Source organism: Pinus tabuliformis, chromosome Q (assembly GCF_031772625.1).
Source record: "Pinus tabuliformis cultivar Carrire ecotype Pingquan chromosome Q, CPIR1, whole genome shotgun sequence".
NCBI classification, from domain to species: domain Eukaryota; kingdom Viridiplantae; phylum Streptophyta; class Pinopsida; order Pinales; family Pinaceae; genus Pinus; species Pinus tabuliformis.
Genome location: NC_142296.1, coordinates 791,958,941 through 792,031,029, shown reverse-complemented (window position 1 = coordinate 792,031,029; position 72,089 = coordinate 791,958,941).

Genomic DNA, 72,089 nt, shown 5'->3' with positions numbered 1-72,089 from the left:
CTTGCTTTGATTTTCCTTCTTGTCCTTCCTTTGCCTTCCTTACTCCAATGCTAGTGTAATCCAAGAATGATCTAATTATGTAAGAGTATCAAAGATAAAATAGAGAGAGTTCTCCAAGCTAAAACTGTGAAAAAGTTGTGAACTGAACCTCATAATATTTTTTTTCATTAAGGCCTCTATTTCTTAGTTTTCCTTCAATTTCCTCCTCACATGAAACCTTTGACCTTTCACCTCCCTTTTCTCATATTTTCCTTTATTTTCATAAATAAAATTCCAATTAATTCCTCTTTTCCTTTTCAAATCCTTTTCCAATTTCCCCTTGCTAATTTTTTTAAGGAAACATTGTTCTTTGCTATGATAGTTGCATTTCATAATTAATACAGTAAGTTCACCCCATTTCATCATTACATTATTCAGATCTATGCCATTATACAACAACATATGCAATTACATAGGAAGAAAAATCATCACCATCATCATCAATGTAGCAGAATATAAAAGGAAGAATAGAAGAAAGCATGCACACACATAGAGACACTAGGATTAGTCAGAGACCAGGGCAACACCCATTATGGGGAAACCCTTGGAAATATTCTTCTTCTTAGATCATCATGAAATGATGCATCAAAAGAGAGTACAATGATCCATCACTTTATCGATGCAGCAAAACAATAATGATATCTATGAGACAGATCTAATCATGATAGGAATCAGAACCCTCATACTGATGATTGTAATGTGTTGTCACAAACTGATGTCAACTGTTGTATACTATTGTCACTTTGTTGAACACTGATGAGTACTATTTTCATTGTGTTGAATATTGCTAAGTATTGTTGTCACTATGAATGGGCCCAATACACATGTTTGCAGTGGAAACTAGCAAATCAAATATACAGATCTACAGATATGTATGAAATAGAGAGAAACCTAGATCTACTTGATTATTGAAGTCAGTTGAATCCAAGATGTCAAACCCTAGATCTGAACTGGGTCACCCTCATTAACATTGTATGTGAGTGATTGAAACTTCTGGGTCGATCTCACAAATATAGTATGCGAGCGTCTGTGACTAAAGATTCGCTCCCATGAGGTCTCTATGAGTGTGATTCTAGCACTGAACTAAAAAGACCCAAATTTTCTCGCTAGACGAGTTGTGCAAGTGATCGACAAACCAAAGTAGCACCCTTTTTGAGTTGTACGAGCGATCGAGATGATAGGGTGACTCTCAGGGCTACCTGGTGTGAGCGACTGGGGACTGGAACCTTCTGATCTGCCTCTGAACCCATATTTGCTCCCATAAGCCTTTGTGCCAATGTCCAAGGGTACATAGTTGCTCTCATAGGCTTGTGTGCCAACGACCAGGGACTAGAATGCCCTATTCTATGCCAAGGAATGAGATACAGAAGACCCTAACCTAGAGCGAACCTTTCACCTATGATTTCATACCCTCGAGCAAACTTCTTCCGTCGAACCTGTGTGAACCAAGGAAAAAGAGAAGAGAAGATGTGTCCAAATGATCTTGAGGTCTCTTCTATTTATAGGATTTCCTGAGGGGTCACTTGGGGTTAACACTGACCCAAGTAGTTACTCATGTAATTAGGGTTGACCCATTCCATAACACGTGTGAATAAAATAATTCATAACTCAACTTTCGCTTAACCAAATTGGGTGATATTTAGGTCGATTTTGGTCATCTCAAAAAGAGGAATCTAATGCAATCATTATATTGGTCATTTGAGCTATCCAAGTTGCAATTTTACCACATTTACAAAAATTAACACTCCCTATCAACTAGGCATAATTCCTCCTGTCAATATCTGTCCATCGAAAATTATGCCATTCTGGAATCTTCGAGTGTCACCACGTATCATCACGGATCATCTTTGTCATGTAGTCATCATGCCATGCCCATCTAGAGTGTCTCATCATCACAAATCATCATTTTATATCTTGATCTATCTTTTGCCCATTCCTTCTTATCTCTTGATTGTTCCTGATTGTATGTTGAACATTCTTAGATCTAGAAGAAGAATTTATTACCAGAGGGGAGCTCAAGCTACCACCCTCTATCCATCAAGTTTCTATCTAGAATCTCAGCTCGTGGGCCGTTGCTTGGAATATCATCAACAATTGTCATCTAAGAGCATATCATCAAGGAGAATGTCTCAACATAGAACCACATCATGGAGTAATAGCTTCCATCCATACCGAGAAATAGGATAACTCATCGCACAGGGGAGTACACCATTGACCCTGGAATTACATCGAGGAGCTTACCCTCAACCCAGAATCATATCGGGTTATCTCAACCCATCCTATTTCCTATTGATATTCCCATAAATGACCCATAATAGTCATGTGGTAGAACACCTGCATCATAATCGACTTGGGTTGTACACTCTCAAATCGTTGGAAAAAAAGAGGAACGATATTCCCATCAAGCTTGCTTACTTGAGGGTATGATGCAAACTAGGGTATACTTTGTAAAGACCAAGAAGGGAGAAACATTCTCCGACCCTATAAAGATAGGGGAGCAACATTCTTCTACCCTGGGTAACAGATAGGGTAACACCCTATTGCCTAGAGTTCCCTCAACCCCAAGATCCCTTTATCTCAATTCCTCACCCTAAGAGCTCAAGTAGGGTAGGAAGAGTTTGCTCAGTGTCCTTGACCAGCTTGTATCAATAGCTGTTGTTTCCTATTAATACATAACATCAAATAAAATATCATGTCATATCATATATAATCATATGAGTCACAAAAGGATACCATAATCATCCTCCCTCTCACAGAGGTGCCAACCACAAGCCTGAGCTTGTTCTAAACAACTACATTGTCTAAATGTATGAGAGTATCTCAGTCCTAACTATAAATATGGGACATAATGCCAATCAAATCATTACAATGTATCCATGCGATATTCATATCATGATCAAACAAATATCTAAGGAGCTTCTATATGCTACCTCACAGCTAGCCAAGCTAGCAACATCATGATCAAACTTTGTCATGCTATGGACCTCTCATCCAAGATATCATTGCAGATCACATACTAAAACAACATACAAATGTTCTTATCAACAATAATTTCAAATATCAGAAATACATCTATGAAAATAGATATCATAGGAGAAATATTTCATTCTCAAAATAGAATACCTCATGCAGATATTTCAAAGCATGCTCAGTGGCAACCCTATGTGAGTGAAGCAACTCACTCATGAATTCATTAAGGTTATATGCACATCATACATATATAGATGAATGTTCAAAATAGAACATAAATGATTCAAAAATTAGATGCCAAGTCAAGTTCAACAACATCTTGAACTTCAAATCAGAGTATCCAAGGATTTGCAATTTTCATTATTCAAAAACATTTTTTGATATGTAATTTCTTTCCCAAATTCCAGAAATCAGTTCATCAAGCCATGATACATAATTTCAGGCTTTGTCTAATTTACATCATCAGAGTTTCATCACCTATCACAAGTAGATCATTAGGATAAAACCAAAACCGTAATCAATATCAAAGCCATACCTTAGAACTCATTATCCTGACTTCATCAGATAACTATCAAATCTAGACATATCTGGATTGCAATGCTCTAAGCATAATTCCTTGCTAAGCTAACATAATCATCCTTATAGAACTCAATGTTGTACCACCAACAACAAAGTCAACTCATCAGAGTTTAGAACCTAGATCACGACCATTATCAAAGTCGTCATTATCATAGTATTAATACTTTCAACCAGGATACAAGTGGAGCTCATATCAAATCATGAATTCATCATGCCAAAAAGTCACGCATTATCAATTCGAACTTCATTGTCATTCTCATAATCATAATACAAGTCATCCTATCACTAGGTGAAAATGAATACATCAAGGATGAGTCATGAAGGTTCCATTTTTCATGCCAAAACACAACTATCATTATTCAAACCATTTTGCTAAGAATAAGGAGGCCAATCTCCAAATACCCACATAATTCATCATGCTCTCATAGTATTGATATCAGGGCACATCAACAATTGTCAAATCAAATCACTAGACATTAGGTCAAGTCAAATTCTATCGTAGAGAGATTTATAGTCAAATAACATCTCAATCATCTATTCAAAGTTATTGTCAAGCATCATGACATTGTTCATCGATATCAATCAGCCAAATCATGCCAACCTCTTGTAGCACAAACATAGTGACATATATATATGTATGTCCCGGTCACCTGCAAACACAAGTTCATTTTGCATGTTCATGTTATGGTGAACATTCAACCTTTTTTAGGCTAGCAGATACATTTGTGGTACTGACATCTTCCACATGACCATATGATTTTATGCACAATACTTCATTATATGATCGACAATTTAACTCAACAACTTTAGAAATTAGTTAGCAGTGGTAGAATATGTTAGGGACATCATCATTCAGAGTTCATATAGCTTCAGAAAGGTTTAGATGATGGTCAACAATAGTCAAACCTCCGGTTCCTCCCTTCAAGTTAGCATGAGAGAAACTTTAGTTGCCTAGACATTGGCTAGGCCTTAGCATGCGAGCATCTAGGGATGAAATCTCCTAGATATGTGATTGCAACTAGAGGAGAAACCCTAATTTTTGTCTGGGTTTCAGATCTAAGACTTTGCTACAGATCAATACTGTCATATGCGCATAAATCATACTTCAACAACATAGAATACAAATAGTAATAAGGGTAAGAATCTTGAGAAGCGATTCTCCCTCTTATTGGGGATCTACAACATTCATGTTCATTCATGTAAGCAGTCTGTCTTGACTTGAGTCATGCAACAATAGACCTATTAGATCATAAACATATGTCTATCAACATCATGACATCAATATTTCATCAAAGGTTACACTCAAAGCAGAAGATAGATGTGGCATCATATCTCAAAGATTATGAACACAATAACATTTTCTTTCAAGTCACTCTATCAAATTACTACATCTAGTTTAACCATATGCCATCAAGACAAGACCACATGTAGTAAGAGATCTGGAATATCAATCTTACACTTATACCTCTCAAATCAAGGTTACCATGCACTTCATGATCAATTAAATCAGTTTAGGTCATTCAATAAAGCTTTATCAAAACAAAAGAGTGTCAATTTATCTTTCCATATGCTTTCATCATGCTTTTCAAAATCATTACAAGTAGATTCATGTATGGGAGTCAATGAACTATCCTTTTATATTAAATTTGTCATGACAAGTACGAAGAGTATAATTTTCTAGAGCCAAGGTGCTAGCCTTCTTTATAGGATCAAAATATCCAATAGATAGATCATAGACATCAGCCAAACATCAAGTGTATCAATGTATCAACATTAGATAGCCTCATAGAATTCAAGAAGGTCAAAATGTTCAAAACTAAGTGCATAATTTCATCATAGGAGACATATATCCAACTCACTTTCATATGCATGTATGAACCATTAAAGAAAGAAGCATTCTCATCATACCTTAGGGCTTACGGAGCCAATAAATGAAACACAACATACCATGCATATCTTGAGGTATTCAAATACCTGAGCAGCTGCTCATTAGACATAGGCCACTTGAAGCACTTTATCATCTTTTCATTAAGTACCTCTTTGTATCTTTCTAGATATGCATCTCAAAATGATCCTCGATAAGGATCTACACATCACATCTCATCAAGTAGGTTAGAAACATCCATATCCTCAAATACATACGTAGGAAGTACGAGCAATAAACTTAATCATCATATCCATAAGTATAACAAGTAAGAAGCATCATAAGTCAATAAATACTTATTTTCAATGAGAGGTGATCCTCTCCCTCTTGAAAGTCCATATAACAATGTTGCCTTCAAGTATCCAGCTAGATATGCTAAGGATTATCCCATTTAGGACTTCATCAAATCTCTTGTAAGTGATTGAGCATCTTCACATAGATCATGCTAGAGTTTCATACATCAAATCTCAAGACTTTTCCATAAACCAGGGTTTTCTCTCCAACCGTAACCTCATATAATCCATCAAAACCTAATCATCAAGATTCCTAGGGTTTTCTTTAAAGCCTATAATTCTTTTATGTCTCCACCATCGTCCTCTTACTTCCATCAATGGTCATCATCGGGGTGATCTCCATGGATTTTCTTCAACTTGGCTCTAATACCATGTTAATTTTCTTAAGGAAACATTGTTCTTTGCTATGATATTTGAATTTCATCAATAATACATTAAGTTCACCCCATATCGTCATTACATTAATCATATCTACGCCATTACACATCAAAATATGCAATTACATAGGAAGAAACAACATCACCATCATCATTAATGCAACACAATATAAAAGGGACAATAGAAGAAAGCATGCACACACATAGAAACACCAGGATCAGTCCAAGACCAGGGAAAAACCCACTATGGGGAAAACCTTTGCAAATCTTCTTCTTCTTAGATCATCATTAAATGATGTAGAAAAAGAGAATACAATGATCCATCACTTTATCTATGCAACAAAATAATAATGATATCTATGAAACAGATCTAATCATGCTAGGAATCAGAACCCTCATACTGATTATTGTAATGTGTTGTCAAAAAAAAATATCAACTTTTGTATATTTCTATCACTATGTTGAACACTACTGAGTACCGTTGTCATTATGTCGAATACTGTTGAGTATTGTTGTCACTGTCAATGAGCCCAATACATATGTTTGCAATGGAAACTAACAAATCCGATCTATAGATCTACAGATTTGTATAACAGTAGAGAGAAACCCATATCTACCTCATCACTGAAGTCAACTAAATCCAAGATGTCAAACCCTAGATTTAAACTGGGTCACGCTCATCAACACTATCTATGAGTGAATGAAACTTCTAGGTCACTCTCACGAATATAATATGCGAGCGACTGTGACTACAAAGTCACTCCTAGGATGTCTCTATGCATATGATTCTGGCACTGAACTCTAGAGACAAAAAGTCTCTCCCTCGTCAAGTTGTGTGGGTGACTAAAAAACAAAATTCACACCCTTCTTGAGTTGTGTGAGTGACCGCGATGACAGGGTTGCTCTCAGGGCTACTTGGTGTGAGCGACTGCGGACCAGAATGTTCTGATCTACCTCTGAACCTAGAGTCAGTCCAATAAGCCTTTGTGCCAGTGTCCAAGGGTCTATAGTCGCTCTCATAGGCTTGTGTGCCAATGACTAGGGACCAGAATGACCGAGATCTAGAAGACCCTAACCCAGAGCAAACCTTTCGCCTATGATTTCGGACCCTTGAGCGAACTCCTTCCATTGAACCTGTGTGAACCAAGAAAAAAGAGAAGAGAATATGTGTCCAAATGATATTGAGGTCTCTTCTATTTATAGGATTTCCTGAGGGGTCACTTGGGGTTAAGAGTAACCCAAGAAGTTATTCATGTGGTTAGGGCTGACACATTCCATAATACATGTGTGAATAAAATAATTCATAACTCAACTTCTTCTTAACCAAATTGGGTGATCTTTAGGTCAATTTTGGTCCTATCGAAAAGAGGAATATAATGAAATCATTATCTTGGTCATTTCAGATATCCAAGGTGGAAGTTTACCGCAGTTGCAAAAAATTAACAACCCTTAGCCATAATAAACCAAATGGACACCCACTAGGATTCTTTGCCCAATATTAAACTTGGAATATGTATCCCATGACCTTGGCCTTATTTTTCCTTTATTAACTTTATTACATGAAATTTTAACCCGATACTCTTACAAACCCCTCCCCCTTAGAGGAACATCGTCCTCGGTGTTCTATGCACCTACAACTAGCAAACCGATGTAAACCGAAACATGTTGTCTATGGAGCTTTATAAACCAGCTTGATGCAGTATTTACAATGAACAACCTGTTGAAAACATGACAATCACAACATTTACTAGAGATTTATAACACAATTCATTACAATATTTACGATAACAACCATACATAAATATGAACAAATAACAAAACTCCTATGCCTCAACCAAAAAATAATGAAGGATACATAGCCTGCATCAGCAACAAGGGAATCTAGAGACTCACACCTCCACCCTTAAAGTAATACCATGATTCACCTCCTTCATAGGAATTCCATAATCCACTCCCAAATTCAAAGTTTGCATCCAATATCCAGCGCTATAATCCTTGTGTTACTTGTTCCCTTAGTGAACAATTACCAACTCATTGTTCCAGGGCACACTCCCAATGTGCATCTAATTCCATCTGGAAATGTTAATGACCAAAACAAATCTATCACTCAACCTTCCCCTTCTCTACTACACAGTCCCTTAGGAAATTTGGTCACCCCCTTTCGTGAAGTCACTCACCTTCCAAGTTCCTCGACACCCCCTTCCCTAGGTGATCCATCTATTAGCAAGGTTTCCTCACATTAGAAGGTCCAAAAACAAGGCATATCCCCGACTCAAAACCATCATACTGGTGATAGCATGCTCATAGAAATCAATGGACACTATTGGGTACCAGTGTCCCAAAATGATCCTACTCTTGAATGCTTTACCAGCACACTATTCCCTGTTCCAATTCCTTTTTGTTGGTTCTACTAATTATCTAGCAGTCAATCCAACCACCCAACTCGAGCATTTATATGATTTCCTGTATGAAGCACATAATTGTCATTAAAGTCAAAATTAATTGAAATAAATTCAAATCATATCTCATTGGTAGCTTGTCAATAAGGTACATCTGATTTTTTTTACCTCCTTTCACAACAAGTCAAACTATCTCTTCGATAACATCATCATTTATAAACACATCACATCCAGTTAGCTCAAAACAAAACTATTATATATCAAAATCATAAATCACATGCAACCAACAAAAATCACAATCATAAATCACATGCATAATTAAAACTAAAATAAAGCGCTGATACTTATCTTTCAATTTGTTCTTTGTTTCTGCCTTTGTTATTTCCGTACACACAGTGGATCAGTTGCCACACTTGGCAAGCACCCAATGCCTTCGCTTCTTTAATCATGTACACATACAAATATTGTACACTACACACATACAAACACACACGACAAACAACACCCCACAATACATGTAACTAAACTTGACATACAACACATACACCTACACCTGGCGTACAACACAACACATACATCTAGACCTAGTGTAAATCACAACACAATACATACACCTACACCCGGTGTACAACACAATACATATACGTACACAGAGTACAACACAAAAAATACACATGTCACAATACCATGACTACACAATGCACATACACAATACCACATCTACACAACACAACATGTATGACATGCACACAATACCATAGGTACACAACATAGTGTGTATGAAATCCACACAATACCAAAGGTACAATAGTACCACATGTACAACATATACACAGTACCACCTGTACATAGCACCACCTGCACAATGTGTACACAACACCACATATTCAGGATACCACCTACACAACATGTACATAGTACCACCTGCACAATGTGTACACAACATTTACACAAAACCACATGTACAACATGTACATAGCACTACATGTACACAACACCGCATGTACAACATGCACACAACACCATATATACCCAACATTGTATGTACAATGTGTACACCACACCTCATGTACACATCACTGTGTAGACAACATGTGCACAACACTGCATATACAACATGTACACAACACCAAATATACAACATGCACATTGTACCACATGTATGCAACACCACATGTACAACATATACACAACTGTAATATTAATGCACATCCAGAGACCACACTATCTCTAGGAGGAAACCTTACGTCTAGTGTCTTTCTACTATCGATGCTTGTCCCAACATGTCACAAATTGCACTGCTTTCATTCTGCTGTTGTATCCCTCAACATTACCTGCCATAGCATAAACATAGGGATAGTATAAAAACATAATATTAATTCATATCCACATGATACTAACGTCGTAGATCTGTTAGGCTACTCTTATACTTGAATCCTCATAAGGCCGGGAACCTCTTCATGACATTCAACTGCATAACCAATCATTCTCCCACAAGAATAACCGCTGATGACCCTGTCAGACAATGACATACATACATATATATAAACATTAGCATAAAACCATCATGATCCTAGATGACCCTATGAGGCAACGATATATATATATATATATATATAAACACTAGCATAAAACAATCATGATCCCTAATGACCCTGTCAGATAACGGCATACATACATACATGTATACATATATAGACATCAATGTAATCTTTATCACAACTTAATTACTGGATATCATAAGGTCAAGATTAAGAGAACTCCCTTTATCCACGCACAACATGCACAACATTGAGAACAACGATTCCTAATTTAGCCAGGGCATCTATCACCTAAAATCTATTTAATTTACCTCTCATGTTGCCTTTCTCATGACTTCCCTACCACCATCCATTTACATCAATGGACCCAACCAATCCAACTGAATGTCATATTCTTACCTTCAGTTTCCCTTTACTCATGCACCAAGCTTCATCTGGGTCTTACATTACCTATTTTCATTTCATTCATCTCTCCCCAATATCCATTAGCTTCCTCTTTTCCAACAAATTCCCAAGACCCACAAAACATAAAATATAAGAACACAAAGGAAAACATGAAGAAAACCATGAAAACCAATAATAATACAACACCAAAAACAAAGTGGTATGGCCATGCACTAGACATAAACAAAAATCAAAATCTAGTGCAACATATCACAAAATACTAAAAGCACAAAACTAGCAACAAACACCATGACTCAATCCCCATGGATTCGCAATGCTTCCAAGGGAAAATTCAACATCCAATCCTTCTTCAGGATTTCATGGAAGTCTCTTTTGCCATATAACTCCCTTGCATTATAATTACAGAAATAAACGACTTTTAGTGCTTAAATAGATATACAATATACCAATTACCTTACCTTGTTGTGCCAAACATGTTGCCTTGTAACTGAACACATACATATATCATCTCTTAATGGACTCAAATTCCTTGATGAATCCAGCCATAACCGGAAACAATTTGTTATACCTATCAAATACATGTTCATGAATATAGTACATATCCACATAATGTTAGACAAAATAAAGGTTAAGAAGACTTCTTGTATTCATGCAAAGTAATCATTCATTTGGAGTTGTGGTTTCAAAACATATCCAAAGGAATTCTCACTCAATTCCTTTCTTTTACCTTTTTTTCCTTGTTGTAGCAATTGAGCCTTACTATATAATTCCAAATCACCCAACAATTAGTTATATAAATAAATCAACTGTTACCTTGTCATGCTAATACCAAGGATGTTGCCCTGCACTTGTTCACGCATGTTAGTCACACATTCAAAAGATCGAGACATCGTGTATATTAATCTGAAACCAACCTTTACCATGACTAACAACCATGTCATAATCAACTCACAATCACAAATCATAATACTACAACTAGCTCCCACTTACACTAAAGTACATATTAGCTCTCTCAGCACATATTGAGTTAGTGCAACCATCTTAAAGCAAGATCATGCCTTCATGCAATCTTATAGACACATGCTCATATCATGCACTTAATCAAAAAATCAAGCAACTTGTAAACATAGCAGGTTAGATAAACCAAATAAATGACATAATCAAACTCATACCTCCATGAATTTCAGGGGAGGCTACCACATCTGCACGAGTCCAAATTAGTTCGACACAATATCACAATATATCAACTCATACATGAATATCATAACCATCTCCATCTACACAGGCCAATCTAGATTAACACGATACATATAACATCAAGATATTAACTTCAATAACCATAATCATCAAGTGTACAACCACAATGCATATAACAACAAATAAACTACCATGCATGAGTAGCTGAGACATGTGAACATGACCACACTAATCAACTAGCATCCATCGTGCCTGTAACCAAAACAACAATAAAATGATAGGAATATACATATCCATAATGTATATAACAACCATTAACCAACATACCTCCATGACCAACATACAAACCTATATGATGATCTGCTCCTACCCCGAGGTCCAATGCTACAACCTTGCTCTGATGATCTGTATCTTCTGCTCTCTCTCAGCCAACACATTAGCATCATGATAACATAAAATGCAACAATGACTATCAAGATACATGCATAATAATCACATAGAACACTAACATGCATGCATAACAAGCACAATTCACCCATCCAGTCCAAGTGTTTGAACCATGCTCTGCTACCAATCTATTGGTATATCACCCAAAGAGAATGGAAACCCACCCTGATACCAATCTGTAACCACCCCTCCCATATGTACCCACTTTCACTGGCCGGTCAAGGTAAACATGAGTTGAGAGCTACTATGAAATGACTCAACCTCCTAAGTACATTTAAGGAAGTGGAATCGACAAACTTAAACTTTCTTGTACGAAGCACATAATTGTCATTAGACTTAAATGAATTGAAATAAATTCAAATCATATCCCATTGGTATCTCATTAATAAGGTACATCTGAAATTTTGTTTACTTCCTATCACAACAAGTCAAACAAGCTCTTCAATAAAATCATCATGTATAAACACAACACATCCAGTTAGCTCAGAATGCAACCATTATATATCAAAACCATAAATCACATGCAACCAACAAAAATCACAATCATAAATTTCATGCATAATTAAAATGAAATAAAGTGCTAATACTTATCCTTCAATTTGTTCTTTGCTTCTGCCTTTGTTCTTTTTGTACACATAGTGGATCAGTTGCCACACCCGACAAGCACCCAGTGCCTTCGCTTCTCTTCAATCACTGTTACCGGGAAAAGTGTCTATTTAGAATTGCTCTATCCCACTAAGGTGTGACAGCTGCCTTAGAAACAAACAGAGAAAACTAATTTTGTATTTCCTTTATGAACTATAGACAGAGAGGAATAGAAAGGACCGACCTGTGTCTTGTGCTAATCCTTTGATCCAATTCCTCTCTTCTTTGACAGCTTCCAGCTACCTGCTCCCTTACTTGCCCAGCTTCACCAAGTACCTGTAAGATCACAGAAGAAGAACACTATACAAAGACATGGATCTATATTCATAAATAACTTAGGATCAGATTTAAGTTAACCATACAAATGTAACAAGCATCAATGATACAAAAGCATGGAGGAAAAACTCAAATAGTTTTTATTGATAAACAAGAAGATCCAGGAGGAGTTACAACCGATGGTTCCTGACCCAACATCAACCTCCCAGTGAAGAAGCCCCTCTTCACCTCCAACAAAGCATAGATCACCCAATTCTCTAATGTTTGTCTCAAAACCAACAACAATTCCTTACAATGTGCAAAATTCCAGCATCCTGATCTCTGGGATGAGGGACCCATATATAGACGTATGCAAGGAGGATGAGTCAGCTTGTGATTTGATTAGTGTCTTCTCTCTGTCAGTTCTTACTTCCACTTGGAGACTGAAGGCCTCTTACTCATCCTTGGTCAAATTCAGTGACGCAAGTGTCATAGGAGAAGATTCTGGAAGCTTCCATTGTCTCTCCACCTCACAGAATGACACTGCCATTTGTCATTTCTCGCTCAACGCACCCTCATAGTGCATTTAGGTGCGTTGCAATGCACCTAGCCAGTGGATTTAGGTGCTATGCAACGCACTTACCTAGTGGAGTAGCTGAAATGATCCTGTTTTGACTTATTCTGAGCAGTTTCTGGTGGAGAACTTCTGGGAGAAGCTGTAATTTGTTGACCTTGTTCCTTTAGGGGTTAGAACAACACTTTTAGGGACTTAGAGGCCCTTGGTTTATGGACATTTCATGCTTGGAGCTGCAAGGCACAAAAATTTCTATAACAGTTGCCCCCTAAAGTAAGAGGCCGTTAATCGGGTGAAATGCTTTATTATGAGGATCCGAAGTTCTTTCAATGCTGGGAGGTGACCTGTAATAAGATACAATACAATACATTATCTTCATACTGTTTTCATGATCTAGCTGAGGCGGGCATTCCCATGCTCAACTTTATAAATTCATTTTCATGTACATAGGACAGACAATCGTCTGATGGTAGACTGATGATTCTGATAGAGCCATCATCCTTTTGGTAGGATGACTATCTGTGCTGCAATGATGTACATTTGAATGTCTTTATTTCCCTGAATATATATCGCAGCCCGGATGGATGAAACTAGATCCGGGGTCTTCAATCTCGTCCGATCTTCACTCGAAGTATAAGTCGATCCTTGTGAGAAATGTTTTGAAGTCGAACATGGAAAGACATCGCTTGATTACCAGTCAATGATGTAAACTGTTAACAAGCGCGAGAGGAATCACCGATAATGATAATGATCCTCAAGGTACTGCAATACAATTCACGTGGTGTGAATAAAGGACTTGGCCTCGAACACCACGCAAAATCTTTCGGTCGAAGGTCATTGATGTAAACCTGTCTCCGGAAGTGAGAAACTTGCCATTGAGGCATGCAAGCTTCAAAGTATTGAATGGGGTGTTCCTAGACCAACTTCTTGGATAATGAGCTGATGTCGACAAGAAGTGATCCGTCATAGGAGGGCCTTAATGAATCCCACATCAATGACACGGAACGGAGCAAATGATTTTGATGGATGTGAAAACGATATGATGATATTCGGTTCAGGGTGGCGGTCATGAAAGAATGGAGTATAATGTATGGTAGTGGGTGGGACACAGGTGGACTTTCTGGATGACTTCTCTTGAACATGTCGGCGACACTTGATGTGATGGATTGGTAGCATTAACCCTAAATGTGGATGGTATGGTGTGACCATGGCGATGTGATCGGTGAATGAAACAACCCAACCTGACTCGGGCACGGAGTGGAAGTGTCATGTTCAAGAGTGACTTGCTACCAATAAAGATTCTTTGAGTTTTCTTCCCAATTTTTCCCCAGTCATTGCTGACCAGTACCTCTTTATTTTTGTCAAGCTTGAGGAGGATAACATATGCTTGTTCTATAATTTTCCCTTCGGGCAAACGCATCGCTATGTTTTAACGAGCCTAGCGATAGTGAAACTCGTTCTCGTCTAAAGACAAGTTTGTCGCTAATAATCCTTTTAACGAGTTTAACGACAAAGATAACTTGGTACTTTTCATTTTTAGAGAGTCTGAAAAGGTACGTAAAGGTAACTCCAAAATTCCTTTTTCGTCATCTAATCCCTTAAGTCCGAAAAAGTATAAAACAATACAGAAGGGATGAATTTTCGATAGCTTTAACGAGCCGAACAAAACAAGCGCTCGATCTTTTTGTGCAATAATCCCTCAGGTCCAAAAAGATTAAAATCTAGATGAAGGATAGCACTTCCTATCCCTTTAACGAGCTGGAAGGCCAAGGACTCGATAATCTTTTCATATTTTATGAGTCAATTGAAAAGAGCTTAAAGAAGACTCGTCTTTTGAGGAACGAGTGATAAAATGGGTAGCAGCTGATTCCAGGTAAGGTTTGGAATTTTCCAATCACGGCAGTGTCACAAGGATGGCTAGTGAAATCACTCTTCGCAGCTGTTTCTCAAAATGAGTAAACAATCAAATGGAGGTGAATGATCGGCCAATGAAAAAGTGGAGGTGATAGTGCAAACACGACCAAGGATTTAATGGCTGAAGTACTACATTCATGGTGGTTATTTACCGGGGAATAGTTCATTTTTTAACGAGCTTAAACGCGGGTGGAAACATTTGCTCGGTGCGGGTTTATTTTTTAACGAGCTTGAACCTTGCGGTAACACTGCTCGATTAATCCAGTCATATGATAAGAATGTCTCATATAAAAACGGCAATTTTTAGAGTTTTGCCCCACATCCTTTCTTTATGCAAGTTAGGTAACGACTAATCTAAAAAACAGATAAATAATCGCTCTTTGCTTGCACTCCAAAAGGTTTGCATGCCCCCAGGTATAAAATAGAGTTTCAAGGTTACCTCTATTTCTATCCACCAAAACATTTGTTTTACCGAGAGAGGCCTACCTCTTACAGGTCATCCAAAGATTGTTCTATTCGCGGCGCAAGCAAAACACTTCTTTGGCAATGTCTACCGAAATAAAAAAAGGTGAGTGGCGGTGCTCGCCAACTCACATAACTTTGACAAGAGAATCTTATTCCAGAATAACCCCCTCTTCCAATCACGGACGGGGGTACAGACTAGTCATATTCTCCCGCGGAAACCTACCCTATACCCGAAGTTTTCCTGCCGAAGCAGACTAGGATGCATGCCCCCTGGGTTTCAGTCATATCCCTCTGAATTACTCGTGCTCATCGGGAGGACGGACTGGAGATTGAGACATTTCTTGCGTGAAAAAACCATTTAGGGACGGTATATGACTATTTGCTATGCATGATCCGGGAAATGAAAGTTGGTCCACGAGCTTGACCACTCTTCCTTCGTGCGAAAAACACATTACTCTAAAGAGTGAGGAGACAATTGCTCCCATGCAATAAATATAGTCTCGTCCAAGGAGTATATTGTAATCTAGGGGTCCTTGAACTACCATTACGTTCATGCGAACTGTTTTCCTTCTCAATGTTATGGGCACATCGGGAAGGATCCCTAAAGGTCGACTGGTTCCTTTATCAAAGCCCGTCAGATTTCTCATCTTAGGCAAAAGCGATGGCGAACCAAGCGCTTTCCAAGTAGTTGAGGAAAGGATACTCACAGAAGCCCCTTCATCTATGATGGTACCAGCCATAACCATTCTATATATTTGAACGATGATTCGGAATGGTACGCTTGCTGGTAAACGAGGTCTGCCTAGTTGATTCCAGTCGAAGGAGACAACTAGGCTGCTTGGAGGTGGGACCGAATAGACAGTCGGGTACGGTTCTGACGAACTTCCTTCCTGCGGTAAAGGAATGGGTAAATTTCCCCCATGTTCATCGGAGTCTGTGTTTATGAAGAGAATTTGGACGGTGTCATCCTGGTTCTCTTCAGTGACTGTATCATCTGAAGGTAAAACCTCTGAAGGCAAGACCAGGTCAACTGCTGCCTTGACCTTTTGACTTTCGTCTGGTATGGATCCAGATGGTTTATCTTCAATGATAGGTGCTTCAGCCAACCACCTGAGCGGGCCAGCCGGATTTTCAACTAATGACGGACTAGGCAAGAGCTTTTTATATCCAGGAGGAAGTCGTAACGGTGAAACCGGACGATCATCCAAAACTCTTTTATCTTCGTCTAAGAAGCGACAACGGTGGACGACATGATTGCCTTCGCACAGTTTACAAGGAAATCTACATTTCCCTTTTTGTCCTGGGGCTTCACTTTCACTAGTTGATGGTGTGCTTTCAACATGGTCATCAGAGGTTGATGACACCGGGTTGTGCAAACGAGGAGACCAGTCCCTTAATATCTGAGGGATGCAAGGACAATCTCTGTGAAAGTGGTCTCCTTTGCAAATGACACATGGCGATTTAGGCCTGGTCGGTGCAGTGTGTGGATTTTCGTTAGATGACACTCGTTTTCCCCCATTTGCCTTTGGCTCCTTCTTCTTCTTCTCTTTCTTCTTCTTTTCCTTCTTCTCCTTAGGAACTTGACCTTTGGCTTTACCAGCCCAATCAAGCGAAGAGGAAGGAGGAGAGGAAGAATTAGAGGAAGTATAAGGCTGGTGGGCAACTCTGGACTCGTCTAATTGCTGATTCAATTGTTCAGGAATAGTGGCGTTCTGAACGACATAGGTTGAGAAGAGCCATACTGGCATACCAATTGTCAGCCCTGGAAGTGACAATGTGGCCATATGGGGTGCACCAACATCTCCCCAAGAGGAGAAGGGACTAGGATTTCCACCAAGGGGAATTCCTTGGTTGGTAGACTCCATTTTCTCAACCCAAGATCAACGTAGGAAAGGGGTATGAATATTCCGTTTAAAATAAATTTTTATATGCTTTGACACAACCTGTTTTTTCAGTTTTTAAGAGTCGAGAAAAAACAAAAGATGACTCTAGTCTCCTTCGATTTTTAATGAGCCTGAAGTGACAAGTGCTTAGATGGAACTTTTCTGTTAAGGAGTCTGAAAAGGAATGAAAGGGACTGCTCTGGAGGTTTAGGTAGAGGGAGTACCAAACCAATCGCAAAACTGTAGAATACTTTTTACGGTACAGCAGTCAATCTTCCCGAATGTTGTGTTCAGTGCATTGCGATCAGTAGGGTGGCCGACACAGCTTCCTATGGATAAAGGATTTAAGCCTATAGGGGTCTCCCAAAATATACTCGACGGTACGTGGGAGCACAAGTCCGTACTTGCACTTATCATCTCAAAGTGGAGGAATCACCCAACCATCAGTGAGGACAAAAGTTACCAGGCTTTACGAAGGCGGAATACGTCTCTAGCCTAGACCTCTAAATGTTGTGCGTTAAGTTCCAAAGCGTTGTTAGATTCATTGAATTTATTTTAAGTTGATCTTTCTTATGAAGTTTTCCTTTTGGTTTCACCGCGAGATGTAGATGTAATTCCTAAAATGCAATCTAAAGATGATAAACAAACTTTTATCTCTTTTCGGCAATGAAAATCCTAGCTACTAGGGGAAAAGAAAGACACAATCTTTTCACAAAGAGCAAAGAGCACACTGTAAATGCACTTTCCTAAATCAAGCCAAACAGACTGTCTATATGAAAATGCACATGCATGTATTTGTTTTTCACTTTCTTAGTATTGATGCTAAAAAGAAAGTTGATGTACAAATCTGAATTTGCTTTCAAGCGACAAACACAAACAAGCTTCTTTTCGAAATCAAAAGGTAGAGATGATTACGACACTTTATGATTTTGAAATAAATACTCATTTTGACACTAGAAAGTCACAAATTCAAACCAAAGGAAATAATAAAAGCATAATCGACCATCAACAGCAAATAAACTTTCTCCTATGATTGAAATCGACACTTGCGATAGATCTAAATCAAAGGACAACAATACGATTATTATACTTTTGCAATGGAAAACTGTAAACGACTCAACAAACACACAAAAACATCTACATTTCTTTTGTACAAATGAGGCGGAATATCAGTAAGGAAAAGGGGTTTTTAACAGTCATATACTAATCACAGGCTGCAAAATTCAGAGACAAAACTGGAAAGAATGAAGCACAAGAACCTCAGCTGCACAGGGCTAGGCTGATCAGCGCACCTGTAACACAGAGAAACTGCATTGCAGCGCAGGTTGCCCTTTCGAGAAGTGCGTTGAAATGCAGGATCTCTTCACAGTACCTGCGCTGGGGCAGAAACGAGAATTCTATCCGGGTTCTGGGTCACAGTTTACAGTTTAGTCTTTGGTTTTTGGCCGAGTAAAAGCAATCAGTAATGCACAATCAGGGGTAGATCTAAGGAGGGTCTAAGAGCTATCACAAGGGCAATCAGATAGTCTGTGAATCAGCTGTTCAAATCATAAACAGATCCAGTGAATGGATTGAAGCAAAAGATGTCTACTTTGCATTTGTTATGGCAAATGCAGTTCGAATGCTACTTATAAGTTTATGAAATAAACAACAAGAGATACACAAACAAAATAATTAGACATATTCCCCAGCGGAGTCGCCATTTTGTTACCGGGAAAAGTGTCTATTTAGAACTGCTCTATCCCACTAAGGTGTGACAGCTGAATTAGAAACAAACAGAGAAAACTACTTTTGTATTTCCTTTATGAACTATAGACAGAGAGGAATAGAAAGGACTGACCTGTGTCTTGCGCTAATCCTTTGATCCAATTCCTCTCTTCTTTAACAGCTTCTAGCTACCTGCTCCCTTACTTGCCCAGCTTCACCAAGTACCTGTAAGATCACAGAAGAAGAACACTATACAAAGACATGGGTCTATATTTATAAATAACTTAGGATCAGATTTAAGTTAACCATACAAATGTAACAAGCATCAATGATACAAAAGCATGGAGGAAAAACTCAAATAGTTTTTATTGATAAACAAGAAGATCCAGGAGGAGTTACAACCGATGGTTCCTGACCCAGCATCAACCTCCCAGCGAAGAAGCCCCTCTTCACCTCCAACAAAGCATAGATCACCCAATTCTCTAATGTTTGTCTCAAAACCAACAACAATTCCTTACAATGTGCAAAATTCCAGCCTCTGGATCTCTGGGATGAGGGACCCATATATAGACGTATGCAAGGAGGATGAGTCAGCTTGTGATTTGATTAGTGTCTTCTCTTTGTCAGTTCTTGCTTCCACTTGGAGACTAAAGGCCTCTTACTCATCCTTGGTCGAATTCAATGAGGCAAGTGTCATAGGAGAAGATTCTGGAAGCTTCCATTGTCTCTCCACCTCGCGGAATGACACTGCCATTTGTCATTTCTCGCTCAACGCAACCTCGTAGTGCATTTAGGTGCATTGCAATGCACCTAGCCTGTGGATTTAGGTGCTATGCAACGCACTTAGATAGTGGAGCAGCTGAAATGATCCTGTTTTGACTTATTCTGAGCAGTTTCTGGTGGAGAACTTCTGGGAGAAGTTGTAATTTGTTGACCTTGTTCCTTTAGGGGTTAGAACAACACTTTTAGGGACTTAGGAGCCCTTGGTTTATGGACATTTCATGCTTGGAGCTGCAAGTCACAAAAATGTCTATAACAATCACGTACACATATAGGTAGAGTATACTACACACATACAAACACACACGACATACAACAACACACAATACATGTACCTACACTTGACATACAACACATACACCTACACATGGAGTACAACACAACACATACACCTACACCGGGTGTACATCACAACACAATACATACACCTACACATGGATTACAACACAACACATACACCTACACTGGGTGTACATCACAACACAATACATATACTTACACAGAGTAAAACACAAAAAGTACACATGTCACGATACCGCGACTACACAATGAACATACACAATACCACATGTACACAACACAAGTTGTATGACATGCACACAATACCATAGGTACACAACATAGTGTGTATGACATGCACACAATACCACATGTACAATAGTACCACATGTACAACAATACCACATGTACAACAGTACCACATGTACAACATATACATAGTACCACCTGTACATAGCACTGTTATAGACATTTTTGTGCCTCGCGACATGGAGCATGAAATGTCAATAATTACAGGGATCCTCAGTCCCTAAACATGTTGTTCTTACCCCTAAAAGAACAAGGTCATCAAACAACAGCACTTCCAATCAGTTCTCCACCTGAAAACACTTCAAAACAGGCTTATTTTGGATCATGTCAGCTGCTCCACTGAGCTTCTGCGCTGGAATGCAACTGTCCCTCCTTGTACCTACGCTGGAAGTCAAGATTAATGAAGGCTACCTGCGCTAGGCGAGATTGGCCAAGTGGCACAGTCATCCTGCAAGGTGTCAACTGCCCAGGAAGCTTCCAAACTGACACTTGGTTCATGAGATTCGCCCTGTGATGAGTAAGAGGTACTTGATCACCATGTGTAAGCAAGGATCTCCAAGTGGACTCAAGAACTGAAGATTAACTGAAGAGGGAGAGGACACAAGGCAGCTTCATGTCAGTCTCAAGCTGACTCATCCTCTCTTCTTCTCTCCTATATATAGAGCTCTTCTATGAGGTCTAAGGAGGCTGGAATTTTGTGTAAAGCAAGGAGGTGCTGTTGGTTTACAGTTAGAGCTATTGGGTGATTGTTTTACTAGAGGTGAAGAGGAGAGTTCTTGCTGCTGGGGAGGTGCTGCTGGATTGGAGCCATCATTGGTTGTAACCTTCTCAGAACCCTGTTACTTCTATCAATAAAGTTTTGTATGTTCTCCTATATACTTGTATTACATTGATGCATTGTATTTACATGTATATTTGATTCATCCTAATCCATGCTTCAGTTATGAGTACATGTATCTTGTAGTTTGCTCTCTTGTTTTGTGCAGGATTTGTGTGTAGCTGGACCGGCAAAGAGAGCAAGGAGCTGGGAACAAGAGACAAAGAGAGAGGACAAGGATTGACTAAGCGAAAGACACCAGGTTGGTTAATCTTTTCATCCTTCTCTCTGTACTTTCATAAAGGAAAACATCAAAGCTTTACTTTCAGTTGTTGCTAAAGACTGTCACCTTTAGAGTAGGGATAGGGTCATCCGCATCGGATACTTTTCCCCACAACAAACTGGCGACTCCGCTGGGGAACCTAGTATCTTGTTGGTGTTTGTAGTATTTTGCTATTCATTTGTTGAAGAAAAGAGTACCAAATCGAAAAGCTTTTGACTATATCAAAAGCGAAGTAGAGGGACTGTTACTCTTGCTCCTTTGCTGAGCAAATTCAAGATTTAAAGAGCTAATCTACAAAAGACTCTTTACTCTTTGTGATAGATCTTCATCCTCTTGATCATCCCTTAGCCTGTACTTGACCTATAGCTTTTTATTTCAGCAAAAACAGTGCATTTTTGAGCTTTTTATGACCCGGAAAACTTTGCAGACGCAACTCTCGTGTGTCAGTGCAGGCTGTCCACAGGCAGTCTGCATTACAGCGCAGGTACTCCCTTCGGGAACTGCGCTGGAAGTCAAACTGACAGACCAGTGCCTGCGCTGGTCCAGTTAGCCATTGTCTTGCTCAGCTTTCCCATTGTGTCTTGGCCCTGTTTTCACTGATTTTCTTGCTGATTGCTTGCTGGTCATTGTACTTGCTGTAGACCACTTTCCTTGACATTATTCCGCCTCAGTTGTGTGATGAAACTGTGAATGTTCTTTCAGTATTTCTTGTTTCAGTTACAGTTCCCCATTGTGAAAAGCAAACCAGTATAGCTGTGGCCTCTTAGATCCTGAACTGTAAAAGTTTTTTTGTGTGATCTTAAGAGCTAGTTTTATTACTGTTCATGGCTGTTTGAGTTTGTTTGTTTTTCATATTATGGTTTGAATTCATATATTTTTAGTGTTGAAACAAGTACCTGTAAGGTGTCTTTTCATTTTAGACGAAACTTGTTTGTTTACGCTTCGAATCGGATTCAAAATTATACAACAGTTTCCTTTCTGTCTTACATCAACATTAAGGGAAAAGAAAAGAAATACATGCATCTTGCATTTGCATTTTTGATAAGTTTGTGTGTCTGATCTAGGAGAAAGTGCATTAGTTTGTGCTTTATGCTCTGTGTGGAAAGATATTGTTTTTCTCTCCCCTCAGTAGCTAGGATTTTCAAAGCTAAAAAGATTGTAAAGCTTACTTATCATTTTAGCTGCATTTAGGAATTTGTACCAATACATCTCGTGGTGATCCTGAAAGACAAACTGTTAAGCAAGATCAACATTAAAATAAACTCAATTTACATAACAACGCTTTGTAACATAACGCAAACATCTAGAGGTCTAGGTAGAGACGTGTTCCGGCGTCGTTAAACGTAGTGACTGTCGATCTCTACGAAGGTGGGTGATTCCTCCTGAGAGTCGGTGGCACTAATACGGACTTGTGCTCCCACGTACCGTCGCGTATATATTGGGAGACCCCTATAGGCATTTATCCTTTATCCTTAGGAAACCGTGTCGGCCGCCCTACTGATCGCGATGCAGTGAACACAGCATTCACGAAGATCGACCACCCGTACCGTAAAACGTATTCTGTGGTTTCGCGAAAGGTTTGGCACACCCTCTGCCTAAATCTCCAGAGCAGTTTCTTTTGGTCTTTTTCAAACTCTATAACTGAAAAAGTCCAACCGAGCATTTGTCACTTCGGGCTCGTTAATACATCGAAGGCGACTAGAGTCATCTTTAGCTTTTTCTCGACTCTTAAAACATGAAAAAGCAAGTTTGTGTCTAAAAGCGTCGTTAATAAAATTTATTTTAAGCGGAATAATCATCACCCTTCCCGCGTTGATCTTCGAAGTTAGTCCACCACGAGTGGAAGTTCCTGTAGAATCTCTAAGAAATCTTTTGGATAGACTAGATATGTCTGAACAACCGTCGACATCTAGGATTGTGTCGTCCGACACAGCAGCAGCAGAGGCTTCTACTGCTACTCCAACGATGTTCGCTGGTATACCATCTGTCCCGGCAAGTTGTCAACAACAAGCCGGAGTCCCATCAGGGACGATGACATGGTTAGTTCCTATTTCTTCGTCCGGATTATCATCTGGTATTTCTTATGTTGAAACTCGCCAAATTGATCCATTTGGAGGTCAACCTGGGCAATCGATCCCCTTGAGTTCCGGATTGATACCATATGGGGGGCAGTATACCTTTTCATTACCTCCTCCGGGAGGATGCCCATCCGTGAGTTCACAACAAAGTTCAGGTCAAACTGGAATTACATCCAACAGTTGGGTACCAATATTGCCTCAACAACCAGGAGTTGTATATTCTATGCAACCAGTCCACCCTGTGTCGAATATTACCACCACACCTGCTATGGCGAATGTGTCGCAAGTACAAGCGTTACCTGTTGTAACACAACAACCTCTTGGCTCAGCGACTCAATCACAATCTCAGGGTAGTGCCTCCTTATCTGGAGCGACTCAGGCCCAAACAAGTACTGTGACTCCTCATCCTGGTCAATCATCCGGTATTGGTCAACAGCAAATGGTCCAACAACCAGAGCTGCTTCAATCTCGACAACCGCCTTTCCAGCAATCATATCAAGGACCTGGGCAACAAGTCTTTGTAAGTAATGGGCAACCATACTATAATGGTTACACCTATCAACCTTGTCAAAGTTGTCAGCATAATGTTGGTCTGCAAAGACCCATTGCTCAGGCGATACCATCTTATCCTGGATATGCTTCGCCTAACCTGAACCAACAGTTGCCCTTTGTAGCAACTCTAGAATTACCAGATCTAAACCGGCTGACGAATGATCCAATTGCTTATGCCCCTTGGTGGCCAGCGATTCCACACAAACTTCCATCAGACATTCCTAAATTTAATGGAAATCCTGGTGAAGATCCGTCGAATCACGTGTTGACATTCCATCTATGGTGTTCATCAAACACCCTGAATGATGATTCGATAAGACTTCGCCTTTTTCAGAGGACATTGACAGGTCTAGCGGCTAAATGGTACATTGAATTGCCAAGAGCCTCTTTCGACAATTTCAGCTCCTTAGCCACAACTTTCTTAACCCATTTTCAATTACCGATAAGGTATGAAACAGGAACAGAACTCCTTACCAACTTCAAACAGACAACAGCCACTCACATATCTGATCATATACATGAGTGGCGTCGTCGTCGCAGAATGGTGAAAACTTATGTTCCAGATCAGCTATTAGCTGAGTGGTTTATAAAGTCGCTACTTCCTGCTATAACGGAAGATGTGGCCAAAGGGGGAGTCGTAACAGAGGAGCAAGTCATTGCTCGTGCTCAATATTTAGACTTAGTATATACTCAGTCGGGCACGCTCTACGACAAAATACCTGACGCCCCTAGACCTAAATTTTCAATTCCTCCCCCTCCTGGATCGAATACTAACTCTCACACCAGTAATGGCGTGACTGGCAAACGCAAAATTTCTAGTCAAAATGCAAATGAGCGACTTCTTACCTCAGAAGTAAATGCCATGTCGACCGACAAGGGCAAACAACTGAAACAACCAGGGGGCAAGAAGATAAAGAAAAGGAAAGGGAGACCCCCGACAGGGTGTCATATATGCGATGAGGATCATTGGACGAAAGATTGTCCACATATAGCTGAAGTTAAGAAACTCTTCAAGAGTTCAAAAACCCCAGCAGTACTGACTGATCCGTTTCCTAATCCAAGTCAAAATCTGGTTGCTAATCAAAATGCTTCCGGATCCCAAGTGCTTATGTTTTCTACCTCGAAGCAACAGAATAATGCTTTGACAAGGAGTAAAGATTACGGGAATCCAAAGCTATCGAACAACAAGGTTAATGAACGACCTAGTAGTTCAACAACAACTTTGACCGAAGTTGTGCCACCCATCGTTCCTGAGCCAATAATAAAGTCGCCAAAGGGAGCAGTACACAAATCGACATTTAATCCTCGTGCCAAAGGAGCACAGAATTATAATATAGTAAAGGACCTGGCCCAATCGCCGTCCACTATGTCGACACTTGAGGAACCACAAAATTACCCCTCCCAAGAGCAAGCTTTATTACCAGCAATAGGTGGGATTGGCCCAATGGATTCCAATCTTGTGGCCTTTGATCATAAAGGATATGACCCTCAGTTACCAGCTCAACTAGCTTTCCTTATTCAAGTGAAAGCCCTCAACAAAACTGTTCATCGAACAATTATTGATGAGGGGGCATCTACATGTCTTATGTCGATGAGTTGCTGGAAAGAATTAGGATCACCACCCTTGTCGAAATCGTCAACGACGTTAAAAGCATTTGATGGACGATCATACACTCCATATGGGATTTTAAGTAACTTGCAAGTTGAACTGGGGGGAAAAACAGTAGGAATTGATGTTGAAGTAATTGATGGAAACCTCGATTACAACATCCTATTAGGAAGGCCCTGGATCTATGCCATGGCCGCGGTTGTGTCGACCTATTTCAGGAGGATTGCATTTCCCTCCCAAGAAGGAATTACAATCGTCGACCAACAAACTTTTCTCCCCAACAGTTCACAAGTTACAGGAAGCATTCCAATGATCCATGCAAGGAATCATTTTTTCCAAAATATCGGAGTAGGTTTCCTAAAAGACCCTGCCTTAATGGGTACTTTCGCCCTACCGCCTCCAAGTAATCTGGCGGAAGTGGCCACAGTGGAAACCTACAAAATGAAATCTAATCCAATCTTTTGGTTGGATTCGGAAGATTCCTAAATATTTTGTCGGCTCCGAGGACGGTTCTTATCTCGTGTCAACCTCGTTAAAAAATGAAACAAGGAGTCATGAGGATAGTTCTTTTACTATGTCAACCTCATTAAAAAATGAAACAAATCCCCTTTCAAAACTCAAAGGTAAACCTTCATTCCAACCACCAAATTGAATGCAATGAAGCTTGGGGGGCACCCTCCTTTGACATGCGTTATTATGATGCTGGGGGCATGCAAAACAAAACGAGCAGTTTTAGCATAAAGTTCATGCTCGTTAAAAAATAAACGCAAGGTTCGAGCAGTTTTGTACAGAGTTCATGCTCGTTAAAAAATAAACACAAGTTGTGAGCAATCTTTCCCTACAGTTCAAGCTCATCCAGAAAAAATGAACCGGTAAACAACCTCGAGAAATGTAACCTTTGAAAGCCATATTAAAAGCCCTTGGTCGTGTTTATATGCCATCACCTCCATCCGTTCATTTGGCCAATCGTTCACCTCCATATGTGTGTTTACCTCTTTTGAGAAACAGCTGCGAAGAGTGATTTCACCTAGCCATCCTTGTGACACTGCCGTGATTGGAAAATTCCAATTTGTACCTGGAATCAATTGCTATCCCTGTTTATCACTCGTTCCTCAAAAGACGAGTCTTCTTTCAGCTCTTTTCACTGACTCGTAAAATATGAAAAGTTTGCCGAGTTTTGGCCTTCCAGCTCGTTAAATGACCGGAACGCTATCCCTCCTCTAAATTTTAATCTTTTTGGACCTGAGGGATTATTGCACAAAAGGATCGAGCGCTTGTCTTGTTCGGCTCGTTAAAGGTACCGAACAGCCATCCCTTCTGTATTGTTTTATACTTTTTCGGACTTAAGGGATTTGCTGACGAAAAAGGAATTATGGAGTTGACTTTCCGTACCCTTTTAGACTCTCTAAAAATGAAAAGGACCGAGTTTTCCTTGTCGTTAGACTCGTTAAAATGATTAAATAGCGACAAACTTGTCTTTAGACGAGAATGAGTTTCCCTATCGCTAGGCTCGTTAAATCATAGCGATGGGCTTGCCCGAAGGGCAGGTTATAGAACAAGCATATGTTATCCTCCTCAAGCTTGACAAAAATAAAGAGGTACTGGTCAGAAATGATTGGGGAAAAATTGGGAGAACATCAAAGTTTAATGGTAGCAAGTCACTCTTGAACATGACACTTTTCCTCCGTACCACATCGGGTTGGGTTGTTTCATTCACCGGTCTCATCACCATGGTCCTCGCCAAACCATCCACATTTGGGGTAATGCTACCGATCCATCGCATCAGTGTCGTTATATGTTCAAGAGGGGTCATTCTGAAAGTGTCAACCGTGTCCCATCCACTGCCATACATTATCCTTCATCCATTCATGATCGCCACCCTGAATCATATGTCACAGTTTGTTTTCACCTCCACTAAAGTCATTAGCTCCGTTCCGTGTCATTGATGTGGGATTCATTAAGGCCCTCCTTTGACGGATCGCTTCTTGTCGACTTCAGCTCATTATCCAAGAAGTTGATCTAGGAACACCGCCATCAGTACTTTGAAGCTTGCATGCCTCAATGGCAAGTTTCTCACTTCCGGCGACAGGTATACATCAATGACCTTCGACCAGAAGATTTTGCGTGGCGTTCGACGCCAAGTCCTTTATTCACGCCACGTGAATTGTACTGCAGTACCTTGAGGGTCATCGTCATTATTGGTGATTCCTCTCGCGCTTGTTAACGGTTTTCATTATTGACCGATAATCAAGCGATGTCTTTCCATGTTCGACTTCAGCGCAATTCTCACATGGATCGACTTGTACTTAGAGTGAAGATCGAACGAGTTTGAAGACCCCGGATCTAGTTTCATCCATCCGGGCTGCGATATATATTCAGGAAATATAAAAGCATTTGTCATGTACATCATTGCAACAGATGATCATGCTATTCAAAGGATGATAATTTCAGCAGAAAATTATCAGTCTACCTTCAGACGATCGTCTGTCATATGTACCAAAATGTATTTATAAAAGCTGAGCATGGGAATGCCCGCCTCAGCTAGATCATGAAAAAAGAATGAAAAATAATGTATTGTATTGTATTGTACTACAGGGCACTCTCCCCAGCACTGGAACGAACTTCGGATCCTCTAGATAAAGCATTTCACCCGATAAACGGCCTCATACTTTAGGGGGCAACTGTTATAGACATTTTTGTGCCTCGCGACATGGAGCATGAAATGTCAATAATTACAGGGATCCTCAGTCCCTAAACATGTTGTTCTTACCCCTAAAAGAACAAGGTCATCAAACAACAGCACTTCCAATCAGTTCTCCACCTGAAAACACTTCAAAACAGGCTTATTTTGGATCATGTCAGCTGCTCCACTGAGCTTCTGCGCTGGAATGCAACTGTCCCTCCTTGTACCTGCGCTGGAAGTCAAGATTAATGAAGGCTACCTACGCTGGGCGAGATTGGCCAAGTGGCACAGTCATCCTGCAAGGTGTCAACTGCCCAGGAAGCTTCCAAACTGACACTTGGTTCATGAGATTCGCCCTGTGATGAGTAAGAGGTACTTGATCACCATGTGTAAGCAAGGATCTCCAAGTGGACTCAAGAACTGAAGATTAACTGAAGAGGGAGAGGACACAAGGCAACTTCATGTCAGTCTCAAGCTGACTCATCCTCTCTTCTTCTCTCCTATATATAGAGCTCTTCTATGAGGTCTAAGGAGGCTGGAATTTTGTGTAAAGCAAGGAGGTGCTGTTGGTTTACAGTTAGAGCTATTGGGTGATTGTTTTACTAGAGGTGAAGAGGAGAGTTCTTGCTGCTGGGGAGGTGCTGCTGGATTGGAGCCATCATTGGTTGTAACCTTCTCAGAACCCTGTTACTTCTATCAATAAAGTTTTGTATGTTCTCCTATATACTTGTATTACATTGATGCATTGTATTTACATGTATATTTGATTCATCCTAATCCATGCTTCAGTTATGAGTACATGTATCTTGTAGTTTGCTCTCTTGTTTTGTGCAGGATTTGTGTGTAGCTGGACTGGCAAAGAGAGCAAGGAGCTGGGAACAAGAGACAAAGAGAGAGGACAAGGATCGACTAAGCGAAAGACACCAGGTTGGTTAATCTTTTCATCCTTCTCTCTGTACTTTCATAAAGGAAAACATCAAAGCTTTACTTTCAGTTGTTGCTAAAGACTGTCACCTTTAGAGTAGGGATAGGGTCATCCGCATCGGATACTTTTCCCCACAACAAGCACCACCCACATAATGTGTACACAACACCACATATACATGATACCAACTGCACAATATGTACACAACACCACCTGCACAATGTGTACACAACATGTACACAAAACCACATGTACAACATGTACGTAGCACTACATGTACACAAAATCACATGTATAACATGCGCACAACACCATATATACCCAACATTGTATGTACAATGTGTACATCACACCTCATGTACACATCACTACATAGACAACATGTACACAACACTGCATATATGACATGTACACAACACCAAGTGTTCAAAACACCGAATATAGAACATGCACACTGTACCACATGTATGCAACACCACAGGTACAAGATGTACAACATATACACAACAATAGGACTACACATCCAAAGACCACACTGTATCTAGCAAGAAAACTTGCCTCTAGTGTCTTTCCACTATCCATGCTTGTCCCAACATGTCACAAATTGCACTTCTTTCGTTCCACTGATGTATCCCTCAACATTACCTGCCATAGCATAAACATCGGCATAGTATAAAAACATAATATTAATTCATATCCACATGATACTAACCTCATAGATCTGTCAGGATAATCTTCCACTTGATTCCTCATAAGATTGGTAACCTCTTCATTTCATTCACCTACATAACCAATCATTATTCCACAAGAATAATCCCTAATGTCCATGTCAGACAATGACATACATACATACATATAAACATTAGCATAAATCCATCATGGTCCTTGACAACCCTATCAGACAATGACACACACACACACACACACACACACACACACATATATATATGCATATGCTAGCATAAAAAAATCATGATCCTTAATGACATTGTCAGATAACGACATACATACATACATGTATACATATATAGACATCAATATAATCATGATCACAACTTAGTTACCGAATATCAGAAGGTCAAGATTATGAGAACTCCATTTATTCGTGCACAACATGCACAACATTGAGAACAACAATTCCCAATTTAGCCAAGGCATCTGTCACCTCAAATCTATTTTCTTTACCTCTCATGTTTCCTTTCTCATGACTTCCCTGCCACCATCAATTTACATCAATGGACCCAACCAATCCAATTGAATGTCATATTCTTACCTTTAGTTTCCCTTTACTCATGCACCAAGCTTCATCCGAGTCTTACATTACCTGTTTGGATTTCATTCAACTCTCCCCAAGATCCATTAGCTTCCTCTTTTCCAACCAATTCCCACGACCCTCAAAACATAAAAGACTAGAACACGAAGGAAAATGAGAAGAAAACCATGAAAACCAATACTAATACAACACCAAAAACAAAGTGGCATGGCCATGCACTAGACATAAACAAAAATGAAAATCAAGTGCAACAGATCACAAAATACCGAAACAAAAAAACTAGCAACAAACACCATGACTCAATCCCCATGGATTCCCAATGCTTCCAAGTGAAAATTCAACCCAATCCTTCTTCAAAATTTCATGGAAGTCTCTTTTTCCATACAACTCCCTTGGATTATACTTATAGAAACACATGACTATCAATGCATAAATAGATATACAATATACCAATTACCTTACCTTGTTGTGGCAAGCATGTTTCCTTGTAACTGAACACATACATATATCATGTCTCAAGGGACTCCAATTCCTTGACGATTCCAACCATAACTGGAAACAAGTTGTTATACCTGTCAAATACATGTTCATGAATATAGTACATATCCACATAATGTCAGAAAAATCAAGGTTAAGAAGACTTCTTGTATTCATGTAAAGTACTCATTCGTTTGTAGTTGTGGTTTCCAAACATAGCCAAAGTAATTCTCACCTGATTCCTTTCTTTTACCTTTTTTTCCTTGTTCTAATTGAGCCTTACTATGTACTTCCAAATCACCCAACTGTTAGTTATATAAATAAATCAACTATTACCTTGTCATGTTAATACCAAGCATGTTGCCCTTCACTTGTTCACACATGTCAGTCACACATTCCAAAGATCACATGTTAGTCACACATTCCAAATATCAAGACATCGTGTCTATTAATCTAAAATCAACCTTTACCGAGACTAACAACCATGTCATAATCAACTCACAATAACAAATAATAATACTACAACTAGCTCCCACTTACACTCAAATACATATTAGCCCTCTCAACACATATTAAGTTAGTACAACCATCTTAAAATAAGATCATTCCTTCATGCAATCTTATAGACACATGCTCATATCATGCACTTAATAAAACAATCAAGCAACTTGTAAACATACCAGGTTAGATAAACCAAATAAACGACATAATAAAACTCATACCTAAATATATATGAGGGAAGGCTATCAAATCTACACAATTCAATCCAAATTGGTATGACATAATATCACAATATATCAACTCATACCTAAATATCATAACCATCTCCATCTGCACAGGCCAATCTAGATTAACATGATATGTATAACATCAACATCTTAACTTCAATAACCATAATCATCAATTGTACAACCACAATGCATATAACAACATGAGTAACTGAGACACGTGCACATGATCGCACTAATCAACTAGCATCCATCATGCTTGTAACCAAAACAACGATAGAATGACATTTATATACATATCTATAATGTATATAACAGCCATTAACCAACATACCTGCATGCCCAACATAGAAACCTATATGACGATCTGCTCTTACCCCGAGGTCCAGTGCTACAACCTTGCTCTGATGATCTACATCTTCTTCTCTCTCTCAGCCAACACATTAGCATCATGATAACATAAACTTCAACAATGAATATCAAGATGCATGGATAAAAATCACATAGAACACTAACATGCATGCATAACAAGAAAAATTTTCCCATCTAGTCCAAGTGTTTGAACCATGCTCTGATACCAATCTGTAATTGGTATATCACCCAAAGAGAATGGAAACCCACTCTGATACCAATCTGTAACCACCACTCCCATATCTACCCACTTTCACTGGCTGGTCGAGGTAAACATGAGTTGAGATCTTCTATGACATGACTCAACCTCCTAAGTATAGTTAAGGGAGTGGAATTGACAAACTGAAACTTCACTGACCTTCCTTATGAGTTACATGACCCTTAGGATCTAAACAACCACTCTAGGTGCTAGAACCCTAAGTTAACTTACCTTTTTAGTGATATGGACTCCCACTCTCTTGCATAATAAGGAGATCAAGTGACTGTAACCATCCAGTTTCATGGATAAACCTACCTCCCAAAAACTGCAGTCTAGAATTCCCAATTCTATGCATGAAAGCCCATAATCTGAGCCACTCTTTAGGGCTAGGATCCAGATCTTTGCCCAGAACTTGATAGAACTTCCATAATGATAAATGAAACTAGGAAAAATCCATTAATGCAAAACTTAGTCAAGAAAATCACCTAACCAGGCCTAACCATGATAGGCATTTCATCAACCACATTGTGAACATGAAATCTACATGTCATAAATTAATATATGAACATATGGGTCTCATACTTATATGAGAATCATCAAGAAGGTCTAATGCCCTCTCACAATGGCTGAAATAACATTTATTAAGTCATGAATTCAATAACCATTCATTTACCAATCAAAACATGATAAGAGCCATAGCTAGAATATGTCATAAAATCATTCTTATAACCAAAATAATAACAATTATAAAACAACCATAGGGTGGATTATTTTTGGGAGTCTAGCACGATGGCTAGGGTTACAGTGGGAACTAAGCGTGCTGCCGCCGCCCAGAGAACCAGGAATCTGCGCCGTCATGGATCAGCGCTGCAAAGGATTAGAGCTGCAAGGTTTCGAACGGACCCTATCTTTGTTCAAGACGCTGTACTAATCGGCGAGGATGGATCAGTCATACAGGGTTGGGTTGCACGCGATGTTGAACCCCTGCCCCCTTTCGGCCCACCCTGTTCTGGTCGCTTCGCGTTTCTCAGAAAAATCATTAAGGGCGAGGCCAACATTCAAGAAAGGGATGTGAAGATTAGGTTGGGGGCCAAGCAGCTTGCAGCACCCTATGCATGCCATGACACCGACTGGATCCTGCGAGGAGTAAAAAGGAAGGCACATTTCGCTCTCGCTATCGACGACTGGGCCTCAGATGCGCTTGCTCGGAAGCGCAACCCCTGGTGGATTCGATTGCTGATCCCTCAGCAGCAGGAGCTTAAAAATTCCAAGGCCAAGGCTCTGGCTTTGCTACCTTCCGTGCCGTCCTTGGAATCAAGCAAGAAAGAGCCGGAAATTGCTTCATCCGCAGGGTCTATGCATGGATCTGAGGCAACCACTTGCTATCCGAATCGCAGTCTCTGTTTCAGATCGGACAAAGATCGGCCAGATCTGGTAAACCAGAAGGCAGAAGAACCCGTGCTCTGGCCAGATCCAGAGCTATGCATGGGGTCAAAGCCCTTATCTGACTCCTTTCAGATCCAGATTTCGCAGCCTGCAGGCAGGACCATCATGCAATGGGTTCGCCCTTCAGACCTGGTGCAGGACCTCATACTGAATTTAGAGCGCAAAATGGGGATCCCATCTAGCCTTCTGCGACTTCTCTTTCAAGGTAAACAACTTGAAAACCCTCTATCCCTCTCTGCTTACAGCATTTCCAGGAACAGCTCGGTGGTGGCTACCCTTCGTTTGAGAGGAGGTGCAGCGGGACAATCTTCCTCCACTCGACCTTTCTCATACAAGGACGCAGTCCACTCCGAGATCCCCAAACCCCCGGAAGCCCTTAAATCTAAGGCCTTCTTAGTTGAAAAAGTTGAAGAAGTTCCCTCTGTTGAACTCATGCATGAAGAACTGGCTTCCCAGCATCAAGAATTTGCAGAAAGAGCCATCATTTGCAGATTTAATGGTCTGTGGCCCCGATCTCAGGATCTCTATGCATGGATCCATGCAAACTGGACACATCATTGTAAGATCCTTTTTTGCTCGAAAGGCTATTTCATTGTTCTCTTTGATAACATTAAGCACTATGAAAAGGCCTTAGAAGAGGGTCCTTGGTTCATGGGAACTGCAGGGCTTTTTTGACTCCCTGGTTCCCAGATTTTGATCCAGCCACTGCAGTCATAACCAAGACACCGGTATGGATTCGGCTTCCAAACTTACCTACTCATCTATGGAATACTCGTGTCTTCAGAGCTATAGGAGACACATTGGGCAGCTTCATCCATGGAGATATGTGGCGGGAATCTAAAGGTCTATACTCATATGCAAGAGTGTGTGTGGAGCTAGACCTGAGCAAAGGTCTTCCAGAACAAATCAATCTCAAGATAAATGACTTTATCTGGACCCAGACGCTGGATTACGAGAACACTGCATTTCGGTGTTGACATTGCCAACAGTCTGGGCATTTGCAGAATACTTGCCCATCTCGCCTGGCAAAAAAGAACAAGGCCAACGACTCCAAGCCCATGTCCAAACGATGGGCTCCATGCTCTCCCCCTTCAGTCGGGGATTCTGATTCCTCCAGTTCTGAAGATGAAGATAGCGATGAAGAATTGAATCAGGCCCCTCACTCTGTGGCCCCTTCCACCGATGGCCTGGCACCTTCTTCTGATACAGCCATTGCTCAGAAACGTGTCCATTTGTCCTCTTCCTCGAACTCAGAAAAGGAGAGCCCCCCTGTGGAGGACCCCAATCTGCAAGTTGTAATCGCCCATCCACCCCAAAGTGGTTGGGTTGAAGTTAAAAAAAGGAAAGGGAAAAAGCTTCGTGTTGAAACCCCTACTCTTTTAGGGTAGCATTCATTGCTACATAAGCTTTCAGTGACTAGTTGTAGCTCCTTGCTTGCTTCACTCTTTTCCTGGAACCGAGGTTGAAAGTCCTATCATTTCCGGTTGCCAGTTTCTTGCATCTCTGGAATGTATCCTCTTGTACAATATTTTACTGCTTAATAGAATTAGTCTTATCGATAAAAAAAAATGATAAAACAACCATAAAATCTACATCAAAACAAGTATAAATAATCATGAAATACAAGAGAAAAAGGGGTCTTATTAACACATGAAAAATCCAACCAAGTTAGAGACTTCCATGTACCACTCGGCTATAGACTTAGCTAAACCTAATCTTTCTTTTAGCCAATCACCCTCATGCCATATTCCAAGCATGAATGTGGGAATCAAAACAAAACAACCAGGCTTCCTTAGGCTTTACCACAATCCCGCAAAAACCGTTCAAGGGACTCCTAGGTCCAAAAGAAGAACCTACACAACCAGGCCTTACCACAATACCGCCATTACTAGGTGTTGGGCGCAGGATCCCCCAAGGCATGTTTTGGGGCTCAAAGACCAGATTTTGACTAAATCCGATGTAAAGAATCCGTGTTTTGTGGGCGCGGAGCGCGAAGATTGTAAATGAGTCATACGGTTGTCCACCCTCATTTTTGTAATGTAATGTTGGATTTAGAAATCTACCCATGGTTTGCAGACCATGGGATTGTATAAATAGAGCGAGGCTCTCAGTTTTAAATCACCAAATAAAGAGAAGTGGAAGTAATAGATGGAGATTTGAGTCTTATATAAGCGTAGATTTGAGTCTTTGGGTCATAGAGTAGGAGAAGGCTCTGCAGTTGACTGAGTAGAGGCCTAGTAGTCCGCAGCTGAGTGTGCAGGGAGAGTCGAGTCTGTAACCTTTGGAGAAGTAATAAAGAGAAGTTTTACATCATTTCTGTGTATCTTTTTCTTGTTTTGTGCATTGAATGTATTAGATATAAATTTCAGTTCTATTGTTTATATGATGTGCGAACTTATATGAATGTGTTGATAAAGTGAATATAAGATAAAGTATCTATTTATGCGAAGAGAACTAATTTTTATAAGAAGATAAGTAAGATCTATGGTATAACTTGGGGAAGTAGTGCCGATCACTGCTAGGGTAGCATGAAATCACCTCAGCCCCTGGTGAGGGCTGTGCGAAGGTGATTATAACAGATTGTGAAGGCCTCGCAGGTCAGGAGAGTGCGTGAAGTGACTTGCACGAAGATATTCACAATTGGACTAAATCGACCCCTCAGACATCCCAAGTGTGTGGAAACTTGGTTCCAACATCCTCCCATATTGCTTCGAGTGAGACCTCCGTTCAGGCTCTGCAGGCTATTTCCGAAAGGGCCAGTGGTGTATGGATTTCTTTGGCTAATTAACTTTGAACCTGGGTTAGGCCTCCTCAAGCCAATAAATGGTTCCATTGTCAGGACCAGAATCTGCATAGAGATGTCTAATGTCATATCATTGGAATCCAACTAAGAAGGAAATCAAAGGTTGGTTGGATAGAATAATTCACGAGTTCGTGGCGCAGGAGAATAGGAATCCGTCACTGATAAAAGAAGATTGGTTAGACTGCTACCTGTACATAGAGATCCACGAAATATTTTTCGCATCTTTCCCTACTGAGTTGTACGAGTGGATCACAAAGCTAGTAGATATCCAAGGAAGGTGGAAACTCGACAATCCTATTGTGTGGACCCCAGAGTTGGTGCACAGATTGGAAGCATCAAAGGATAAGATCGCACATGCTGTTGATCACTGGCTCGATCAGATTATAAGAGGATTCATTACTCAGTTAGCAGTAGATACTTTAGTCAGCTATAGCGAGGGAGAGTGATGCTTCCTCAAAGGACCGTGAGGTAAGTACGTAAAGTATCTGAATACTTGGATTAAAATTCTATTGTGCAAACAAAGGGTTATGTAATTACCTTGATGTCCGGAGCTATGCGAAGTGGAAAAACCTGCAGAAACGAAATAAGTAAGGGACCAAAGAATAACCCTTTGATTTCACCTCCGCGAGGGGACAAGGAAGAGCTCGTGAGGTTCTTGCCACAAAGTGTGATCCATTTGATAAGGCAAAGGATTCCAAGCATACCACCCCACCCACACCGCCACCAATTTCACCACCTTCACCTCCATCTTCATCCATACCACCTCCACCGCCACCGCAATTCAATATGGCAAGCACGATAAAGTTGCCTGTGTTCAAGGGAGTAGGAAATGAAGATCCAGACCAGCTTTGGTTCATGATAAGAGTTGTATGGGAAGCATAGGGAGTTATAGATGATAATATAAAGAAAGCAATGCTGGTCAGCGCTTTGCAGGATTGCGCGTTGACCTGATATATTAAGCATTCTAATGACAATACGAATGTGGGAATCGTGGACTCCAAATTGTGCTAAACAGAGAATTTAGCAAGCTAAAGTAAAAACCGCAGTTGATCATTAGATTCAAAGAGATCACCATGCTACTAGGCGAGACTCCTTGGGAGCTGGATCAGAGATTGAAGTGTACGATTTGCGAATCCAATATGACTTTGACGGATGGAAAACACCGCGAATGGTTTGTAGCATTGCTAACACTACATTTGAGGAACACGTTGTCGCAACAGAGGTCATTGACTTAGGCAGAGGCCTTGGAGATCACGATGAGGCTACATGAAACCCTGATGCAGGATCCTAACTTGGGACTTCAGCAGATCCACGTGCAGTTGAAAAACTTATGCCTTGAGATGCAAAAGTCTGAAACAAGACAGGATAGCCCGACTAGAAGTGCGCAAAGAGGTGTGGTGCGTAAAATGCAAGGGTCAGGGTCATGATAAGGACCACTGCCTTGTGTTCATGAATTACCTTGTGGGAGGAGGATCAATGCCGTTAAGGCCAGAAACATAATCATGACCTAGCGCAACACCTACTTTGTGGTGCGTGATTTTTTAAATAGGAGGAAAGCATGCTATGGACAAGTGCTATTTGTTATAGAAGTACACGCAGAATTCGCAAAAATTGTTCTATAATTTTTTTAGATTGGTTGGACACGATGAGCACACTTGTAGAAGCTATGAGCTGATGATGGATAGAACTCCCACTTATAGAGTTCAGGCTGAGACGTGCCCCCTAGACATAATTGCAGGAATGACGCAAACCGGATTTCAGGGGCACAGACAAGGTCGAGGTGGAGGAGGACCTGGAAGAGGTCGCAGACAGCTGATATGCTACAATTGTGGGGGACCAAGGCATTATGCTCATGATTATACGAACCCAACACATCCATCATGTCTATATTGTACCTTGTTTGATCATGAGATGGAAGATTGTCCTATGCTGATAGCTAGGATATGTGACAAGGGAGCGCTACCACCTCCCCCGACACAGAACCTGCAGATGATGAGGTCTGAGTCACGCGAGGAAGATCCAAATGTGAACATTATGCTCCAAAGTGGAATCGTGATGGGAGATGATAAAGGAAAACAACCTGAAGATAGTACTTGGGTTCGCAAGGCTCCGATGAAAGAAGCAGAGTTTGATTTTGAGCATGCTAAGGAAACCTTCATGGAAGTTAAGAAGATCTTCGCTAATGTCTCCACTTCAGAAAGCAAAGATATACCGGAGCTGGAAATGGACCCATCTATGCTTATGACTTTCCTGGAAACATGCATGAAGCTACTGTGTTACAATAAGGTTCTAAAAGGATTGCAGGAACTCATTAATAGATGTGTTGGGACCGCGCCAAGAGAACTGCATGTAGTTCGGAAGATTGGAAAACACAAGACTAGGACAGGGAGAGAAATGAGGCTAACCATGTAGATTGGAGAATATGAGATGGACCAAGTAATTATGGATTTAGGATTAGACGCAAACATTCTGTCGAAGCAAACATGGGAGCACATGGGGAGGCCTACACTGCAATGGTCTCCTATTCAGCTGCGAATGATGAACCAACAGAAGGTAATACCCATGGGATGATTTCATGGAATCACCATGGATATTGAGGGAGCAAGGGTACTAGCAGACTTTGAAGTGATATAGATTATTTTTGACAGCAATCCCTATCCTGCACTCTTAGGAATTGATTGGGCCACTAACATGAATAGGGTGATTAATCTGAAGAAGCACAAGATGATTTTTGAGAAGAAGTCTCTACGCGTAGTTATACCCTTGGTCCTTGCAGAAGGATCATGCTACACCGAGCCAGTGCATGACTATGAAAGTGATGACGATTTCGATTGCATCTACAAGATAACTATGCAAGAGCATGACTGGGTAAATCCCATTGTGTACGGACGGATCTCAAGGGAGTGTGAAAGCTCCTGTACATTAGATTTTGATGAGGAGATAGAGTGATGGTAGAATCAGTTACATGAGGTAACCACGCCGAATTGTAATATGATGACAAGATTGTTGCACTGCATATGGATAGAAGTGAGAGATCTGCCTACGTATGGTGGTTTAGGTGAGGTAGATTCTTTCCTAGATAAGTTTGAAAGGGAGGTGCCTGAAAGCAACGTTTCCAGGCCTTGAATTGGGTAATGCATGCTACGCTCGCGAGGTGGTGGGATACGCACAAAGGAAGCTTTAAAGACTAGCGTGCATGTAGGAGGGTGATGCACACACAGTTTGGGAAACCTATAATGCACTTGGAAAATAAATACAATGGACGGGATGGTCCATGCGCACATCTTTCAGGTGGGTACTAGCATATGGTAAACAACCTGTGTGGATACACATGGACTGCACATTGGGAAATACGATCAATAAGCATGTGTTGAGTGGGAAAATGCGCGAACAGTTCCTCAACTTGAAACGATCGAGTGTGGAGAGAGCGAGCATGCAGAAGGTTATCCTCACGGAATCATTTAACAAGGTATGCAGAGTGCTGAACAAGGTATATAATGCGCAACGAAGTGATTAGGACCTATGCATACCAGCAGTTTTGTGGGCTTATAGGGCGATGTGCAAGAAACTAACATAACAGATGCATTCTAGGCTAGCCTATGGAGCGAATGTTGTAATGCTGATGGAGTCTATCATGGCTAATTCATGCATAGTAGCGCCCACTGATCGACAAATTGCGGAGCCTTGGAAGAAGGGATCCCGTAGTTGAACGAAGAAGAATGCTTGGGACTTGATGAAGAGATTCAGCAAGGTGATATTAGGCTCCAAGCACTCATGAATGAAAGAGTTCGGTTGAGGGAGAAAAGCACCATGGTGGAAGCAGAAGTCAAGAAGCTTGAGGAAGGAATACATACAGACTTTCTTAATAAGAAAACTATGGTGATAAAATAGAATGCACATGAATACGTTGACGAATTTGGGGACTACCACCGAGAGTTGATCAGTTTGATGCCTTGGATTGGACTGTATGTTATTAAGGAGGTCATAGATGGAGGTGCAATGCAGTTGGTAAAGTTAAATGGAGAACATTTCCTAGGAATATTGAATGGTAGTCAGTTAAAGCCATACACGAGTGGCTTGGCTATCTGACTGGCCCACCAAAGCACAGTCTTAGTGCTCCCGGTAGCTAAAAGGAGGCACGGGATTATAAACATATGTAGGGAATGTAGGAGTAGATATAAGGAAGCAGTTTAGATAGAATAGTCTCTGAACAACGCATGCAGGAGATACAACAGGCAGTTGATTAGTGTGCTACTGATCTTGCAGCAGTTCAGACATAGTTGGGAGGCCTCCGCCCGAATATCTCCGCATCAATAGAGTGACTTGAGAGCAAGTCATGATGTTTGTGTTGGGGGCCTGTTGGGTGCGGGATCCCCCAAGGCAAGTTTTGGGGCTTAAAGCCCAGATTTTGACTAAATTCGATGTAAAGACTCTGCGTTATGTGGGTGCGGAGCGCAAAGATTGTAAATGATTCATAGGGTTGTCTGCCCTCATTTTTGAAATGTAATGTCACCTTTAGAAATCTACCCATGATCCACAGACCATGGGATTGTATAAATAGAGCGAGGATCTAATTTGTGAATCATTGAAGAAAGAGAAGTGGAAGTAATAGATGGAGATTTGAGTCTTACCTAAGAGTAGAGTCGAGTCTTTGGGTCGTAGAGTAGGAGAAGGATCTGCAGTTGAGTACCCAGAGGCCTAGTAGTCTACAGTTGAGTGAGAAAACCCCTGCAGTTGAGTGTGCAGGGCGAGTCGAGTCTGTAACCTTTGGAGAAGTAATAAAGAGAAGTTTTACATCATTTTTGTGTATCTTTTTCCTGTTTTGTGCATTTAATGTATTGGATATAAATTACATTTCTATTGTTTATATGATGCACAAACTTATATGAATGTGTTGATAAAGTGAATATAATATAAAGTATCTATTTACGTGAAGATAACTAACTGTTATAAAAAAAGTAAGATCTGCGGTATAACTTGGGGAAGTAGCACCAATCGCTGCTAGGGCAATGCGGAATCACCTCAGGCCCCTGGTGAGGGCTGCGCGAAGGTGATTATAACAGATCGCGAAGGTTTCACAGGTCAAGATAATTCGCGAAGTGACCTACGCGAAGCTATTCACAGTTGGACTAAATCAACCCCTCAGACATCTCAAGGGCGCATAAATTTGGTTTCAGCATCCCCCCATACTACTTCGGGTGAGACCTCAGTCCGCGCTCCATGGGTTGTTTCTGAAAGAGCCAGTTGTGTAAGGATTTGTTTAGCTAATTAACTCCAAACCTAGGTTAGGCCTCCTTAAGCCAACACCAGTCAAGCAATTACTAGGTGCAAACTAAAACATACACTACCAGGTTTTACTGCAATTGTCAGGCCAGGAGGTAACTCCTCAAATCAACTGTGTTTATTCATTAATATTACTCCTTGTTATATACATGAGGGAGTAACTCTTGGGTTTCACCTCCAGATGACTCTTCATTTTAAATTATTTACTATTTACATTATTTACAAGTGTTCACCCAATCCCCATGAGTAGGTGTCAACATTCCCTCCCTTAATCTGAAGGGATATTAGTGAGTCCAAGCATTGTTTTGAATCTTTCAATCTTTTATCTTCCATGTGCTTTGGTGAAGATGTCTACAATATTCTCATTAATGGAACAATGGTGCAAATGGATTGTCTTGGCCTCAACATGATATCAAATCATATGGTATTTTGTATTGATCTACTTCATTCGATCATGGAAATTTGGGTTCTTGGCCAAATTTATTGCAAAGGTGTTATCAATCATGAGTGGAGTTGAATGTACTTATTTTACCTACAAATCTTCCAGAATTTTCCTGAGCCACACAATTATCTTTTTGCCTCAGCTACTACCACATATTCTGCCTTTGTTGTGGAATTTGCTATAACCAATTGTTTGCGTGATCTCTAGGAGACAACTCCTGATCCAAGACTCATAGCATAATGAGAAGTAGATATCCTAGTTTCTTTGTCTTGATCGAAGTCTGAATCAGAGTATCCAATCAAGCTGAAGTCGCCCACTTGTGTATACTTGAGTCAAAAGTCTTGAGTTCCCTTTAAGTAATTTAGAACTCTTTTTGCAGCAGACCAATGTCCCTCACAAGGCTTTTGCATAAACCTGGAGATGATTCCAACAACAAATGAAATGTTGGATCTGGTAGTGGTCAGGTAGTTGAGACTTCCTACAAGATGTCTATACGTTGTTGCATCCTCAAATTATTTTCCTTAAGTGGATGTGATATTTAAGTTTTGTTCCATTGGAGTAGTCAGAGGATTGCACTCAACCATGTGAAACCTGTTCAACAGATCTGCAATGTACTTCTTTTGAGACAGGAATATAGAATTCGAATGTTGAGTTACTTCAATACCAAGATAGTAGTGAACATAGCACAAGTCAGTCATTTCAAAACCTTTCCTCAATTCCTTCTTTATGGATGAAACGTAGCTCTCATTGTTCCATGTCATCAAAAGATCATCTACATATACCACAAGATATACAACTATTTTTACAACTTTCTTTACAAACAAAGTTGCATCATCAAGATCATAATGTTTGAAGTTGAGTTTCAGAATATGCTCAATTAGATTTTCATACCAGGCTCGCAGTGCTTGCTTAAGGCCATACAAGTATTTTACAATTTTGCATACTTTATGTTCATGTCCCTTCATAGCAAATCCTTCAGGTTAGGACATAAAAACATTTTATTTCAAATCTGCATTCAAGAAAGTAGTTTTTACATCCATTTGATGGAATTTCCAACCGTTCTGAGCTGCTAGGGAAAAGAGTGTCCGGATGGTATCCCATTTTTCCGTGGGGTAAAAAGTTTCCTCATAATCAACCCCTTCCTTTTGTGCAAAACCTTTTTCCACAAGCCTGGCTTCGTGCTTGTCAAGTGAGCCATCAAATTTATACTAGTTCTTGTAGACCCACTTGCATCCAATTGGTTTGGTTCCCAATGGAGGAAAAATCAAATTCCAAGTGCCATTCTTTATCAAGGAATCATACTCCTTTTGCATCACTTCTTTCCATTCATCATGAGAAGCGACTTCTTTGGAGGAAGTTGGTTCAAAATCTGTAGACAAATTTGTTTCACAATCACAAGAAGCATCCATATCATCAGGTGAATCAGAATCATCTACATCACCTCCATTTTTCTTGGTTGAATTTCATGTTCCTATCCTTCCAACCTCATCAAGATGAAAATTTTCAAGTGTCTTTGTCAGCCACTTTGAAGGACCTTTCTAAGATGGTCCAGGCTACTCAATTGATTGAGTTTGGACTAAATCAAGATTGAGTCTCCCAATTCTTTCAATCACATCACTCAAAGTATCATCAGTGGTTGGAGTTTCATGTGGGGGAGGGAGTGATTCAGAAGAAGATTCCACATATTGATCCAGTACAAGAATCCCCCCTTAAATATGTGGAATTTGATTATCAAATTCTTTAAATGATTTTGCATGACTGAATCTATACAAGTGATCAAGTTGCCGCTCAACAACATTGTCAGCTTTGGAAGATTCAAGAAATATTACATCTCTAGATACAACAAATTTTTATTAACTTCATCATAGAGATGCTATGCTTTGGAGGTATTTGAATACCCCAATAAGATACACTTACAACTCCTTGCACCAAGTTTGTTTCTATGTACCTTTTGTATCAAGGCATAACAGGTGGAGCCAAAGACCCTAAGATGATTTACCAAAGGAATGTGGCCATACCACATTTCATAAGGAGTCTTGTTTCTAATAGCATTAGATGGACATCTATTCTTTACATATACAACACATAGAACTACATCAGTCCAAAGCATCAATTTTACATTCTTGAAAAACATCATGGAACGTATCATATTTAAGATGGTCCTATTAATTCTTTCAACTACTCTGTTTTGTTGGGGATTATAAGGCACAATTGTTTGACGTTTGATCCCATGCTGGCGAAGATAGTTTTCAAATTCATTTGAAGTGTATTCCTTTCCATTATCAATGTGAATAGAGCCAATATGAGGTTGTGCATCATTTTCAATCCATGTATGAAAGTTCTTGAATGTTTAAAAAGCATCAGATTTGTTCTTCAATAAATAAACCTAACACATTCTAGTGTAGTCATCAATAAATGTCATCCTATATTTATTTCCATTTGTAGAAGCAACATGCATTGGACTGCATAAATCTAAATGAATGAGTTCAATTTTTCTATGTGCTATGGAATGTGAATCATGAAAAGAATGTTTGCTATGCTTTCCTAGAATGCAAGCATCACATTTTTTAAGTTTCCTAGGAATTGTAGGCAAACCAGTAACATCATTTTTCTTCAACAAGTGAAAGCTGTCATAGTTCAAGTGTCCAAATCTAGCATGACATAATAGACTTGATGGAAATGTACCTTCATCATAATCAGAATTGTATGAGAAATTTTTTGCACGAGTAGAGGTACATTGCAACTTGAGAAGCCTTTCTTCTTCTATCCCCGTCATGACAAGTAAGTGATTTGATGCTTTTCTCACCTCAACCTTGCCATGAAACATATGAATGGAGTGTCCTTGCTGGCAGATGTGGACCAAGGACAACACGTTTCTCCGTATTTGTGGGAGATATAAAACATCATGCATAAGAAAGTATGGAAGACCAGGAAATTTGAACCTGATTGTGCCAAGCCTTGATGGCTTGAGTTTTGATTTGTCTGCAAAGTATACTGCTCCATCAATACTGTTAGTAAATTCTTCAAAAAAATATTTTTTAAAAGTCATGTGGCAAGTTGTTCCTGAATCAAGCAACCAATAATTTTTCCCAGAAGCAAGTGAAGCATTAAACAAGTCTTCATTTAATCCAATATTACAATGTGCCACAACATAGTGAGTGGATTCAGGTGCTTCACCTTTCTCTTTGTCACTGGTTTTACCTTTGGGTTGATTTACTTCTTGCTCAATTCTATCCCAAGGAAAATTTCATGTGGATGGATCATGTGATCCATCTCTATTGCAATGTATGCAATGCAAATCAGAGTTTTCTCTTTGAGAGTGTCTACCCCCCCTACCTCTGAAATTTTTTCTTCCTCTTCCTCTTCGACCACCTCTTCCTCTATAAGACTATTGACCATGATTCTTTTCTCTATGTGCAAGACACACAACTTCTTCAGAATATTGATGAGTTGTCTTATTCCCAGAAGCTTTCTCTCTCTCAACAAATTTATTCACAAGGGATTCAAAGGTAATTTGTTTGAGGTTTCCATTTACCTGTAATGAATCAAGGTAATTTGAATAAGTGGGATAAAGTGCTTGGAAAAAAGCTATTAGAGGAATGTCTAGTTCAACATTAGTGTTACCAAGAAAAGTGTCTATTTAGAACTGCTCTATCCCACTAAGGTGTGATAGCTGCCTTAGAAACAAACAGAGAAAACTACTTTTGTATTTCCTTTATGAACTATAGACAAAGAGGAATAGAAAGAACCGACATGTGTCTTGCGCTAATCCTTTGATCCAATTCCTCTCTTCTTTGACAGCTTCCAGCTACCTGCTCCCTTACTTGCCCAGCTTCACCAAGTACCTGTAAGATCACAGAAGAAGAACACTATACAAAGACATGGATCTATATTCATAAATAACTTAGGATCAGATTTAAGTTAACCATACAAATGTAACAAGCATCAATGATACAAAAGCATGGAGGAAAAAATCAAATAGTTTTTATTGATAAACAAGAAGATCCAGGAGGAGTTACAACCGATGGTTCCTGACCCAGCATCAACCTCCCAGCAAAGAAGCCCCTCTTCACCTCCAACAAAGCATAGATCACCCAATTCTCTGATGTTTGTCTCAAAACCAACAGCAATTCCTTACAATGTGCAAAATTCCAGCCTCTAGATCTCTGGGATGAGGGATCCATATATAGATGTATGCAAGGAGGATGAGTCAGCTTGTGATTTTATTAGTGTCTTCTCTCTGTCAGTTCTTGCTTCCACTTGGAGACTGAAGGCCTCTTACTCATCCTTGGTCGAATTCAGTGAGGCAAGTGTCATAGGAGAAGATTCTGGAAGCTTCCATTGTCTCTCCACCTCACGGAATGACACTGCCATTTGTCATTTCTCGCTCAACGCACCCTCATAGTGCATTTAGGTGCATTGCAATGCACCTAGCTAGTGGATTTAGGTGCTATGCAACGCACTTAGCTAGTGGAGCAACTGAAATGATCCTGTTTTGACTTATTCTGAGCAGTTTCTGGTGGAGAACTTCTGGGAGAAGCTGTAATTTGTTGACCTTATTCCTTTAGGGGTTAGAACAACACTTTTAGGGACTTAGGAGCCCTTGGTTTATGGACATTTCATGCTTGGAGCTGTAAGGCACAAAAATTTCTATAGCAATTAGTGAGTTTGATATCATGCATAATAGATTTTACTTTTGATGCAAGAGAAAGAGGATCATCATTTTGTAATTCAAGGCTGAATAATTTAATCATCAGTTGGACAACTTCAAGTGCAAAGTGCGAGTCATAGAGTTCCTTCAATTTTTGTAAGGCTTCAAAAGCATTCGAAAATGGTGAAATATGGTGACTCACCTCTTCATTTACAGATGCTGTAATCAAGGCATATGTGTTACTATTATTGTTTTCCCAAATGGCAAATTCCTTGTTTGAGGTAGGCTTTGCTGGTTCACTGTCTCCTTCTCCAACACAAAATCCTTTCCACAGCTCATTAAAAATGAGAGTGTGTTTTATCTTCTACGATCATTCTAGATATTTCTCCTTCCCAATGAGAACCACTCCCATAATAGATATTAATGAATGCATTTTAAAATGTGTACTGTAAAAAATACTTTTGCTTCCAATAGACTATACCTCTATTGATAATATACTGTGAAAAGTTTCACTTCTATTCTGCTGTATTTTTATTTTTATTTTTGGACAGAGGTATTATGTGGGGAAGGGTTATATGGGGAAGGGAATATGTATATGGAGGAGCATTCAATGTAGGGACATCATATTTATATGTGGGTAAGGGCATTCAACATAGGGAAAATTTTTATATGGGGGAGGCGGTTCAGGATAGTCCCGAGTTCGAATGGTATGTCCATGCTCACAAAACCCAATAAGAGGTACTTAATAGTACCCATTCCACACAGTAATATATAAAATAGGCATGCGCTATATCTAAAACAGAGTTATGTTGTTTGTGCCTAGAAACATCGTGGACCAAATAAAACAGATATGGAGAGAGTGTAGACAATGTATATGATAATGCGATGAAACTCTGTTGTATGGAGGTACAAGATGTGTGATAACTATACATTTGAAATCATGGAATAATGGATCGAAATGAACTGGGAATTGAAGTGTTTGTACCTTGCTTTGTTGATTTAGGATGCTCTTAGTAGTTGTTGGTATATGACGGGAAAGTATGCAGGTCCTTGCTGCTATGAAAATATACACAAAAATGTGTTAGGCTTTGTGGAGGAAGGACGACGTATGGAGAAATGGTTTCTAGTGGAGCCAATGCGCTATGTGAAATGGTATGGCCACAGAGCAGGATTGTATGGGAGAGGTGGAGGTAGCGTGTGGGAGACAATTGTGTATGGTATATGCCAGGTCGAAAACAAAGTGATTGTGTATGGAGGAAACTTTATGCAACATTGAGGGGAGAGTAGTGATACCATATGGAAGTGTGGAGAGGCATGGACAATGTTAACAATGAAACTTGCAGACAATGTATGGATGACTCTAATAACTGACTGGTCATACGATGCTCCTTAATAATAATTCTCGACACCTCATACTCCTCCCAAACACAACAAACCACAACCTTTGCATATTCGCTCACAACATTACTCGTATAAAATTCAACACAAAGAATGCCCAGTGCTGAAATAAACTCCAAGGGATTTGAACTGAAATAATATGGCAGATAACAGAGGGACATAATAATGGAAAATATGGAAGATTGTGAAAAGGCCAAAAGGGATTTACAAGGGTAGAAAGGGATGCCAAAATTGGGTCTGCCTTTGATATCATGTCAGGCTAAGAGGTAACTACTCAAATCAACTATATTTATTCATTAAGATTAATCCTTGTTATATACATGAGGGAGTGACTCTTGGGTTTCACTTCCCAATGACTCTTCATTTTCAATTATTTAATATTTACAGTATTTACAAGTGTTCACCCAATCCTCATGATTAGGAGTCAACAACAATCCTACCAAAACTAGTCAAGGTATCACTAGGCCCTAAACAAGCTTTGATGCCTCCAATTTTTTTTCACTAATACCTTGAGGAATTTGCTTGTCTCCACCCTCATGCTTCATCCTACCATTAGCATTCAAGGGATTCCTAGGCCCTTGGGAATTTTCCTGAGACCACCTCACCTCATTCCAAAACCATCTGTCAATCCAAATCTCAACCAAATGAAAGAACCCTATCACACCATGGATATCCAAAAATGGTAAGGCAATGCTAAAACCACTGTCACACCAATGACAACAAGAGAACCAAATACACACTTGCATGCAAAAACTAGCAAGGGAATCATACATGCTACTCGATACATACAAAGTAATCCCACTGTAATCACTTGATCCTTGTTTTCCTTCGCCTTCTTGTCCTTTCGTTGCCTTCCTTAATCCAATGCCTGAGTGCTCCAAGAATGCTCTAAGTGTGTAAGAGTATGAGAGAGAAAATAGAGAGAGAGCTCCAAGATTTCTCTAAGTGTGTAATAACATGAGAGAGAGATCTAATCTAAAGTTGACAAAAAAATTTGAATTGATCCTCTAAAGCCTTTTTATTATTGAGGCCTCTATTTTCTTTGTTTTCCTTAATTTTCCTTCAATTTCCTCCTCACATGAAACTTGTGACCTTTCACCTCCCTTTTATCCTATTTTCCTTTATTTTCATAAATAAAATGCCAATTAATGCCTCTTTTCCTTTTCAAATCCTTTGCCAATTTCCCCTTAGCCATAATAAACCAAATGAACACCCACTAGGATGTTTTTCCCAACATTCATCTTGGAATACGTGTCCCATGACCTTGGTCTTATTTTCCCTTATTAACATTATTACATGAACTTTTAACCCAGGGTTATTTCAATTTCCTTCATTTCTGCTAGAACCTTGTAGGTTTTTTGGGCTCACTTCATTTTTTCCCTCTCCCCATAACACTTCCAGAGGGTCCCAACTCCACCTGCTCATTTTTCTGTCAAAATTGCTTGTGACGATTGCACAAACTTGACATACTGGTCAGAGGACCTTTGTAAAACCTATGGCTTTGGTGGGGCATAGTAGGAGTCTTGTGTATATTGACCCTTTCTGACTTCCTGTGGTATAGAACCAATTTTTTTTTTGCACCATTTTGTAACTGGGGAAAAATTGAGGTTGGCTAAGCTTCTTCTGATGAATGAGCCATGTGGTTTGGGAGCTCAAAAGAACTTGACATTGATGTCATAAGAAAAAATATTCAGAGAAATTGAGCCGAAAAGTAGGGGCTCAGGTGGAAAAGGTAAGGCAAAAAGCAAGAATACAATAACTTGTAGGTGGCTACAAATACCTTCAGTTAATAAAATAGGGTCCCAAGAAATTGGCTGCATGAAAACACCGCAAAAAACTAGGTTAAGGAGTATGTCGCCGCAAAAACTCTAGACTGTAATCCTTCTCCATCGCCGCTAAAATTTCTAGTTATTTTACTAATTTTATATGTACTAAAGTATTAATTAAAAATACATAAATATATAAAAAATCATAACTTCAAAATATTACTTTTACTATTTTTTAAACTTTGCAAAAAAATTTAAAAAAATCATTACAAAAAAAATATTTTAAGGAAAAATAAAAAACACAAACTTGAAAAACCTTTAGAAAACAAGCATCTTAGGAAGAAAAAAGAAGAAGAAGAAGGCAACTTGAAAGATGGTTAAATAAAAAACATTTAAAAAGGGGTACATACTTAAGACATAAGAGAATTTAAAGTGTCAAAAATATGCTACCGAATAAAAAATGATGTTGCATCAACATTTTTCAAAATCAACATGAAAATCACCAACATTTAAATTTTTTTATCCATACTTAATATATAATAAAATTTAAAGTGTTAAAAATAATCCCCAAAAAAAGGGGAGTTGATGATGCATCAAAACTTTGCAAAATTAGCATGAAAGCCACTAGCATTAAAAAAAAATTGTCCATACTTAATAAATAAGAAAAATTAAAATGTCAAAAATATGCTCCAAATAAAAATGTTGATTCTGCATCAACACTTTTCAAAATTGGATGATTTTTTGCAACCTCTAAAAGAATGAGGACTCGGTATAATTCTCGTTAAATTGGCAACTTGGTTAGCTACAACTGCTAAGAAAATGATTGATATTTTCTAAATTGGAGAAATAGAGAAGACAAATGAAGGGGCCCTAAGAGCCACAAATTTGAAGCTTGTCCCATATCAAAGTTTTTCTCCATAATAGAAGGCACAAAAAAAGAGTGATTTTGGGTCAGGGTTTGATATTCCATATTTTATGCCATTTTCCTTTATCATCGTCATTGTTTCTTCTTGTGAGAAGACTACAAGCTTCAAAGAGGTTAAAATTTCCTGAAGGATGATAACCCCAATGAAGAATATCATTTCCCTCTTGAACCACAATTCTTTTGTTTGCTAATTATTGCTTGATAATTGTGCTTTATTTTTGGAGGGAGGCTCAATCCATTCCTCACATGACTTCCAATTGTAACATTAGGAATTATAGGGGGGTGAATCCTAGTAATGTGCAACTAATATTTGGCCCTTGGAGATGAGGGAGTCCCTAGTTGGGTGGAGTTGTTCATTCTAAGCTAATTTTGGCCACTGATGCCACGAGTCATCCCAAAATAGTGCATTGTTCCTGTTTTTGATTTCCCAAAAACTATGCTCCTGGACAAGATCTTTGTTGCTCTAACCAACATTCCAGATATGAGAATCCTTGATGTTGCTTGTTATTCTGATGAGTGAGATCCCTGGGTATTGGGGTGATCTGATTAAGAAAATTATTTTTGTTGTGTTAAAATTACCTTTCAGATTATATTAAATGTGCTTGACGATTCATGAGATTGTTTGCAAGTTAAAACAATTTATTTTTGAGTGTTTTTATTTAATTTTTAAGTGCAAATTTACATAAACAAATGATTGAATAGTAGCAAATGACAAACATTAACATCACCATAAATAATATCAAAACAACACATGATAAAGGAGTTCACCCCTCCTGGGATATATCTCCTTGGTCCATCTTCTAATGGTTTGGTCCTCTCTATTATTCTCAAAAGTGTGAATACATCAGTTTACAATGCTTAGAATTCTATGTAACCTATTCCAATGGCTCCAGAATGCCCAAAAATTCATGTGTAGCCTCTTTATGCTCTTGATTTGGTAAAAAGTTGAAGAATTTATGGCCTTTCCCAATCTTCTACTAATCACACCGCAAATTCCCCAAAATCTAGCATCATCCTACAATTTTGCCCGTAAAGCGTGCTAACGGAGTGAAAATTTCACCGAAAATAGGGTGAAATCGTCGGGCAATTAAAATGCTCGCTCACACGTAAGGTCCAAAAATTGTTGCCACATTGGGGGCTACATGCCTGGGGCTAAGGCCAATGGTCTCCCCCCACTGGCCGGGCACCCACTCCACCTCTGTGGTGGTCATATGGGCGATTACATAACCGTGGTTGGCCCCACGCGGGCTGGCTTGTTCTCTAATCTTCGCGCCAAATAATTTCAAATATAACTCTGATTCCATTCATATTAATAAGTACTGTCACGGTACATTGGTAATTGGTTGTTTTGTGCGTTGGTAGGTGGTGGGTTCGACCCCCACTACCTCCACCTAGACTTCAAACAAAATTTTGGTGGCCTCCTGGGCTTTCATGTGGCGGCCTCCGATTGGGCCACGTGTTAGTTCGTGGTTAGCCACCATTCCAACCAATAGAAAACATGAAATTTCAACCAATCAGAATGTGCCACTTGGCATGATATCATTAATTGATCATCCCATTGACCAATTCAACGACCACATAACCTGCCTAGTCAGTGCCACGTCAACATTACGAACTACTGAATGGGCTGTCCTTTTTTTTGAAAATTCACCTGTTTGGGAAAGTGAACATAACTCGTTTTTGGAGTCATACAGAGTTTGTTTCGCACAAAACGAGTTGTGCCAGATTCAAGATGACGAGCAGTACATGGTTGTTTAGTTTCCACACCAATCCGAAAACTTTGAATTTTGAGTTATCTTTTGAGCACCTAGTCATTCCTCCCCATTGGAAGCCTTTTGGGCCCCAAAATATCACTTTCACTTGTCCAATAGCTGAGGGTACAGTTCCCTGACCTTTCCAATCTCAATCCATTTGGCCTTTGAAGGATTTGTTCCCTTGAGCCCCACTCGAAGGTAATCCACATTCCCTTATTTTGAAGACCTTGTTCTTCTGTCAAGAATGGTGTCTTACTGTAGTTCATCAAGATATTCAAGAGAAAAATACTCTATGGAAGGAATTTGGACATTCTATCCTTGATGTTCAATCAAAGGAGGCTCATAAAACCTTAATTTCTCAACATTAACAACAACATAAATTTGAATATATGAAGGAAAATCCAACCTGAAGGCATTGTTACCAATATTTTCCAAAATTATGAATGGACCATGATTTGAGTTGACTCAACTCCTAGACTTAACCAAGATCTTTTGCATCCATGATGTGATTAGAATTGCATTTAAAAGAAAATAGAGGAACATATATGCATGCTGTAAAGAAGAAGGAACATGACAAGAATCAACAACATAAAACACAAGACGTTGATAATGGAGTTCGTCCAAGAGGGACTACATCACTAGGCCCTAGCATCAATATGGTGTAGGTCACTGCATTAACTATTGGAAAGAGTGATGATGTACATGCATGTGTTTTCTCTATCATACAAGGAATATGCCCTCACATAGGAGTGGCTCGAAGAGATGTTCCACTGCAGGAACTCTCATTCATAAAAGGGACTCCTATCAACTTGACATAATTTCATGTATGTTAATAATGAGAATCCCGCCAACATGGAATGAAAGGGATCTCAATTCATACATACATGGAGACACATGAGTATCTCGTCAACATGACGACAAAGGGATCTCAATAAAAACATGACAATAAGTACATCTCACATCAATAACAAAACTAGATCCCACATTGACATCAAATAGGGATCTATAAAACACAATGCATATCAAGCAAAGAGACAAAGAAGTACATGATCACACTACATATACCTCACATAAATGAGTTATCTAAAGAAGAGGATGATAAACTGCTGGATCTGGCTGTACCATCAATCTCGCGGCGTCAAATCTCATGAAAATGACTGCTTGCACATTGAATGTTGACACATACACTCCACTTTGAAAAGTAGCTGAAATATAGAATGATCAAATGGAAAATATGATTGCACCATTAGATTCGTGGCATCGAATAGTGTAAAATCAACTTTCAAATTTCTGAATTCTGACAAAGTGAAACTTTGGGGCTACATGAATCTTTTAGATTCCTCCTAGATTCCTCAAAGATTCCCTCCTCTGGGTCATCTGAAGATCTGATACTCAGATCAAAATTCTGTCTACGCCATCAAGTTCATGTCGCTGAGAGGTGTAGGATTGACATAAGGTTTTTCCAATTTGGACACTGGCAAAATATTTCCCTCTTGAAAATTTGGCTTAATCATGGTTCCTCCTGCTCTTTTCCAAGCTCATGGTTCCACATGAAAAATTAATTAAAAATCACCTCGAACTCCATGCCACATTCTGCCTCCTCTCATGCACTAAGAAAAATGGGTTTATATGGTGGTGGACTTTACAAAGCCGCCACCAGTGGTGTAGTGGTTAGGCAGAATAATGGAGGCGGAGAGGTCGGGGGATCAAATCCCGCCTCTCCCAAAACTACACACAACAGTTTGGCACATTAATCTTTGGAATGGCTCGATTGCAAAGCCATTTAGCCATTATGGTTTATAACTATTTTTGGTTGATGTGAAATACGGTCCATTGAATGCGGCAGAGTGTTCTTGTTTTGGCACGATGCCACATGGGGCCGCTCGGTGGGGGACGACTCACGTGGATCGGTCAGTGCAATCCCCGCCAGCTCCTCATTACAATGCATTTAATTTTATCACATAGCATTTGGGTGGTTGGGGTGCAGGCCGGGTCCACTGGAGGTGTTCCGACCACCCCATGTAGTATATGGTTATATTATGGTTGGGGGTTGGCGGGGGTCACGGCCTATCGGCCCCGTTAAAATTTTATATTTGGTTTTTTAATATATGTTGGTCATTGGGGGGGTGGTGGAGTTGGTGGCCCACGACCCCATAAAATATATATTTTTTTATTTTTTATAGCTAATTAGTCATTTTTTGATTTTGTCTAATATAAGGGATACTAGACAAATTAAGTATCCAACAAATTAGCCCACTTTCGGGAGCTAGGTTTCATGCCTCGGGGTCAGTTAAACTGTAGGACACTTAAACCTGGCCCACATCCCAACTTTGACCAAAACTTTGACTGGCTCTTTCTCCCTCATACGAGCTTGGATTTGAGTGTCGTTTGCACCGTTGGAATCAGGGCGACAAGCACTTCGATCTGGTGCTGGTTTGGGAGAAATATGACCACCTTGAATTTTGACCCTTTCTAAATCCTCTTGGACTTTTGCTTGTGTCTAGAGCCACCTAGATCAGTCCTCCCCACTGAGGAGCTTCCGATCCTCCAAAAGCATGAAAATAATCTACCACTTCTTTGTACCCTGTATGCACTCACAAGTATCTGATAAGTCACCCTTCCTTCTCCTTCACCTTTGTCCTTCGGAGCCATAAGCAATGAGTCAACACCTGCAACCTATGCAAACCTGTAGTACATTGTTTTGAAAATTACATGCTTGAATTACATGACCAACTAATGACCCAAGCATTCCATACTTGCCATGAATTTATAACACATACTCGGTGGTCAAATTTACATCAAAATGGAAACAATACCTTAGCTACTAAAAAAGGGCCAACATATCATTGTTGCTTCAACAAGTGATGGAAAACTCATCATCACTGCAACACATGATTTAAAAAAATAAGGCCAAACAATATTGTTTCTTTGACAATTGATGGAAACACATCACTGTCACAGCTTAAAATGCAACACAAAATAAGACCAGACATCATTGTTGCTTAACAAGTGATGGAAAACACATCATCACTTTTACATTTTAAATTGCAACACATGATTGGAAAAAAATAAGACCATGACATTCCATCACACTTGGAAGAACCATTTCTCACTTATCAATGTCAGTGGGTCATTTCCTTGTGGTGCATTCCATGGTTGAATAACTGTTTCATCTAGTTCATGCACCTACACTTTGTCTTTAAGGCGCTTCTTTGGATGGATCCTCCAACAAGTGGCTCTTTGATGGCCACCTTGTTACACAGAAATTTGTCACCATTTGTCACCGTCCCTATTACCCCTCACCCACACACTGGAGGACTCATTCCGGGACCTGTGAGAAGTGACATGACCTGAAACCACTTGCATCATATTCCTCTAAGTATGAGCTTCATGTGCCCTGAAGACATCTCCTGCAAAATATCCATGAAAACAGCTCTTTTTGCATTAGCGCGGGTCCACAGTTCACTGCCCGCGCTAATGAGGGAAATCCTCTAAAGAGGGTGCGCCATTGGCGCTCTGTCTCAGAGTCGTACTCGCGCCAACCGAATTGAGTAAAGTTTTTAACCAACAAGCTTTCGAAGGTTCTCTTCAACCCGTTCTCCAACCGAATCTATGTTGAGCTAGGATGGTTTGGCTTCGAATCTCCATAGAAGGGAAAGTGGTTTTCCACCTTTCATGGAAGTTTCCAAGTGATAAATCCAATCCCATGAATAATGTGGTTGATCCTATCTCTTTCCTCTCTATCTATAAAAGCTTGCCTCTATGCCTTGAGAAAGCTAGTGACAGCAGTTCTAGCCAACAATTCTAGTATAGTGATAGAGAGTTTGAAGTTGCAAGAGCCTTCTTTGCACCCATAAGGCCAAATCTAAGTAAGGAGATTCTTGTCACCCAAAGAGAGAGAGGCTTGTTCCTCATCCCAACAAGCTTTGCAAGACTTGTGTAGCTGACTACCCAGCCAAAGGAGGATTTGACGTCAGAACAATGGTTGTATTCTTCTTTGTTGTTTATTAATAATAGATGACTATCATTATGGTTCCACTCTCATTATCTTATGTTTGATGTTGAGTTATATCTTTTCTGACTGATATATAATTGCATCTACTAGATTTTATGCTTGTATTCGTGTTGTTCTTTACATGTGCAAGTGTCCAATCACGGAGATCGTGGGGATCGTGACTGGCCGAGGCAAAGGAACGAGGGAAACATCTCTCCTACGAACACTAGCGTTGGAATCCAAGTAGGTTCTCACCATCCACTTTTTATTTGCAATTAGGAACTTGCGTGATAGCATTGTGTGATTGTTTCTAGACCCGGTCTCGGCTAGCAGGGATCGTCTCTGTCCGCAGAGAGGATTTACCTCCACAACAATTTGGCGACTCCGCTGGGGATCCTTGTTGTTTGATTTGTAAACTTTAGACGGAGCCTAAAGTACGGCCAGGTAGCCTTCGAAATGCTATTGCTGTGCATTAGCGAAGTAGATCAACGCCACTTCAGTCAATCTCCGGTTTGGTTTATGGACTAAACAACTTGGATTTTGTCTTGTCACTTTGGTTTTTCTCGTTTTGATTGCTTAGATAGCTTTCTGGATTGGATTTCTTGCTGTCTCTTGCTTCCTGGTTTGCCTAGATACTGTTTTCAAGCCCTGGGTTGCTTGTTTTTGTTTTTGACTTAGCAAACTCGATTAGCGCACTTTTTAGCCTTACAGTCACGCCAATTGGCGCAAGTTGCTCAAAGACAACCTGCGCCAATCCCATAAAAGCGCGAGTTGTAGCCTGACAGTCGCGCCAGGCTTGTCAACTTTTCTAGTTTGCTTGTTTTCAAGCCCTCTGAGCTTGGATTTTTATCTTGCCACGTCTTTTTCGATTACTAGAGTGTGTTTGATCCTTGTTTGACTGGTTTTAGACCTCCATCCTTTGGGTGTTTGCTTTTTTCTATCGATTTCACATTTTAGCCCTAGAGCATCTAGTGGCCTTGTACATCGAGCCTTCCATAGGAGTATTGGGTTCTTTGATTGTCCAGTCGACTTTGTGATTACCTTTTTGCACTTGATCAGTAGTTGTCAAAGCCTTATATTGATATTCAAGTGATTTTCTCCTTTTCCGCTTGGATGTCGCTTGAATTCGTTTGGGCTTAGATTACATAGCTCGTAGAGGTCTTTGTGTTCTTTTCTTGATCTGAAGGACTGTTTTGGTGTTTTGGGGATTCGATTGTGTTCTCATTGAGTGAAATTTGTCTCTTTTTCTCGGTGTTACTATCTCTCAAAATTTGTTTAGTGCGCTTTTCCATTGAAAGAAAACAAACAATCTCTTTTACGTTGAATTAGTTAATTGAAATTAGAAGCTTTTCATTGATTAGTGATTTTAAAAGAAAAAAGTTTCGTTTATTTGTCATTAGCTACATTAGAGTGGTTCTTGATTTTTTGTGGTCATTTTGTTTGAAAAATTATCAACTCTCTCGTAGTTAGTATTCATCGAACGAAATGATATTCTTTGGCATATAGTTTGCATTTAGGGAATTGTGAGAGATTACATACAGTAGGACCTGGAAATTGGAACTTAACTAAAGATCAACCATAAAATGAATTGAATGAACTTAAAAACGCATTGGAACATAACGCTCACTGATTAGAGGTCTAGGCTAGAGATGTGTTCTGGCGTCGTTAAACCTAGTCACTGTTGTTTCACACTACGGTTGGGTGATTCCTCCTTTTGTGACTCGATAGTGGTCTAGCACGGACTTGAGCTCCCACGTACCGTCGCGTATATAGGGGAGACCCCACTAGGTTATCATCCCTTATCCATAGGAAGCTGCGTCTGCCGCCTTACAAGCCGTAATGCACCGAACCCAGCATTCGCGAAGATTGACTGCCGTACGGGAAGTCCTTGGTTTTCATATGACTTCCAAGGTGTATATGCAGTTTTACGGATTTTTTTGGTAAACCCTTTGCCTAGTCTCTCCAGAGTAGTCACTTTTGATCCTTTTCGGACTCCTTAAAAGAAAAGGCTCACTTGAGCAGTTTGTCACTTCGGGCTCACAAAACATTCGAAGGCAACTAGAGTCACCTTTTTGCCCTTTTCTCGACTCTTAAAACATGAAAAGGTCAAGTTGTGTCCTTGCGTCTTAAAATTTATTTGGCCATGATTAACATTACTTGGTTAGATCTTGTGTGCATTAGTTTGAGTAGGGTCCTTTATCGTTAGATTCCCTTAGGTTTGTTTGAAGTTTTTCATCCTTGCTGAACCGTCGACTCCCGTTCCAAGTGATCAAGGGTCTCTGTCTTCCGTTGCTCCTGAGGTACCGGTTGTAAGTGATACTCTTCCTGTCATCCCGAGTATCCAACTGATCAACTCTCGCGCCCCAGACGACGAAGGTTACGAAATTCATTGGAACCCCATCTGGGAGCCTGACGAGGAAGATATTCCCGTTACCCCCCCAGTGTTTCGTCTCCAATTTCTACCGATGAGACATCTCCTAGAGTAAGCGAGACACCTGTGTTGTCGAATATCGACACTCCCATCCCAGCTACTTCTCCACTCCCCCCACGCTACCAGTCGTTGAGGGATAGGGTACATGCCAGGATCCCTGCTTTGAGTATGTGGGACCCCCACATCACTCCCACCACGGGATATTTTGTTTCACAAGTCCACACTACACCTGTCACTTCAGTTCCGACAAATCCAACTGTTTGTATAGCACATTCAACTCCGGTTGTTAGTTCCGTTATAGCGTCTTCAGCTTTGAACACTGGTGCTGGTCCTCCTCACGGTCAAGTGAGTAGTGGCCAGCCGGCACACACACCTAAAGTTATCCATCCTGCACAAAGCGCACCACCCTCTTCTGGTCCCGTCCCAGGAGGGGGGCCATATGATGCCTATGGACAAGCTGTTTAGGATCTGAACGCACAAGGTCCATTCTATTATTACGATTCTGCTGGTCAATACCTTCAACTTTCTCAACCCTTTCCTACTCAACCTATTGTTGAGGTTTCGGTACCATTATCCGTTACTTGGAACGCCACCACTTTCCATGGGGGCCAAGTAAGGCCTGCGTAACTTCAGGGACCGCCTAACCAAGGCCAGCCATCTTATGTGCAACCCCCCCAAGGGCAACAATATTATGGCCAATCTCACCCAAGACAACCTGGGGGCCCACAAGGACAACCCTATCAGGGACAACCTTTCGCCACTGGTGGTCCATCTTTTACTTATCTGACTCAACCTTCTGGTTACCTGGGGCAACCTGGTACCCAGCAAGGTTACCCGTCTGGACAACCAGGACAACCTTATATCCAACAAGGCCAACCTGGTATCCAGCAGGGTTATCCCTCTGGACAAGCTGGACAAACTTATATTCCACAAGGTCAACTGGCAGTCCAACAGGGGTACCCTTCTGGGCAAGGGGGGCAGCCTTACGTATAGCAGGGTCAACCCACTGCCCAGTCTAGTCATCCTTCTGGGCAAGCGGGTCAACCTTCTGCACAGCAGGGCCAACCCACTGCCCAGCCTAGTCATCCCTCTAGACAGGCTGGCCAACCTCAAAGTCAACCGATCGTCCAGCCCGCTCAACCATCTGTTCCACAAGGACAACCCTCGGTTGCTCAAGGACAACCTGGTACCCAACAATCTCATCCTTCTGGGCAAACGGGTCCGTCCCAAACCCAACCAGGCCAACCTTCTGGCCAGATGATCCAAGCTCAACCTGTTCAAGGACATCCTTCTGGGCCCCAGACTCAAATTGGTTATCAAATGCAAGGTGGGCCACGACCCCAACCTTATTACCAAGCACAGCCTTCTTATCAGGCTCAGTATGGAGCTCAGCAAACGTATGCCTACTAGCAATCCCAGGGGCAAACTCAATTTACCCCTTATCAAAATTATCAACAAATGCAGGTCACTCCTTACCAGAATTATCAGCAACAGTATGTTGCACCTGCAGGTCAAGTTTCTAATCCTTGGGGTGCTGGGGGGCAGACCCAGGGTCAACTGTCTGCTTATGGACAGAATCTTTATGGACAGAATCCATATGGACAGAACCCCTATGGGAAAAATCCCTATGGGCAGAACCCTTATGAGCTAGGACCATCCGGACAAAGCCCATGGGGGCAACCACCACCTGGTTGGAACCCTTGTACTACCTCTCTTCCACAGCCACACATGTCCTTTAATCCTTAGTTGCCTTTCTTAGCAACATTCGAACTCCCAGATTTGTCCAAGTTGACGAATGATCCCATTCTTCATAATCCATATTGGCCACCAGTTCCAACTAAGATACCCGGTGATTGCCCGAAATTCGATGGCAAAGCTGGTGAAGACCCTCAAGCCCATGTCATGACCTATCAACTTTGGTGCTCATCCAACTCATGGCTTGATGATTCTATCCGGCTCCACCTCTTTCAAAGGACTCTCACCGGCTCGGCTGCTAAGTGGTATATTGAGTTGAATCGCGGAACATTTCAAGATTTCAACTCGCTGGCTATGGCATTCCTTACTCATTTTCAGTTACCCATTCGGTATGAGACAAGGACACATCTCCTTACGTCTCTCAAACAGGACATGGCCACGCATATATCTGATCATATACATGAATGGAGACGACGTCGTCGCTTGATCAAATTTTGGATTCCTGATCAGCTCCTGACCGATTGGTTCATGACTTCCTTTGTCCCTGCAATCGCGCGAGACATCGCTATGGGAGCTTGTGTAACTGAAGAGCAAGCTATCGCGCGTTCTCAGTACCTCGACTTAGTATATTCTCAATCAAGTACTTTATATGATTATTTTCCAGACACCCTGAGACCCGGAACATCCAAAGCTTCGCCAAAACCATCTGTTGACGGTGTTATTGGCTCCGTAAACACATCTTCAAAGAAATCATCTGCGAACCCTGGGAAGCAAAAACAGAATGCTTCTAATGGAAACACTTCTCAGGGTCAATCTAATTCTAGAAGTACTTTCGAGGTTAACGTCATTCAGTCCACCACGGTGGATAAATCCTTGAAAGGGAAAAAGAAAGGGAAAGCTAAAAATAAATCCAAACAGCCCAAACAGGACTCCCCTAAACCTCCACCCGAGGAAGGAGCCAAACATAAACCTAAGTATCCTTGTCTTATTTGTGATGAGGACCACTACACTAAAGACTGCCCTAGGCGGTCCGGAGTTAGTCGATTTTTGAAAGGTGCTCCTGGGACCCCTGCTGTGCTTAAAGAACCTTTCTCTTCACAGCAAACTCAAATGGTGGCAGATCCATCGCAACCCTCTTCTTCATTTGGCTCCCAAGCATTTATGGCTAGGATGATTCCCATCCATGTCACTACTCAAGCAAAAGAATATCCATCTCATGCCGAGAAAGATCCATAGGTCCCCTCCAGCACTCCTCCATCCAGTTCTGGTCCACTCCACATCGAAAGACCTAGCACTGAGACGACTATCCGACCCCCTCCAAAAGGTGTACTCCGGAAGTCTTCTTACAACCCTAATGCTCGTGTTTCCTAGCACTACAACATCGTTGAAGACTTAGCTTAGGCTCCATCTGCTATGTCCGCTCTAGAAGTCCTCCAGAGCTGCCCCTCCCAGAGGAAGTCCTTGCTATCGGCCATCGGTGGCATAGACCCGGCTGACTCGGATCTAATTTCTTATGATCTCGAGGGCTATATGCCGAGACTGCCTCACCAAATCACTTTCCTTATACAGGTCATCATCAATGGTAAAATGATTCATCGCACAGTCATTGATGAGGGTGCCTCAACTTGCATCATGTCTGTTGCTTGCTGGAAAGCTATTGGTTCTCCAAAATTGAGCCAGTCTCCTACGACGTTAGAAGCCTTTGACGGAAGAGAGTCTTGTCCTTATGGTATCCTCCAACGATTGCCCATCTCCTTGGAAGGGAAGATGGTAGAAGTGGAGGTCAAAGTTGTTGACGCTAATCTTACCTACAACCTCCTCCTTGGACGTAGCTGGACATACGCCATGCAAGCCGTGGCTTCCTCCCTTTTCCGTGTCATTCATTTCCCTCATCAGGGGAAGATTATCATGGTAGACCAGCTCTCCTTCTTCGCCTCTTCGTTCGAAGGAAATGTGCCTTTCGTGGAGCATACCTCCAAATCATTCGAGAGTGTGGGAGTCGGACTCTTTAAGGATCCCACCCTAATGGGTGTCTTTCCACTTCCACCTCCGAATCTCACCCCTATTAACATGATTTCCGTGCGTTATGATCCGTGGGTCCTTCCTCCCACTAATCAGATAGAATCCTGGGGCGATATGATGCTGTTGAGTCCTGCCGAGCTCAACTACGTCGAAATCATTGCTGCATCGACTCCCCCTCCCGAACCTGCTCTTCCGAGCGGTGTTCCCGACTCATATGTTCATTTCCCTTGGCTCAGAGAAGATGCTACTTTGGATCCACTAAAGGAAACATTTCCTTCCGATGAAGCAATCATAGAGACCATGTCTCTTGAGGAACCCCCTTGGTCAGATCATCACCATCGTTCCTCCTTTCTCCCTGCCCATCAGGAAATGATCGCATGTCTCGAACAATTTGCTTCGTGTATCCCATTCCAGCCCTTTCAAACACCTATTCAGATTCACCAAGTGTCTTCTGAAGGAAATATGGGAAAAATTATGCAAACCCAACCCATCGACATCTCTGTGAAACCAGGGATTATCGAGCATATTCATATTGGAGTCACCTGCACTCCAGAGGAAGTTCAACTTAACACCAATCTATTTCGCAAATTTCGTGATGTATTCGCTTGGTCCTACGAAGAGATGCCCAGCATCGACCCTAGCATAGTGGTGCACGAGATACCTACGTATCCAGGTGCTAAGCCTGTTCATCAACGCCTATGCCCTGTGCACCCTCGAAAGGCCGCATCCATTAAAGCAGAAGTCGAAAAGCTTCTCAAGGCTGGTTTCATTTACCCCATTCCACTCACGGATTGGGTTTCTAATATAGTCCCTGTGAACAAAAAGCAAGGTACTATTCGAGTCTGTGTTGATTATCGTGACATTAACCGCGCCTGTCCTAAGGATAAATTCACCACACCTTTCATCGATTAGCTTATTGATGAGTGTGCAGGAAGCGAAATCTACTCGTTTATGGACGGTTTTTCTGGATATAACCAGATCAATATCGCGCCCGCTGATCAACATAAGATGGCTTTTATCTGTCCTTGGGGCACTTTTTCCTATAAGAAGCTCCCTTTCGGTCTAAAGAATGCCGGCGCTACCTTCCAATGTGCAATGTCCTATGCCTTTCATGACATTCGTCACATTTTACAGCCATACCTGGATGATATTCCAGCTCATTCAGTCAAGCGTCAGGACCATCCTTCCCATCTTCGCGAAATTTTTCTCTGCTGTCGATACTACCGTATTAGGCTCAATCCTCATAAATGTGTCTTCTGCGTTGAATCAGGCCGACTACTCAGGTTTATCGTCTCCCGAGAGGGCATCCGTCTGGACCCCCTCAAAGTCGAAGCTATTTTTAACCTTCCTCCCCCTGCTTCTTTGCAGCAGTTGCAGAGTTTGTAGGGCAAAGCAAATTTCTTAAGACAATTCATTCCGAACTATGCCGAGGTGGCTAAAGGTTTTACACGTTTATTGAAGCGAGATACACCCTTCCATTGGGATGCTATCGCTTAGGAGTCTTTCGAGCGACTCAAGGGTCTCCTTGTCTCTGCTCCATTATTGCGACTTCCAAACTACCACCGTGATTATACTCTATATCTAGCCACCGCCGATACCACTATCGGCATGGTTCTCGTGCAAGACGATGATGATGGCAACGAACATGTCATATATTATCTCAGCCGCAACCTCCTGGATACGGAAACTCGCTACGCTTACGTCGAGAAGTTGGCATTGGCCACTGTTTGTGCTGTCCAACGTTTCCGGCATTATATCTTGTTGCGTACCACGACTGTGATTTCTGAATGCAACCCGATGACGTACATTTTGTCACGTCAGTTGCTGGGGGGCAAATACTCAAAATGGATCGTAATCCTCCAAGAGTTTGACTTGGAATTTATTGCTGCCAAGTCTAAGAAGTTCCTGGTCTTTGCTGAGTTACTCTATTCTTTGCTGTCTCCTTCTGCACCCTCTCTTTCAGAAGATCATATCCCGGACGAAACTATTTTTTTGATCAGCACCCTCGATCCCTGGTATGGGGATATTATCGTTTATTTACAAACGTCCTCTTTCCGCCCCGCTGTATCCAAAGATGCTCGGCGGCGGATCCGCTATCAGTCTCAACCCTATCTTATCATAGGGGACACCCTGTACTGCCTCGGCGTTGACTCCATTCTCCGCCGATGTCTTACCCTCGAGGAAGCTGAGAGAGTCCTGAATAATTGCCACTCTGGCGCCTGTGGTGGCCACATGTCCGGATATGCCACAGCTCAAAAAATCCTTCGCGCTAGTTATTTCTGGCCATCCATTTTTAAGGATTGCATTCTTGCTGTCCGCTCATGTCATGCATGCCAGATTTACCAGCGGAAGATGCGTGCGCCACCAGCCCCGCTGCACCCTGTAGTGACCGTAGGCCCTTTTGCAAAATGGGGCATTGATTATACAACCTGTAAGCCTCGCTCGGCCGGGGGGCATGGGTTTATCATCGTTGCCATCGATTACTTTACAAAATGGGCTGAGGCGATGCCCACATTAACTAAAGACGGTCATACAGTGGCACAGTTTTCGTTCAATCATGTTATTACGCGGTTCGTAGTTCCACAGGCCATCGTCACAGATCACGGAAAGCATTTCCGTAATCACATGATGACCGAGCTGACAACCCAACTAGGCTTACGACATGATAGTTCAACCCCATACTATCCTCAGTCTAACGGCCAGGTTGAACCCGTTAACAAGATTTTGGTTACGATGCTTCAACGTACTGTTGACATGCATAAGTCCAATTGGCATCTGATGTTGTTTCCCGCCTTGTGGGCCTACCGAACCTCTATGAAGGATGCTACTGGTTTCACTCCATTTCAACTAGTTTACGGACTGGAGGCTACCCTTCCTATAGAATGTGAAATTCCTGCATTGAAAATAGCCGTCGAGTTGCTTCCCAACACTACTCTGGTAGAGGAATGGATTCTTTATCTAAAACGGTTAGACGAGACCCATCACTTATCCTCTCTAGCCATCGAAGCTCAAAAGAAGAGAGTCAAAACTCATTTTGACCATACCATTCATCCTCGTTCCTTTGTTGAGGGAGATCTAGTCCTGCTATACGACCAAGCAAATGACAAGCTGGGGGCAGGCAAACTCGAGCCCATGTGGCTAGGCCCTTACATTGTAAAGAGAGTGTTGCAAAAAGGGGCATACGAGCCAGTTGACTATGAAGGTAATCTTCTTGATAAGCCCCGCAATGGGCTGTACTTGAAAAAGTACTATGCATGATTCATGCACTTCGATTTGTACATGCGTGTGTGTGTGTGTGAGTTTTCATGTTTTCGGTTTGGTGTGAAAGCGTGATTTCCCCTTATTGTGTCTTTTTGCTTCTTGTGCAGATGTCGGGTGCACCTTACATTGGTTTCGCTGATGGTGCCTGCCGCAGCACTCGTAATTTATCCTCTGCGGCGTGGGTGATCTATGATCCTCACGGTGAGTTGATAGATCTTCAAGGTGTGTGTTTAGGCTGTACTACAAACAATGTTGCTAAATATAGCACTGTTATTGAATTACTAGCCGAGGCAATTAATCTCAGTTTCCGTACATTGCTTGTTAACCTAGACTCTCAACTTGTCGTCCATCAGCTCAATGGGCGATATTCCGTCAGAGACCGTCACATTTTAAAGTTGTACTTACGTGTTAAATTGTTAGAAAGGAATTTTGACTTTATCACATATCAGCATATTCCAAGATGATTAAACACATTATTTGATGCATTGGCTAATGATGTATTAGATAGACATTTGCGTAATTTATAATCAAAACATTATACAAGCAAGCACATAAAAGCACAATAATAAACCATAAGCATATGTATATATATGTGTGTGTAGCAAAGTTTTGCACCGCGTGCATTACGTAATCCAAAAATAATACATGTTCATCCTGATACATCCTGGGACGACATGTCCCTCAAAAAATATGCATGAAAAAGCCTAGGAGTCTATTCGTGGTGGTGCTCATGATAGCACGTCACCGCGCGCACCAAGCGTCTCAACAGACGATGGATGCGGGTCGGCACCCCCACTGTGTGCCTCTGGTATGCAAAAGGCACGTCCGCCAATCTGGCATAACCCGGAATCCCTTGGGTAAGTCCCTCGAGATTCTGCACCAGCTCTTCCCCCACGACACCCCTTGCCTGAGGATCAGCTGCGGGTTGGCCCCTCCGCGCCATAGGAGACAAGCCAGCTGGTTGCTCTGGGCCCACATTTTCATATACATACAACTGTCATCAGAACATGCATGTATTGAAAAAAAAAATGAAAATACATAAAACATCAAAAAGAAGGAGATCGTACCTAACTCCTCTTCCCACTCCTCTCCCTCTAGCAGTGGGAGGTCTAGATCCCCCATGAAGTTGGTTCCCGCGTATGGCCAATTCTCTACCACGATCAGCTGGCAGCGAAGCCATATGAAGAACTCAGGCCGCCAAGACATCTGATGGCCCCCTCCTCCTCTGGGCATCAATGCTGCCCAGCGAGCCATCCTAGGCTCTTGTGGCAATGGGTCTGCCACTATAGCTCCCTGATACTGGAAGAGGGGTAATCACTCCAAGAAGAACGACACCACAATCAAGCCATACCCAAACTGTTTCACTCCCCCGCGCTTACACTTTGTAAGCTGCCTTTTGATATTTGTAGTCACTGCTGTAGCCTAGTAAAAAATGGTGGGGTTGAGGCATTCTGTCGCTAGTAACAAATGATTCTTGCTTGCCTTGTGGGGTGCCTGTACCCCAGCTGCACGCGTGATAGTGAACAGTATCACCTTAAGAACCAAATCATGGATGGTGGTGATATCCACCTTGGCACTGTTTTTCCCAAATTGTGCCTCTGGACACACTCGGACCTTCACTTCACCTATTTTCTCTCTGGAAGGCCTACTTCCAGTCAAAATAGGGCTCGCCCCTCTCCGTGACAGCCCAGTAATGAAGTACACATCAGATACATCCAGCTCTAAGGTTTGATCCCATAATCGAAATACTTGGTCATCAACATCCCAAGCATCCACTATGAACTGTAATAACTCCGGTTGAGCTCGCAGATAAGAGGTGAGGAAGAAATTCTTGAGACCACAGTCTCTCAAAGCATTCATACATCCCTCATCCGCTATGGCAAAGGCATCTACGGCATCATGCTCCCATTCTTTCCATTCCACCACCATTTTTTGCATGTTTCCTGCACCCACAAGGATGGATGGATCATTATTGAAACCTTGGTAGGCTCACACACTGGACAAATTTCAAAAATGATGGGAAAATTCAAGTAAAAAGTTAGGTCGCGCGGTTGGCGCGACTGTTTCTAAAACAGTCGCGCCAATGGCGCGGCACCTTTGGGCAAATCACCCCATTGGCGCGGACCCGTGCTGGATACCCACGCCAATGGGGCGCAACCCTAAATTTTAAAATCCCCCTTGCGGAAGCTTAATTAAGGAACAAAATGCATAAAAAGAGTATGGAAATGGAGCTAAAGGAAGCGCCTCTTACCTGGAACTGGCGGAATCTCAAATGGTTGCACGGATTGGTGGTAATCACTGCTCGAAGTTCACTCCCCAAATGGACCACTACTACTATGCAAGAGGTAAAAAAGTAAAAGTAATTTTATTTTTTACATTTTCACCATATTTATAGACTTTTTGACTTGTAATTAGGTTTAAAAAGTGGGTTTTTGAGTATTTTAATATACTTTTGGTCGAAAATGGATTTTATGCTTGCTTCTGGTGCTATGATAGGTCCTTTTTGCAACTTGGATGGTGAAACGAGTTGTATTTTATACTTTTTCGGACTCGGTAAATACACGAAAAAGTCATTATAGAGTCATCTTTCAGCCCTTTTCTAACTCGCTAAAAATGAAAAGATCGCCGAGCTACCCCTCTTGACTCGTTAAACGTAAATAAGAAGCAGTCGTCTTTAAACCCTTTTCCGACCATGTAAAAACGAAAAGATCATCGGACCCTTGTCGTTTCAGGTTCGTTAATGGTTACGAAACGACGTGATGTTGATCGCTTTTTTACTTTTTCAGGTCGATGTCACTATAAATGAAAAGTACTCCTCGATCGTAATGATCGGGCGGTTCTTTCGAGCATTGTTTTATACTTTTTCAGGCTCGGGAGACACAACTTTACGAAAAAGGACCCCCCTGGAGTTTTCTATTTTGTTGTCTTTTCAGACTCTCTAAACAGGAAAAGACGCCGAGTTCTTCCTTTGTCATACTCGTTAAAACTTAATGACATCGGGTTCCGTCGCAATGACGCTCACAAGCATATGCTATCCCTGTCAAGCTTGTTAAAAATAACTGGGGTACTCGCCAGAAATGGTGGGGAAAATGGACCCATAATTATTATCGTGTCGGCAGTATGTCGCTCTTGAACATGGCACTAGTTTGCATTCGTGTCTGGGTGGGACCATCTCATCTTGTTTTACACTAGCCTCCATGGGTTTGGGTTATCCTATTTGGCCTCTCATCTGCTCATTGCCTTGTCACCATGACCCCTACTCATTTGATGTCAAATACTGCCAAGTCCACTGTCGTGCCGCCGATATGTTTAAGAGAAGTTGACCTTTGCAGCATTATAACCTCCCTCTGATACCTCACATAATTTTGATTTACCACAACATCCTTTCTTTGTCTCGTGTCACTGATGTGGGAAACAATATGGCCCACCTTTGATCAAGGTCACTTCCTATCGACTTCAGCTCATTATCCAGGAAGTTAATCTAGAGACTCCCTTTCGGTGCCTTGGAGCCTGCATGCCTCAATGGCAGGTTCTTCGTGTTCGACGAGAGGTTTTCATCATTGGCCTCCGATTGAATGATTCTACGGGTGTTCGACGCCAGCTCACTCATTCGCACGCCGTAGATTGTACCTATAGTACCTTGAGGGTCATTGTCATTATTGGTGGTACCTCTCACGTCTGTTAACAGCTTTCATTATTGGCTGGTAATTAGACGATGTTCATGCATGATTCGACTTCAACTCCTGTATTCACATGCTTGGACTTGTACTCTGTTCGGTTCGAGATGGAGCGCAAGACCCTGGATTTTGTCTGTTGGAATCCAGGTTGCAATTTGTGGATTATTATGATCATTACATGACTCATTCACTGGATGGCTGCGACCATGCCTGAGTCTCTATATCGATCCTCACTGGATGGCTGCGCCCATACCTTGGATCTAGCTTATTATGTACTCTGCTATGGATGGCTACGCCCATACCACATATATCATGTACTTGAGATATCAGTTGTACTTCTTTACGCAGGTTCTCTGGCGGCCGTGTTTTCAGTCACGCATGTTCTTGTAAAGAATTTCACCCCTCTCTCTCTCGGGCCTCATGCTTTAGGGGGCATCTGTTACACAGCAATTTGTCACCGTTTGTCACCGTCCCTATTACCCCTCACCCGCACACTGGAGGACTCATTCCGGGACCTGTGAGAAGTGACATGACCTGAAACCACTTGCATCATATTCCTCTAAGTATGAGCTTCATGTGCCCTGAAGACATCTCCTGCAAAATACCCATGAAAACAGCTCTTTTTGCATTAGCGCGGGTCCACAGTTCACTGCCCGCGCCAATGAGGGAAATCCTCTAAAGAGGGCGCGCCATTGGCGCTCTGTCTCAGAGTCGCACTCGCGCCAACCGAATTGAGTAAAGTTTTTAACCAACAAGCTTCCAAAGGTTCTCTTCAACCCATTCTCCAACCGAATCTATGTTGAGCTAGGATGGTTTGGCTTCGAATCTCCATAGAAGGGAAAGTGGTTTGCCACCTTTCATGGAAGTTTCCAAGTGATAAAGCTAATCCCATGAATAATGTGGTTGGTCCTATCTCTTTCCTCTCTATCTATAAAAGCTTGCCTCTATGCCTTGAGCAAGCTAGTGACAACAGTTCTAGCTAGCAATTCCAGTATAGTGATAGAGAGTTTGAAGTTGCAAGAGCCTTCTTTGCACCCATAAGGCCAAATCTAAGTAAGGAGATTCTTGTCACCCAAAGAGAGAGAGGCTTGTTCCTCATCCCAACAAGCTTTGCAAGACTTGTGTAGCTAACTACCCAGCCAAAGGAGGATTTGACGTCAGAACAATGGTTGTATTCTTCTTTGTTGTTTATTAATAATAGATGACTATCATTATGGTTCCACTCTCATTATCTTGTGTTTGATGTTGAGTTATATCTTTTCTGACTGATATATAATTGCATATACTAGATTTTATGCTTGTATTTGTGTTGTTCTTTCCATGTGCAGGTGTCCAATCATGGAGATCGTGGGGATCGTGACCGGCCGAGGCAAAGGAACGAGGGCGACATCTCTCCTACGAACACTAGCGTTGGAATCCAAGTAGGTTCTCACCATCCACTTTTTATTTGCAATTAGGAACTTGCGTGATAGCATTGTGTGATTGTTGCTAGACCCAGTCTGGGCTAGTAGGGATCGTCTCTGT